The 72,089-nt window shown below is 41.6% G+C and overlaps 2 protein-coding genes, 1 long non-coding RNA gene and 1 pseudogene across 8 annotated transcripts in view; 2 read left to right on the forward strand and 2 right to left on the reverse strand.

Moving 5' to 3' along the window:
• The first annotated feature begins 14,039 nt into the window (after nucleotides 1-14,039).
• On the forward strand, nucleotides 14,040-36,822 carry LOC311303321 (annotated as a pseudogene). Its single transcript, XR_014630325.1, has 12 exons — nucleotides 14,040-14,131; nucleotides 14,244-14,474; nucleotides 14,577-14,599; nucleotides 14,681-14,799; nucleotides 15,169-15,714; nucleotides 23,631-24,169; nucleotides 26,212-26,655; nucleotides 34,484-34,579; nucleotides 34,692-34,922; nucleotides 35,040-35,062; nucleotides 35,144-35,262; nucleotides 35,892-36,822. The product of XR_014630325.1 is annotated as an uncharacterized misc_RNA (transcript).
• LOC311303476 lies at nucleotides 16,078-17,435 on the reverse strand. The gene is made up of 2 exons (XR_014629760.1): nucleotides 17,402-17,435; nucleotides 16,078-17,320 (listed from the first exon to the last, which is right to left on the reverse strand). It is a non-coding gene; the product is annotated as an uncharacterized lncRNA (long non-coding RNA).
• Nucleotides 36,823-52,171: 15,349 nt separating the features above from the next.
• LOC311303322 (E3 ubiquitin-protein ligase TRIM39-like) lies at nucleotides 52,172-55,466 on the forward strand (the record flags this gene model as incomplete). Its single annotated transcript, XM_084429748.1, has 6 exons — nucleotides 52,172-52,234; nucleotides 53,196-53,291; nucleotides 53,404-53,634; nucleotides 53,737-53,759; nucleotides 53,841-53,959; nucleotides 54,780-55,466. 6 exons carry the CDS (start codon nucleotides 52,172-52,174, stop codon nucleotides 55,319-55,321), a joined length of 1,074 nt encoding a protein of 357 aa, XP_084285874.1. The 3' UTR covers nucleotides 55,322-55,466.
• Nucleotides 55,467-67,821: 12,355 nt separating this feature from the next.
• Nucleotides 67,822-72,089, reverse strand: part of LOC311303467 (uncharacterized protein) — a 17,446-nt gene continuing 13,178 nt past the window's right edge. For all 5 annotated transcript variants that reach the window (XM_084429974.1, XM_084429973.1, XM_084429972.1 and 2 more), the window contains 2 exons: nucleotides 69,444-69,559; nucleotides 67,822-68,361 (listed from right to left, as the gene is read on the reverse strand). In XM_084429974.1, coding sequence (XP_084286100.1) covers nucleotides 68,107-68,361; nucleotides 69,444-69,559 — 371 coding nt within the window. In that variant the 3' untranslated portion in view covers nucleotides 67,822-68,106. The remainder of the gene's footprint in view (nucleotides 68,362-69,443; nucleotides 69,560-72,089) is intronic.

The following is a 72,089-nucleotide window of genomic DNA, read 5'->3' on the forward strand; positions in this document are numbered from 1 at the left end:
AGCTAAAAATCTAATGTGATGCATGCATTCCACAATAACCAAGTATTTACAAGAACTAGACATTCTAACAATCACAAAAAAATATATATTTCTGGGGTTTTACTTCGATGTTGAGATATCCAGTCCAATGAAACAAGAAGATTCCAGGAAAGTTTGCAGGTTGTATGAGTTCATGGCTTAATGGCAAGACCTATATACACATCTAAACAATAGGACCCAAATGTGGTCTTTCAAAAGAAAAAGAAAAGCAATTTTGTAGATGTGTTTTCTTCTCAGTTCTCACGAATGCATCGTGGCGCTCTCGTGAACTCACTCAGAGGCCCACACAGAAGAAAATTAATAGTTGAATAAAGTCGTTATTTTTGTTTGTTTTTTGCGCACAAAAAGTATTCTCGTCGCTTGATAAACTTAAGGTTGAGGCACTCACTTGGACTTTTTTAACGATGTCTTTACTAAATTTTCTGGGCCGGCAGATGCAATTACTTAGCAGCCTATGAAGGAGTGATCCAGCGCTTAGATTTAATAAAAAATATCTTAATTTGTGTTCTGAAGATGAACGAAAGTCTTGCAGGGTTGGAACAACATGAGGGTGAGTAATTACTGACAGAATCTTCATTTTTGGGTGAACTAACTCTTTAAGTTTTCCCGGGAGCTGGCATTGGTTGATCCTCAACAGGCGTCAGTCAGCTGCTTCATCACAGCTTCCCCTGGTGTTTGTCAGAGAGTTCTGCCGTATAATGTCACCCAAGGCTTTTAATAGGCTGTTCAGCAAGGAGGGGGATCTTCTCACTGCCGACGGTAAAGATGGTGAGGTCACTTCTAACAGTATGAACAGTAATAGTATGAATTGTATCTTATATAAAGCAATTGATGCATGAGGTCCACTATAGCAGACAGATGATTCATCCAAATTGTCTCCCCAATCTAAAATCAATATTTGGAAAATGTAACTGTGATATGAGTCATTAGATATTGCGCTTGATGCTACAACATTTTTTTACCTGCAAGAGTCTCCTAGGATAGAAGAAATGGCTGGATATTCCAGAGCAACTTGACGTTTCTGACTGGCCATTGGCCATCTTGGTTTGGAGGGGGAAAGAAAATCGCCATACAACGGTTTGCCACTTGGTTCGCAATGTATAGGATGATGCACCAGGGTCCACTGTAGACGTTGATGTGCAGCTATGAATTAAAAACCCATACAAATGCAAGAAAATGATTTTTGAATAGCTGTCGACTGTAGTGACCTCTATGCATGAAAGGGTTAAAGAAAAAATGTGATTACTAACTTGTAAGTGTGACGACCACAAAAGTGTTGTATTTGTGTTTTAAGAATATTCACAATTATTGTCTTTTATTTGAAACAAGTGATTTTTTTTTTTTTTTTTTTTTAAACAAGAAAAAAACAAGTATTCCAAGGGGTTTATTTTTAATGTGAATTTTCCTGACTTAAAGTGAATTGTGTAGTGTTTGCTCTGGGCCAGTAGGGGCAGTGTAGAGTGACGAGTTACTGTAGCTGGGTGAGTTGCGGGTTTCTCATTACTGCAGAGAGCTCGAAACTGATAACACTGTCTCCTCATTTCTCTCCTGTTTTACAGGTGGGTAAATGTATAAAAACACCTCAGAAGTAGCATTTATCTATGCTGAAATGTATGTGAGATAGTAGTGGGAAGTTCGGATCATTTTACTGACTCGGATCTTTGAGTCTCGTTCAGCAAAATGAACGAATCTTTTTTCGAGTCATTTCGTTCATTTCGTTCATTTCAGCAGAATATAATTAAAATTACATGTTAAATAGCCCAACACATATAGTACTTGTGAAAATGTTGATAACATTTGTAAAAAATAAGAAGAAGAATTATAAGAAACTAAAATGTTTAATTAATTGATAAGTTGTTGAGTCTTAAGTTCAGGCTATTGCAGTTTTAGTTCATCTGACCTCACCTCCTGATCCGAGACGTTCTTTCTTTTGCAACTTCATATTTATCACGTTTGTTCTCCTCCTCTCGTGTCTTCGGGTTCGTGTCGAGACGTTAGTTGTCGACCCGTCTGTGTCTGACTCTGATCTGGGCCGGGCCGTGTGACACAGGTCCGGTCCGGACTCCGGAAACAGAAATGATTAGTTCATCTCTCGAGTCTTCGGGTTCGAGTCCGAGTCTTTCATTCTTCCGTTCTTCCTGTCAGTCCCACAGAGGCTATGCTGTCAGTAGCGGAAGCAGAAATGATTAGTTCATCTCTCGAGTCTTCGGGTTTGAGTCCTTCGTTCTTTTGTCACGTGACTTGTCACCGTATTGAACACTAATTCACAACCTTTTTACAAACAAGCACGTAGTTATTATTTTTTTTTATTATTATTATTATTTTACTCTTACAGTTACGTGATGCGTTTCTGTTCTCAAGATTATTTTCTATAACATTGAATGTGATATTTAAGAGTTGGTTAATGCAAAGCTTTATCCATATGATAGATTTATTGTTGTTGTTTTTTTTTGCCAGCAAAGCTTTAAAACACATTGGATAACCATCCAAAAAGGAATTAAATCAAATTAAATAAAAATAAATACAAATTAAAAGAACACTATAAAGCCACAGAGCATAATAACCATAACCATATAACTTAAATCACAATATAAAGCCTAAAAACAATATTTCACAACAGGCCAGGCTTTTCAAATAAATTAATAATTGTAAAACACACTGTGGCTATATTTTAGGGCCTGCTTTAAGGCATGTTTGCATTAAAAAAAACAAGCTCATTACAAATTAAAAGAACACTATAAAGCCACAGAGCATAATAACCATAACCATATAACTTAAATCACAATATAAAGCCTAAAAACAATATTTCACAACAGGCCAGGCTTTTCAAATAAATTAATAATTGTAAAACACACTGTGGCTATATTTTAGGGCCTGCTTTAAGGCATGTTTGCATTCAAAAAAACAAGCTCCCGGACCTTGGCTGGGCTGAGCCTGTTTCTTCTGTCCGAGATAATCTGCCCCATCTTAGAAAATACTCTTTCCGATGGTACAGATGTGGCCACGATGCAAAGTCTAGACTTCATGACCTCAGAAAGGCTTTTATAAACAGCTGAACATCTCCTCCACCATGCCAGAGGGTCCGATGTGCGGGGTAAGAGTGGCTCCGCAAGGTAGGCCCACATCTCCACCATAGCATCTGATGTAGTTGAAGTGGTAGCAAGGCCTCAAGCTTGCTACCCTCTCATCGAAGTCTTCCTAAAACATGGCCCCTGCACTGGAAGACGCACCAGAATCTGGAGGATGCTCCTCTTCAGTGTGAGTTGGGTTAATAGCTGCTGCAGCTGCTGTAACCCTTTTCACTGTGTCTTCGGCTGCCTGGTGGTTGACAAAGGCTTGCTTTTTGAACCTTGGATCCAAGCAAGTTGCATCCGCAAGCTTCTCAATGAGCTCCACTCTGCCAAATCTTCTAGTCATTTCTGACATCAGGGTGTCCACTAGTTTTTTTACAGGTGCAAAGGTGGAGGGATTCCTTTGATTCTGGGCAACAATCCTCTGAAGACCTCTAGTCATCAATATGATTTTGGAGGCAGTCACAAACCTACAAAAATGTACAATTGTTTACATACTGTACATACCCATACACAAAAGAAATATATTTGAAATATATTTTCAGGATATATTTTGGAATATATGCAAATATTTGAAATTGGCCCAATAAATATATTTCATACTTATATTTCATATATTTTTGTTATATTTCAGAATATATTTCAATGTATTTTTTTCTGTATGGGTCCCCAAAAGTGTCAAAAATATATGTGGCATATATTCCAAATACATTGAAATATATTCTGAAATATAACAAAAATATATGAAATATAAGTATGAAATATATTTATTGGGCCAATTTCAAATATTTGCATATATTCCAAAATATATCCTGAAAATATATTTCAAATATAATTCTTTTGTGTATGGGTATAACAAAGCCAAAATCAGTATTACACATACTAGAAATACATGCATGATTAAGAGATATAGAGTTTAAAATGTGGTTTTGATATGAATGTTAATCAAAAAAGAATTATTTAAAAATACTTACTTTTCTGCACTCACTTCGGTAGTGACCTCCTCAAAAGGATGAATGATATCCACAATTTCTCTGCACATTTCCCATTCATCTGGCGACAAGGTTGGCAGAGATGCATTAGTGAGAGCCATTGTGGAGATGATTGGCTCTTTGATGTCAATAAATCTTTTCAACATATACAATGTTGAATTCCACCTTGTGGCCACATCTTGTTTTAAGCGCAGCTGCTCTTGACCCATTTGTTTTTGCGTGGCCTTCAGCTTATCTGAAGCAACTGTGCTTCTATGGAAGAACTCAACCGTTGTCTTGACCTTTTGCAATATTGCTTGGACCTCTTTCAGTGCAGCTCTCACAATAAGGTTCAGCAAATGTGCAAAACAGGGTATGTGATCCCAGTGGAGGTGGTCTTTCAGGGCTGAAACGATGTTGCTGGCATTGTCTGTGACACAGGCTACAATTTTGTCAACCACACCCCATTCATTGGTAACCCTGGTCAGCTCACTTGCCAGGGGAGCAGCAGTGTGTCTGTCAGTCAAGACAAAGCAGTCCAGGAGATAGGAGGTCACCTGAAAGTCCTCTATGAAATGACAAGTCACAGCCATGTAACTTGTGGTAGTCACAGAGGTCCAGCAGTCTGTTGCAAGAAAACAACGGGGTCTGAGCTGTTTTCTGGGCCCTGGAGGTGTTCTGACATGCTCTGACATTTGTGGTTATTTCTGTTACTTGTGACATTTTCATGGCTAAAGTCTAATTACACTGTATTCAGCACAAACTGTGCTACAATAATATATCAGCAGCATGTATGTAAAAGTTTGTAGTTTTGAGATAATGACATTTATGCGTGGTTTGTGAAAATACAAAAATAAATTCTCACTGAAATAAGGTCATGAAACCCATACTGATTATTTCTTCACAAGACTTTTGAAAATTGTATGACGTAGCCTAGAATATTTGCTCTAAAACTATGTGAAAATCACCCTGACTGCTCATTCAGAGAAGACAATATATTGATTTAAAAATTTTACGACGTGTTTTGTGTGATAAAGCAATATGCGAAGGGGCGGATCATCTCATTAATATGTAAGCTTTCCACACCTGAGAAAGACAAAGACACTCCCTAATGGCCCTATTAGGAGCTTATCAGGGCCCATCATTCTGACCAACCTTGCACAAAGAATGAGGAGATTTAAAAAAGAATGGCTTTTAAAATTGTTTGGATTTATTTACAACACAACGTAATCCAAAGATACACAACAAAAAAGCACTTATTGATAACAATGATCCAAAGAAAGAGACCTTTGTGCCATTCCTAAAAACATACCTTTCATTTCCAAGGTGTTTGATTTTCACTTTACCATGTTCATGTACAGAGACATGTACTGTGAATGTTGAAGTCAGCAGGACTCAGTGGCATCTGGGCCCTGAAAAAAAAAAAAAAAAAAAAAAAAAAAAAAAAAAGGTGAACATACTGATATCAAGAGAAAGGCCTGCACGATTTTGTGAATACATTTTAGATTTTTCTGGTTAAAATTGCTTTTTAAAATTCACAGAATACACACACACACTCACACAAATGTTTCCAACAATATATTATATAATGAACACCAGGTTTGTTGTGCCTTGTAGGTATAGGCTATGCGCAGTGCTGCATAAAATAATAACAATATAGCAGCCTATATACATTTTCAAAAAGATTTCAGTAACAACTAAGCTAGAGAAAAATATTTTGATTATCATGTTACTTCAAATGTTTCCATTCGTTATGATGATATGAAATGAGATAATAGTAAAAACATGAAGCCGTTTGGAGCGTTTTGCTTTTCCAAAATATGAAAAATTCAAACGCGATCGCGATCAAAAATATGATACATTCAAACGCGATCGCGCTCAAATATAAAACATTATGGTTCGGCCTACCATATACATATCTACGTTTGAGCAGATATCCACAAACACAGTAACAGTAAACACGGGTCTAAATATTATAATATTCACCATATATCTAACAACAGTTCAACTGCAATGTGAAATGTATGCAACAATAACAAACTAATATGTAAGAATTTCTTACCTTATCTTTCTTGTCTTCAAATCGCATTCTTCTTCTGGGGTAAAGCCAATCTAAGCTCACGGCGCTTCTTTCAAACTCGACGAAAAGCAGAGACTGATGAAGTGTTTTGTTTTTGAGGTAATGAGCGCGTTCGCGTTCCATGTGGAGATTTGCATGTGAATATCTTTTGCGCGAGTAGGCGTGGTCAAATTAAAACTAATTAGGAAGCGTTTGAGAAGCTGGACATCTTGTTGGTTTTATACAAATTACTTAAACAGAGAATATTTGTTTTCAGTTTGAATCCGATCATTTAAAAGTACACACTTAAATGTTTATAAAGGTATATGGTTCATAAATGTGTGACAAGTATTCGCTGAGTTTTGTTTCAGTTTATATACGTGCTCAAGAAAAAAAAGTTCATCGCGACGGAGAGGCAGAACGCACACCCTGTTTATTTTCTTTATTTTTCAAAAGCACAATGTTTTGATTTGATTGTAAGTGGACACATACAAAAGTAAAAATATCACAGATTCTTTTTTTATATTTCTTTTTTCTGTATGACCATAAATGACGGAGTAATTTAAGTTTAAAGTGCTACAATGTAAAGAAAATCCAGCAAAATGCGTGGGCGCGTTTTTCGACCTCAGAGGGTTAAGAACTGGCAATTATGACACTGCAGTTCCAGCCGGACAAGTAGCCTGGGTTAAGTGTCAGATCCCATCCGCTGTAGATCAGTCAGACTCTCTTCTCTTGTTTGAACCTGATGGAAACAGTGCCCATCTCACAGAGCCTGAGATTGAGGAGGGCCTACTAGAAATACAGACTGCAAAGAGACCTTATGTCATTATACGAGTGAGAAATAGCACTAAACATTCTGTCACTATACCAAGGAAGACAACCCTTGGCAGCGTTCAGACTGTGGCTCGGGTGATTGAGACCAATACACTAGAGAGTTCTAGACCCAGAGGAGTGGTAGTTAGCGCCGCCACAACACCAGCTGCTCAAACTGCTTCAGCCTTGTGGCAGCCTTCTGTGGACCTCAGCCACCTTAGTGATGAGGAACAAGAGAAAGTCAAGAAAATGCTGTGGGAAGAATCAGCTGTTTTTGCACGAGATAGTCATGATATCGGATGTATTCCTAGTTTACAGATGTCAATCACCCTCAAAGACGAGATTCCAGTACAGAGAGCCTACTCCTCGGTCCCCAAACCACTGTTCAAAGAGGTGAAAGAGTATGTACAAGATCTGCTCATGAAAGGTTGGATTGTGAAATCAAAGTCCCCTTATGCTGCACCAGTGGTCTGCGTCCGAAAAAAAGACGGTACACTCCGCCTCTGTATAGATTATCGTCTCTTGAATCAGAAGACCATCCCTGATCGACATCCTTTACCGAGGATACAAGACCTGACTGATACCCTTGGTGGCTATTCCTGGTTCAGTGTCCTCGACCAAGGAAAGGCCTACCATCAGGGTTTTATCGCCAAAGAGTCCCAGCACCTCACTGCTTTCATTACACCCTGGGGGCTGTATGAGTGGATTCGTATCCCATTTGGCCTCTCTAACGCCCCCGCAGCCTTCCAGCGGAGTATGGAGGAGATGTTGGGTTCCTTGAGGGATGATTGCTGTCTCCCGTACCTTGACGACGTTCTCTGCTATGCAAAAACCTTTGACGAGCACGTGGAAGGTGTCCGCAAAGTACTCCAAGCTCTTCAGAGACATGGGGTGAAACTGAGACCTGAAAAATGTGAGCTATTTCGACAGGAAGTAAGATACGTGGGTCGTCTTGTGTCAGCTCAGGGAGTGAGGATAGATCCCAAAGACCTGGATGCAGTGCGGTCGTTAGCCAGTAGGACACCACAGACAGTTGGAGATGTGAGAAAGCTCACCGGGTTCCTGGGCTATTACCATTCCTACATTCAGGACTTTTCAAGGATAGCAAAGCCCATTTATGAGCTAATACAAGTCAAGCCAGGACAAGCAGCTGCAACACGTCTTAAAAGCAAAGGTCCACAACTACCATCCAGAACACCTGTAGAGTGGGCCACCGAACATCAGAAAGCCCTTGACCGACTCGTGTCTCTCCTTGTTACCCCCCCTGTGTTAGCATACCCTAACTTCAACTCACCTTTCGTATTGCACACCAATGCCTCAGACCAGGGGCTGGGCGCGATTCTTTATCAACACCAGGATGACAAGTTGAGAGTTATTGGGTACGGGTCTAGGACTTTAATTGCAGCTGAGCGTAACTACCATCTCCATAGTGGGAAACTAGAGTTCCTTGCCCTGAAGTGGGCTGTGTGTGAAAAGTTTAGAGATTACTTATTTTATGCACCTCACTTCACCATATATACAGACAACAACCCACTGACCTACGTTATGACCACAGCAAAGCTAAATGCTGTAGGCCATCGGTGGGTTGGGGAACTCTCCGACTTCAGATTCGACATAAAATACAGACCAGGAAAGTCTTACATAGACGCTGACACGCTGTCGCGTCTCCCGTTAGACATTAAGGCTTATGCGGAGTCCTGTACCAAAGAGTGTACCGAAGACGTGGTTCGCACAGTATGGGATGGAAGTAAAGTAGCCAAACAGAAAGATGTAGCCTGGGTGGCAGCTCTCAACATCTCCTCCCAAGCCGACCCGTCTCCCTCCTTCGATCACTTAAATGCAATTAGCCATGATGAGCTTGTGGAAGCACAACGTGCAGATGAAGCCATCAGTGAAATGATCAAGTTAAAAGAGGCTGGTACACCTTTAACTGACGAGATACGGAAAGCTGCTAGTGGAGCCACCAGACGACTATTCCATGAATGGGGAAAGCTAGTCTTGGAGAATGGTCTCCTGTACAGGCGTGCTAATGAAAGGAAGCAGTTGGTGCTCCCCGCAAAGTACAAAGATCTTGTCCTGAAAAAAACTTCTTAACGAAATGGCCCATGTTGGCACAGAGAGAGTCCTTAACCTTGCCAGAGAGAGATTCTATTGGCCTTTTATGGCCAGAGAGATCGAGGACCATATCACTAAGAAATGCCCATGCATAAAATCAAAGAAGCCAGTTACTCATGTTCGTGCCCCAATGGGTAGTATCACATCAAGCTCACCACTAGAGTTGGTGTGTATTGACTATTTACATCTAGAGACCAGCCGTGGTGGCTATGAATATATCCTTGTGGTCGTTGATCATTTTACAAGATTCGCTCAAGCTTATCCAACAAAGAATAAGAGTTGCAAGACTGCAGCTGAGCGCATCTTTAATGATTTCGTTCTCCGCTTCGGATATCCATCAAAGTTACACCACGACCAAGGACGTGAATTTGAGAATGAGCTCTTTCGTACACTTCAACAGCTGTCAGGTATTTGTCATTCGAGAACTTCACCATACCATCCCCAGGGAAACCCTGCGGAGAGGTTTAATCGGACGATACTCCAGATGTTGAGAACATTGCCAGAGTAAGAAAAGGAACGATGGAAAGACCCCCAAGTCCCACAAGTTGTACATGCGTACAATTGTACTCGGCACGAGTCGACCGGCTTCTCACCCTTCTTTCTTCTTTATGGCCGCCATCCTCGCCTTCCCATTGATTTGCTGTGTGGGTTGGTTGAAGAGACAGAGCCTGACTCGCCAAAAGGATATGCAAAGAAGTGGGCAAAGCAGATGTCTGAAGCTTATCAAATTGCCAATGAGAACAGCAAACAGGCCAGTGCAAAAGGCAAAGTACTTTACGATAAGAAAGCAAGAGGAGTGGTACTACAGCCTGGCGATAGGGTCTTAGTCAGGAACCTCAGTGAGCGGGGTGGGCCAGGAAAACTACGGTCATACTGGGAAAAGTCCATCTACGTTGTTAAAGAACAGTTCGCAGATAACCTAGTGTATCTAGTGTACCCTGAGTCTGGGGACAAGGGGAAGACAAGAACACTACACCGCAATCTGCTATTATTAGTGAATGACCTTCCAGTTGAAGCTCCTCCATGCCATGACGCCCCTGAAAAGATCACAAAGAAAAGTAAATGCCAGACTCGACGTACCAACGGCCCAAAACATGCAAATCTGCAGGAAGAATCAGACTCCGACTCAAATTCTGATGATGACTCAGATGGCCATCGTTATTGGCTGAGAGTACCAGTAGAAAGGATACAGGAGATACCTACAGCAGCCCCACAACAACGACCTGTCATCACTCTGGGTCGCCCAACTCCAGTACCTGTCCAGGAAAAAGAGAGAGTTAGAATGCACTACTTACCTGAAGCAGACCTGATGCCTGAAAAAGACGCAGAGATAGAGGAACCCGGAGAGGAGGAAGACCAGTCTGTTGTTGCAGGACCTGAGGAACAAGATGGATATGACGAGGCCTCAGAGCTCATCCAGGAGGAACAGCCTCCAGCCAATCCTGTGCCAGACAACCAGACCGAGGTCAGGAGGTCAAGTCGGGACCGACGACCTAGACAGATTTTTACATATGAGAACCTCATCAGCCTACACTGACAACACAAGCCACAGTTAATATGGCAAACACACACTTGCCTGCTTACGCTGTACCTCAGAACACCCAATCTCTTCACTCACTTATCCCCTATCCAACATCAGCATATCCACTTAACCCTTATTCTACCATTTACCCGCTATTTACACACATGCCTTACACCGTAACATCACCACTTTTGTTACCAGTTCCTGTTGCTTGTTGAAAGAGAAAGAGAGTTTAGTTAAGAAAAGTTGAGTAGAAAATGGTGGGACCCATTTCTTTTTGCTGGGGAGTGTGTGATGACCACAAAAGTGTTGTATTTGTGTTTTAAGAATATTCACAATTATTGTCTTTTATTTGAAACAAGTGATTGTTTTTTAAAAAAAGAAAAAAACAAGTATTCCAAGGGTTTTATTTTTAACGTGAATTTTCCTGACTTAAAGTGAATTGTGTAGTGTTTGCTCCGGGCCAGTAGGGGCAGTGTAGAGTGACGAGTTAAGGGGGTCGCACACCGGACGCGCAGCTCAGCGTCGCGCAGCGCAGCGCCACGTCTTTTAAATTCGAACACATTATTCTCTATATGAGAGTACACACACCGGCGGCGCCTTTCGGCGTCTGCCGCGGCGCCCAGCAACGGCTCAGGACCGTGTTCAAAATCCTGCCGCGCCACAGAGCGCCATTTACATAGTTTTATATTAAATTTACATGTATGTGTCTCAAATTGTAGTTAATGTATATACGGACCTCACCCTGTGCTGCAATATACATTTAGTTTTATATTTATTTACAGAAATCAGAAAATTGCTGATGTTATCGTATTTTCAGGTGAGAGTTGTCCTAGACGTGGCGCGGTGCGGCGCTGAGCTGCGCGTCCGGTGTGCGACCCCCTTTACTGTAGCTGTGTGAGTTGCGGGTTTCTCATTACTGCAGAGAGCTCGAAACTGATTACACAGTCTCCTCGTTTCTCTCCTGTTTTACAGGTGGGTAAATGTATAAAAACACCTCAGAAGTAGCATTTATCTATGCTGAAATGTATGTGAGATATGAGTGAACTGTTTTTAGTGAAATGAGTTTCGTTAGGGTCTGTTTTTGATTTAGTTTGAAATGAGTTGAAACGAGAGGGCAAAGTCCTGCAGAGTAAAGGGGGTCGCACACCGGACGCGCCGCGCAGCGCCACGTCTTTTAAATTCGAATACATTATTCTCTATGAGAGTAAACACACCGGCGGCGCCTTTCGGTGTCTGTCCGCGGCGCCCAGCAACGGCTCAGGACCGTGTTCAAAATCCTGCCGCGACACAGAGCGCCATTTACATAGTTTTATATTAAATTTACATTTATGTGTCTCAAATCGTAGTTAATGTATATACAGACTTCACCCTGTGCTGCAATATACATTTCGTTTTATATTTATTTACAGAAATCAGAAAATTGCTGATGTTATCGGATTTTCAGGTGAGAGTTGTCCTAGACGTGGCGCGGCGCGGCGCTGAGCTGCGCGTCCGGTGTGCGACCCCCTTAACGGTCGAGAGACATTACTAGAGAGCAAGTCAGCTCAACACACACTTTCCCCGTATATATATATGCACATGAAGATATTTTTTTTTTGAGCTTGTAATGTTAACAGATATGTTTAGCTCACTGTATGTCAGTTCCCCACCATCTGTTGGAAATGTTTTTTTGCTCAATGGGTTTATACAAAAATATTTACAGTTTAAAATGAGGTTAAAAGTTACACTTTATGCACTTTATGAGTTCTGAGCATGATTTTGCAGTACTGTATTAACATGATACTGATAAAATACTGTGAATGGAAGATTCTAAGTATCTAAAAAATAGCTGGTGAATATTACCATTGCCTTCACATTTCATTTTGATAAATAGTATAAAAATACAAGCATGAAGAGTAAGTGAACATGCATTTGGTGGAAAGAGGTTTATTTTAATATGGATTTTGCATTGACATGGACACTGAAAATTCATTGTAATGTTAAAAATACACTGAACATGTAATATGTGAAACATACAATGACGCTTAACAATAGAGATGTGTTCGCTGAAGAAAATTCAGAAAATAGATTACTGCAGAGAGCTTGAAACTGATAACACTGTCTCCTCGTTTCTCTCCTGTTTTACAGGAATTAATCTGTTATCCACGGTGCCGTTGCTACGGTACCCGTTACATAAGACTAGTTTCAGCAGTTTATGCAACCGACACCTGAAGCTCCAAAAGGTCATCAGAAACAGCACCCTCTTACAAAACCTACCAGGAAGTGACTAGTCATTATTTCTACCTTTCATTTTTACTGAAAGCTAAAACGAGTTGTGAAGAACAGAGGAGGACACATTATATTAGGGTTTTTGTGTATTTCTGAATCCAGATTAGATTTGGACTGTAATAGTTATTTACTCTTTAAATCAAAGTTCAAAAAGTGAAAGTATATTGTAGATCGTTGGATCTTTTACAAGACGAGGAAATGGATTCAAAATCTGTGGAAGAGCTTTCTTGTCCTGTTTGCTGTGAAATCTTCAAGACTCCTGTTATTCTGTCCTGTAGACACAGTTTTTGTAAAGAGTGTCTACAACAGTTCTGGAAAACTAAGAAAACTCAGGAGTGTCCTGTCTGCAGGGGAAGATCCTCAAAAGATGATCCTCCAGTTATTCTTGCGTTAAAAAACTTGTGTGAGTCGTTCCAGGAGGAGGGAAATGAGAAACGTTCATCAGGATCTGAGGAGATCTGCAATTTACACAATGAGAAACTCAAACTCTTCTGTCTGGAGGACAAACAGCCTGTGTGTTTAGTGTGCAGAGACTCAGAGAAACACACCAATAACACATTCAGACCCATAAGTGAAGTGCTTTCATCTTACAAGGTAAGACTAATATCTCTCATTTCATATGCTGAATACAGTGCTAAACATAGAGTATTATTTGTGTATACAATAGACCAGTATTTATTTTTACTCAGACTAAATCTCTGACTTTCTACTGATATAAAATTCTACACAAAACTTCGACCTTTGATGTTCAAATCTTCTTGAATGTAACATCATTGGCACAAAACATAGAAAATAAAATGTTGTCATGGGTTATTAATAATTTTTCATTAATAATATGTGATTAATAACAAGACACACCAAAAAAGTGATTGATACTAACATACTTTCTCTTTCTGTATTTGTATTTGCACAACCACAAATTTACAACTGCATAGATATAATAATTAAAATTAAAATTAAAAAACATTTTTTTTGGTAAAAACATGATTTATTGACGTTCATCCTTTCCAAATAATATATAATTAAAAAATATATCTCCTGCAATGTTCAGACACAAATGCTTCCTGAGAATGACCCATTCAACATATAAATAATATAACTATAAAAACATCCAAACAATGTTTAAACCTCTTAGAGCTGCATAAGTTTCACAGATTTTCATCTTAACCTGTAGGAGGAATTTAATACAGCACTGACGTCCTTACAAGACAAGCTCAAACATGGAGAAGAAATGAAGAAAAAGTGTGATGAAACAATTGAACACATCAAGGTGAGGATATAAAGAGTTTAATACTCAACATTCACACACAGAGTTTATTATTGACATTAGTGGAGTGTGTGTTCATACAGCGCTGACTGAAGTGAATGTGATTTGATTTCAGTCTCAAGCTGAGCACACAGAGCGTCAGATTAAAGAAGAGTTTGAGAAGCTTCATCAGTTTCTCAGAGACGAAGAAGAAGCTACAATCACTGCACTGAGAGAGGAAGAGGAGCAGAAGAAGCAGAGGATGAAGGAGAAGCTGGAGGAGATGAACACACACATCTCAGCTCTTTCACACACAATCAGAGACATGGAGGAGATGATAAAAGACAATGACGTCTCGTTTCTAAAGGTGACACATCTTTGTACATAAAACAACTTGTATAGAGAGACTCATTGACACTGAGAGTGTTTGATAAGATATTAAAATGTTTTCAAACTCTATATTTTCCAGAACTATAAAGTCACGATGGAAAGGTGAGTGAGCTGCTCGTATCTCTTCTCTCAGTGGATCTGAACTCAAATTCACTGCAGTTCTGACTCCTGAATGTTCCTCAGAGTCCAGATCTCACAGCCGGATCCACGGATGAGTTCTGGAGCTTTGATTCATGTGTCGCGTTATCTGGGTAACCTGCCGTTCAGAGTCTGGGAGAAGATGCTGGAAACTGTCCAACACAGTGAGTCTCAGCAGATTTGACACCAGTGCAGAAGATAGTTCACATATAAACACACACAACATCAACATTTGATAGAAATATATTTAATAATTTCAAGTGAATCTGAACTGTATTTCAGAAAATCATCAGATCATACAGCGAACTCATAATGAAAAGTTTATTCCTCATGATCTATGTTTATGTATTACGATACAATAGTGTTTATTGAATACTGATATTAAACCTGAAGCCTCAATCCATTCTGACAGTAACTGAGAGACCATTGTTATCATTTATGATTTCTTTCAACAAAGTCTTTATTTGTGTTTCACATTTACATTTCTAATACATCATATTTCATCCTGTAATCTGATGTTATTCTCTCTGCAGCTCCGTTGACTCTGGATCCAAACACAGCACATCCTCTTCTCACACTCTCTGCTGATCTGACCAGTGTGTCGTACAGCGATGATGACAATAAAACACTTCCTGATAATCCAGAGAGGTTTGACGGGTGTACATGTGTCCTGGGATCTGAGGGCTTTAACTCAGGAACACACTGCTGGGATGTGGAGGTTGGAGACAGTACATCCTGGAGTCTTGGAATAACAACAGCATCAAACCAAAGGAAGGGACGCGTTTTCTTTAAGTCTAATGTCTGGCGTGTGGATCACTGGAACAGCAAATACAGCTCAGAATCCCCAGAGCAACGCTTCACTGTCTTTCCTGTTGAACAGAAGCTTCAGCGTGTGAGAGTTCAGCTGGACTATGACAGAGGAACAGTGTCATTCTCTGATCCTGTAACTAACACACGTTTACTCACATTCACATCCACCTTCAACGACACAGTCTTTCCATTCTTATTTAATCACTGCACAACTTCTCCTCTGAGGATCTTACCAGTTAAACTGTTAATAACAGCAGAAAATCACAGTTAAATCTGATTATGCTTCTAGATTAATTCAGTTGTGCAAATCATACTTCGATAACAAATCTGTAAGGGTCTCATTGATCCATCACACTTAAATGTAGGGTAGAGTGGGGGAAAACGCCCCCCTGGGGTAAAACGCCCCCCACCTGTTTTTCCCAAAATAATCACTAAAAGTAGTCAAGATACATTTTTACTGTTGCTATGTGTGGCGGGGCGGTGTAATTTTTGAAACACCAGAGCAAGTTTTTATTCCCTAATAAAGAAAGTCCGACTACGCCACCCTAGGGATTAGCCCCAGGGAAAATACTCAAACAATGAGCAAAGCACACAGGTTCGGTTCCCTCATAGAATTAGGCAAGAGACGTGAGTAATACAAAAATACAAATGTTTATTAATAGAAAGATACTTTTAAAATATTGGACACTGAAACCCACTTTAAACTAAACAATAAGAAAAATATACAGAAACAAAAACTAAATACCGGCAGGCCTGAGGCTCCCAACGGCAGGAAGCAACGTGGAATTTGATTTTACAGAGCACACTTCCACACACACACGCACACACACCTGTGTCACTTAATCACACAATCACACACTCAACAGTGTACACTGCACACGATAAAGGACCACCACCAGGAGGAGGAAGAGCAATCCACCCGTGGGACCCCAGCGCCTGCAAAATAAAAATAAGAAACTATAACAATGTTCATAAAAATTACCAGATGGACATCAAGAAAGCAAATCCTCACAACAATAAATGTCAATGACAAAAATAAAGAGAAAAACCATTCAAGCGCAGAAAAGTCAATTAGTTGGTCACCTGATTAATACAAGACAATTTTAGCTCAGTAGAGGTTCACACACACAAATAGAATTGTACTTATAGGTAGTTGATCACATGAACCAAGCAATTAACTGGTTTGATTAAATATTACACGCAGTTAAATGGCTTTACAATAATAAAGATGAAATGAAAATAAAATAAAAATCAAGTTAACTAAAACTATACTTCCAAAAGATTTGAAGTAAGTTAACAGAAAACAACCAAAAAGAGGTTTCAAATCAAACAAAACACAGAGGGCAGCTAGCTCCCCTACAAGTGGAAGGAACCAACTAGTCCCCCACACAATCCAGGAATATAAAACGGGTCAAATATAACGCCACTTATGTACACGATAAGAACCAAACAAGCAGTCCCCTTCTCTTTAGTGATGATCGCGTCAGCGCGGCCGTATTAACCGCATCACTTTAATAGTGAGAAGACAGTAGCAACAATCACGGCATAGAACGAGAGGGAGAATCCTATAACAAACAAACGGAGATGTTACCAATCATAATACTATCCCCACTCCCAGTCATAGTAACATATAAACACTTACCATCAGGAGATCACGCTAGATAGCACGCTTAATAGACAAGGATTGGTCAGTCATGCGCACCGGTTACGCAATGGAATACAGGGAATCACGCCTATTTGATATCCGAAAAGAATGTTAACCCCACACAGCCATTTCAGCACCATAGCACAAGCTCTTAACAATAAACATTACCTGTGAGGTGAACAGTCATCGGACCCACTAAGCAGCACAAAGGGCACCGCACCAAAGCTGCACTAATTGATAAAAATGATTTTAAAAGTTATACATAGGAAAATTCCACAAAATGATCACCCATTAAAACACAGCTCGCTTACCTACAACCACCGTCGACACTAGCAAAACAAACGGGGAAATCGGACGTGACGCATCCCAGGTAACAGCCAATCAGACTTAAATGCAAGGTACTACTCGCTGATAGGATGACGCTGCTGTCAATCACCTGATACCGTTACATATGCACTACGTTGATAACGGGGATATACAAATCTCTACGGAGAAGCTGACACCAGCGACACATTTGAAGAGAAGAGGATTACATGGTAAATGCTATAATTTTCAGATATTAGTAAATAAGTGTTTAAGAGAATATTGTTCTGCAGGATATCGCAGTGATGTATGATAAATGAATAGTGAAGTCTGTAGTTTGAGATCATATATTATTTATAAGGAATATAATTATATTTTAAAAATTAAACATTTTTTTAAAAACTCATAGCTTGTGGGGTAAAACGCCCCCTACGCTGAGGGGTAAAACGCCCCCCTGGGAGCATAGTTTCTCTATCATAATTACTATAATAAAATATTTCTGTCTATCAAATCCTTTGTTTTACACTTAATGCAGTATAACTAGGTGGTAAAATCTAAATATTTGAACAAAACATGAAAAAATTACCTCAAGTGAGCATTAACTAGCTAGCTTGCTAGCAAAGTTAGCTCACTGATGGAAGGTAGTTAAATTTGGCTATTTTGGACATTGCTGAAATAAATATTAATATATATACATGTTGATACATTACTTGCCTTTTACCTTTAGAGATTAAAAACTATTGTCTGTTAATTTTGCTGTTGATCTATGAAGCAAACTGGTTGGTAAGAAAGGGGGCATTTTACCCCACCTTGGAGGGCGTTTTACCCCACCGCTGGGGCAAAACGCCCCCTTTGTACAAAAATATTTTCAGTGAAAATACTAATTAATTATGAAGGCTGAGCAATTTTAATATTTGGTGAATAACTCCTGCCATAGTCACTCAAAACCGGGATGGCAATTCTAGTCACATTTATGTTTTGTTTCACTGTAATGTCACATTTTCCTTAAGGGGGGCGTTTTCCCCCACTCTACCCTAATTTAGAGCCAACTTAACCCTTGTGTGTCCTTAAGGACATTTTTGTCTTTAAAAGGACATTTTTGTTAATGAGGAAAAGTCTTTTTTTATTATTTTTTTATTATTATTATTTCACTCTCATCTTTTTCTTTCATGAATCAATTTTACACTAGTAACACAAAATATTTACAATCAGGACCTTAAGGACAAAAATATCCCAACTGAAAACTACATTTATTTATTTTTATCACAGGTCCATTTAACAAACAAACATTTAACATTTTTATTCTTTTGTTAAAGATACAAAATTTTAATTTGGACTTTTTCACAAGATGGCGCCATTTTCTCAGGTTTGGCCTATAAAGCAAATACTCGCTTTATTCATGTTTTCTTCTTCTGCATATTTGCGCATCAACTGGATAAATGATGCAGCTATAATTCGTGTGGATGTCAGTGTGGTTTGTATGCATTTACTAGAAAAATGGTGTGTGTGTGTGTGTGTGTGTAATATTTGATAGAGAAAGTTTCTACTGTACTGCAAATCACAAATCCCAGTTTACACCAGTGCTGGCTTTCATGGGGAAAGTTTAGTACTGAACCCAAACTAAATCTCACTGAAACACAACTTGTTTAGATTCATGGCTTTTATTTGGTAGCAGTTTTAAGTTTAACATGTTTTATTAAATATACATTTTATATATTAAAAAAATAATAAATACATTTAAACTTGTAACTTTTTCTTTTTTCACTTTTGTAACTTTTTTCAACAATAATCTTCCAAGAGTCTTCTTCTTCTTGAGGGTCTTCAGAATTTAATCTGTGCTCTGAAACTTAAAATGTTTGAGTTTATTTTTTGACACAGACATTTTTGTCCTCTAAAAACCTTACAGTAACTTTATAATTGACACATAAGAGTTACAAATCTGATTTCTGTATTTAAAAGTTGTTATTATTATTATTATTATTATTATTATAAATTTGATAATAACGTACAATACAATATGTTTACAATATGTAAGACAACATAAAGTGTTGACACATTTTAGTCATAGACCCTTTTCAGATTTCCGGGTTTCTCAGAAGCAGAAGTCGTCATATTCGGGGAAACTTCTATAGCGGTGAATGAGAAATGAAAATGATGCACTTCAATGGATAATAAAGGGGTCCTTGATTATGATTTCACGTTTCTAACTTTAGTTAGTGTGTAATATTGCTGTTTGATCATAAACAATATCTGCAATGTTACGACGCTCAAAGTTCAAAGCAAAAGGAGATATTTCCTTTTATAGAAATCACTTTTTAAGGACTACAACACACGGCAATGACACTGTTGTCTTTTTAGATCTGCTTTACAGCAGAATTGATTTCTGTTTGATCATTGATCATTATTTTCCTGTTTATCACTGTAAAACTGATTTGAAATGATCTGTATTGTATAAAGCGTGATATAAATAAAGGTTATTTGAAGTCGCAATGAAAAGGAAATAGTGACAGATCTTTTCTTACATATTGTGACGCACATCCAAGTGTATCAGATTATCAGAAATGTAGGGCAGGTTCATCAGTTGATGACTGGATGTTGAGATGTGGATTTTGCACGCAAAAATGAATGCGAGTTTGCAGTCGATTGTAGAGTTTAAGGAGAATATATGATTGGATTAAATATTACTGTAATGATTCATGTCTGTGTTTCTCTGTCTTTATGTTGATTAGTCTCCCCAGGTGTTTCTTATTTACCACGCCCCCTTGTTATCTTGTTTAGCTTATTTGCATTTGTATTTAAACCTCTGTGCTTCAGTTGTTGTTTCCCGGTTGTTGTAACTGTTTCCATGTTTCTGTCCTGAGTCCTGAGTTCTGTGTTCCATAGTTTGCCCTGGATTTCCTGTTTGTTTCATTAAATTAGTGCTTGCGTATGGATTCTCTCTCTGCTTCGTCCTTGCCTCATCGTAACAGTTACAAGGATGAAATAATAAATAAAAAAAATCGTTGGAAATAAGATCTGCACTTTTTCAAAATAAATTGAATTTCATTCCAAATTCTTGGAAAGTTCACTTTCATTTTTTACTTTTATATGCATTTATTACAATAATCTCGTGTCAATTTAATTTTACAGAACTAAAAGTAAAATACAGTCGTTAATCAACTTGTGAGAAAATAAATCAACACATGAAGGGAAACTCATTAAACCATCTGATATGACCATCAGTAAAATAGATGTGAAATAGTTTTGAGAAATCACACCAGTCTCTAGACCAGCGCTGCCAACTTCTGAGTTCAGCTTGGAGTGAGAATTATAGTATTAACACAAATTTCACAAACAGATTTGATTCGATAAGCTTGCGGTTTGATTTCGATCTTGATTTCGATTAGATTCAATGTTGATTCATTTTGAAATACTGTATATCAGGTACAGTGTGTTATATTGTTTCTCAAGGAAAAACATCTCTCTAAACTAATGCTGTGAACAATAGCCTACAGGGAACCATGTCAGCCGTACATTATTATAAACACAGTTTGCACAGTATGTAATTTTGGCCATATTCAAATAACTCAGGCGTAGTGTGGAATCATGGGAGTTGTCGTCTTCACCTCCACTGCCGATGGGAATCAATCCAACGGGACTCAAATCATGTTCATGGATGAGGAAATGAAATATAGTTTTATAACCATTACGTTTGATCACATGATTTTATTTTATTCTAACAAATTAGCCGCAAGTAACGTGATGTTTATTGCTAAATCACTACATAACTTTATTTGTCGAAATAAATAGTGGGGTAACACAGCAGTTTTACATGTTAAAAATAATAACAATAATAATACAGTAATATACACTCACCTAAAGGATTAGTGTTGGGTATAGTTACTTTGGAAAGTAGTTAATTAGGTTACAACGTTACCATCAATTAAAAGTAATCAGTTATGTTACAGCGTTATCTATTCATAAAAGTAACGTGTTAGAGTACTCATGCGTTACCAAAAATTAAAAGCCGTTTGCAGCGGCTCACACATGCTGCCGCTTAATTGACATACACAGCCCCCGGCCCCTTTAAATGCACCTAGAAGTCGTGACTCCTGACAATGAATAACGTCAGTCATCCGACTAAATTAACACTGCAGGATAACAATAACAGGAAAGACAGTCAGCAATAGGCTATTTCACATGGCGTTTTATTTATTTATTATCACAGAACATATTAATCAAAATTCGCACCTACCCAGCCCGGGTAGCCTAGGCTACTGTATATGAGCACATACAAGATAACTCCTGATTTTTTCTTTAACTCTAATGCAGTTATCAAAGTGCATCAAGTGTGCTTACTTGTAAACACAACCTGAGGTAAACAGGCTTGCAGATTTAAATCCATTTAGAAATGAACAACCAGTCAACGATCTAACAGAAATTAACAGCTGCCTGTCAAACAAAAATGATTACAAACCGAATTAAATAATCCAAACGCTGTCCTCTCTGCCATCTTGCCGGGAGTTCGAAAAAAAAAACCACTCACACACACACACACACACAGGGTCAGGCGCAGGGCACAGACGTATCACAGCCATTGACTTTACGATCACAGCGCTTCGGCTCCGCTGATACATCCGCAGGTGGCACAGTAGACCTAGGCCTACTGTCTGACAAAAAGCAGGCTGCAGTCGGAATTTTCCTTTCCTTAAAATAACGGATTACTTTTTTTTTTAAATAACGAAGTTACTGATTACTTAACGCACGAAACTAACGCGTTAAGTTACACATTTCACGAAAAAGGTAATTAAGAGTACTCTAACGCGTTACTTTGTAACGCGTTACCCACAACACTGTAAAGGATTATTAGGAACACCTGTTCAATTTCTCATTAATGCAATTATCTAATCAACCAATCACATGGCAGTTGCTTCAATGCATTTAGGGGTGTGGTCCTGGTCAAGACAATCTCCTGAACTCCAAACTGAATGTCAGAATGGGAAAGAAAGGTGATTTAAGCAATTTTGAGCGTGGCATGGTTGTTGGTGCTAGACGGGCCGGTCTGAGTATTTCACAATCTGCTCAGTTACTGGGATTTTCACGCACAACCATTTCTAGGGTTTACAAAGAATGGTGTGAAAAGGGAAAAACATCCAGTATGCGGCAGTCCTGTGGGCGAAAATGCCTTGTTGATGCTAGAGGTCAGAGGAGAATGGGCCGACTGATTCAAGCTGATAAAAGAGCAACTTTGACTGAAATGACCACTCGTTACAACCGAGGTATGCAGCAAAGCATTTGTGAAGCCACAACACGCACAACCTTGAGGCGGATGGGCTACAACAACAGAAGACCCCACCGGGTACCACTCATCTCCACTACAAATAGGAAAAAGAGGCTACAATTTGCACGAGCTCACCAAAATTGGACAGTTGAAGTCTGGAAAAATGTTGCCTGGTCTGATGAGTCTCGATTTCTGTTGAGACATTCAGATGGTAGAGTCAGAATTTGGCGTAAACAGAATGAGAACATGGATCCATCATGCCTTGTTACCACTGTGCAGGCTGGTGGTGGTAGTGTAATGGTGTGGGGGATGTTTTCTTGGCACACTTTAGGCCCCTTAGTGCCAATTGGGCATCATTTAAATGCCACGGCTTACCTGAGCATTGTTTCTGACCATGTCCATCCCTTTATGACCACCATGTACCCATCCTCTGATGGCTACTTCCAGCAGGATAATGCACCATGTCACAAAGCTCAAATAATTTCTAATTGGTTTATTGAACATGACAATGAGTTCACTGTACTAAAATGGCCCTCACAGTCACCAGATCTCAACCCAATAGAGCATCTTTGGGATGTGGTGGAACGGGAGCTTCGTGCCCTGGATGTGCATCCCACAAATCTCCATCAACTGCAAGATGCTATCCTATCAATATGGGCCAACATTTCTAAAGAATGCTTTCAGCACCTTGTTGAATCAATGCCACGTAGAATTAAGGCAGTTCTGAAGGTGAAAGGGGGTCAAACACAGTATTAGTATGGTGTTCCTAATAATCAATTAGGTGAGTGTAATATACAGTACTTCATAGCGTAAATTCATTACTATTCATTCAGATTATCTTTACTTGATTATTACTTGTTTTGTAAATATATACATGCATGTTACTTGCGGTAAATGAAGAAAACAAGAAAACAAGACTTTCAAAATCTCATTCCACTGCTATGCCGATGACATACAGCTCTATGTACATGCCACAGCTGAAACCACACCCTCACAGTCATCCCCATCAAAACTCAGCACCTGTCTGGAGGAGATAAAGGTATGGATGGAGCACAACTTCCTTCAACTAAATAGCTCCAAAACCGAAGCTATCCTGGTTGGCACTCCTCACCAGATCAAATCATCATCCATAACCAGCATCACCTTTTCTGGCACCAACATTCCCCTCTCATCAACTGTCACTAATATTGGTGTAAAAATGGACTCCCAACTCACTTTTGAAGCTCATATAAATCACCTATGCAAGACCTCTTTCTACCACCTCCGTAACATCTCCAAACTCCGCCCCATTCTCACCCTCTCAGATGCCGAAAAGCTGGTTCATGCCTTTGTCTCCTCCAGACTGGACTACTGCAACGCACTTCTCATTGGGATTCCTAAAAAGAGTCTGCAGAGGCTTCAGTACATCCAAAACTCTGCAGCTAGGATCCTGATGAGAGTGCAGAAACATGAGCACATTACCCCCATTCTTCACTCACTCCACTGGCTTCCCATCTCCACCAGGATTGAGTTCAAGGTTTCCCTCCTCACACATCAATGCATCCATGGACATGCTTCAAATTCACATGCAGGGTTTACACATCTGTGGCCAGGATTTGAAATTTGGTCTTCTGGCTCTATATCATATCACCCCGATGATATTGGCACATGATTTGTCATTTGCATACGTCATGTTAATCGCAACTCCGTTCTTTTTCCATGAGCTGCAATATAGGTTTAAATTTAGTGAAGGCAAGCTCTTCTTCGGCAATGGTGTGTATGCGGTGTTAAATTTGACGTATAATTAGCTCTGCCAGTAGAGCACAACGACCAGCAGCATCCTGCCAATTAAAAGCCTTAATAATCGAACCTGATGAACCTGATTTGTTTGCCACACACTTGTCCCTGCATTTTTTGCTTGGCACTTGGGCCTTGGCACTCTATTGCTATTAATATGCTGTATTAATCTTAGTTAATAAAAATACAGCTGTTCATTGTTTGTCACTTGGGACACAGCTAAGATGTGTCTTGTTTTTGTTTAAAAAAGCAGCCATATCTGTCGGTTTCATTCCTTCCCTCAGTTCCCTGTTGATGATGAAGTTCGACGGAAATGGATTCGGGCTATCCGGTGGGATGTTACTGATCTTGTGATAATCTTTTCTCCTTCTCATGTCACCAATCACTAATGCGCCATTGTGTGTGTGTGACGCTCCAAATGTTAATTTTATTTTCTTTAGCCTTTTTGCCTTTGATTTATGTATTATGAAGTAGCTCCCCCTCTTTGTTTTTGTTTTGTTGGTGTTGTTGTTTTCTGCTTGGTTAATACTTTTTTGTATATTGACAACATTTATGTATACGCATATATATATTTTCCCCTACGAGAGTTTTGTATGGTGCTTTTTTTTATTTTTTTTTATTAAAAATAAATAAATTCACTAACGCGCCAGTTCAAGTTCAACTTTATTAAGATCCTTTGCGGGTAATTTGTATGCAGCGTAGTAGAAATATAAAATATATACCACAATATAAAACAAAATAAATAAGAACACACAACAGTAGGCTACATATACATTTAAAATACTAATATATACCATTCTGAGTATTTTACAATCTGATTGCACAAGGGACAAAATAATATTTGTATCAATTGTTTTTCTTCTTTTGTAGTCTAGCAAGAGCAGAATAGAGAACTTTGAGTGCAAAAAAAGGTCACTACCTAAGAGCATGATTAAGGACATAACTGTTGAATAAAACTGACAGACTTCTTTTTTTGGTATTCACACCAAAACGCAGTTTATTGTCAATAATATTCCTAAATATTTATAACTTTCCACACACTCCACCTTCTCACCTTTAATGAACGTATACTGGGAAGAATGGGCTTCAGTTCTGAAATCAATAGTCATATCTTTGGTCTTAGATACATTCAGCTGCAGACAAGCATCACCACACCATTTTACAAAGTCATCAACAACTGGACCATGCCAATTTTTTTTTTTTTTTTCAAGTTGTAAAGACTCTGATCCATTTTCTCTTGCCCGGGTATGTTTTTCTGATATGTTGATGCTTGACAGGAACTTCCACAACGATTACATATTTCCGGTTATTGTGAGAAAGGTCTATAGGTTGACAGACAAGACATAGCAGGATACTTTCGATATGAAACAAAGTCTCAGCCTTCAAATTTTGTATGTTTTATTACGAAAAAAAAGCATATTGTGCATGCAATTGTGTACAAATCAATTATTAATTAACCTTTAATAATAATGTACCAGCTGGCAGAGTTCACTGTGCAGTTTACCACATTAGATTTTTCTCCATGAGAAAAAATTACATATTTATCCAAATGAATAGATATCGAAATCCAAAGCGGCTTTACAGAGATAAAAATCCAGTCCAGTCTGTCTTCAGAAACTCCACCCTCAGTCATTATTTCTGCCTTTCAGTTTTACTGAAAGCTAAAACGAGTCAGTGTCGTGAAGAACAGAGGAGGGTACTTTATATTATAGCATTTTTGTTTATTTCTGAATGAAACCAGATGAGATTTTGATTGTAATGGTTAATTAAACCAAAGTTCAGAAAGTGAAAGTAAATTGTAGATCATTGGATCTTTTACAAGTCGAGGAAATGGATTCAAAATCTGTGGAAGAGCTTTCTTGTCCTGTTTGCTGTGACATCTTCAAGACTCCTGTTATTCTGTCCTGAAGTCACAGTTTTTGTAAAGAGTGTCTACAACAGTTCTGGAAAACTAAGAAAACTCAGGAGTGTCCTCTCTGCAGGGGAAGATCCTCTAAAGGTAATCCTCCAGTTAATCTTGCGTTAAAAAACGTGTGTGATTCATTGATAAAGGAGAGAAATGAGAAACCTTCATCAGGATCTGAGGAGATCTGCAGTTTACACAGTGAGAAACTCAAACTCTTCTGTCTGGAGGACAAACAGCCTGTGTGTTTCGTGTGCAGAGACTCAGAGAAACACACCAATCACACATTCAGACCCATCAGTGAAGTGGTTTCATCTTACAAGGTAAGACAAATATCTCTAATTTCATATGCTGAATACAGTGCTAAACAGAGAGTATTGTTTGTGTTTACAATAGACCAGAATTTGTTTTTACTCAGACTAAATCTCTGTAACGACAAACTGATAGGAAACAAGTGCGAGTGCACAATAAGTTTATTTCGTAATAAACACTCAAGGTTGATGACAGATAACGTATTCTTCTTGACGCGATCGTCAGAGACACAGCAAACGGGAGATCGCCAGGAACACAGCAAACAGGAGATCGCAAGGAACACAGCAAACAGGAGAGCGTGACACAGGGGCTGAGACAGGCGATCCTCAGTGAGAGTGCTGGTGAAGAATCCGTGGTGAGATCGGCGGTGAAGAATCCGTGGTGAGATCGGCGACGAATAATCCAGTCCGGTACAGTGCAGTGCAGGCAAAACACGAGGGAACAAGACAGGAGCAGGCACGCAGACGGGGAATCATCAAACAACGATCTGACAAACATGAGACGAAAGACAGGGCATTAAATAGGCTGTGATAATAACAATCAGCTGTCGCTGATCAGGATGATAGGGAGATCAGTGACAACGCCCACATGAAACAATGAATGAACTAAGACACACCCACACCCTACACACACACACACACGTAAACACACAGACTAGAATGAGACAGCGGATCTACCAACCGTGACAGTACCCTCCCCCCTAGGAACGCCTCCTGGCGTTCCCAGACAACCCTACCTGTCGATTGAAATCATCGATGAGGGAGTGATCCAGGATGTCTCGAGCAGGTACCCAACTCCTCTCCTCCGGACCGTAACCCTCCCAGTCCACCAAGTACTGGAACCCAATGAATTTGGGGGCAAGCTTATTAGACACGGAGCGGAGAGGAATGTTCTTAGTAGAAAGCCACACTTTTTGACCAGCGACGTATACGGGTGGCCTAGACCGGTGGCGATCGGCTTTAGCCTTAGTGCGCGCCCCCACCTGGAGCAGAGTCTCACGGGCTCTAGTCCATGTGCGGTGACACCTCTGGACGTAGGCGTGAGCGGAGGGGACCGCGACTTCGGGTTCCAGACTCGGAAAGATAGGTGGCTGGTATCCTAAGCTACATTTAAACGGAGAGAGGCCCGTGGATGACACTGGCAACGAGTTATGTGCATACTCAACCATAGAGAGTTGTTGACTCCAGGACGAAGGATTCTTATAGACCAAACATCGCAACATTCTCTCCAGGTCTTGGTTGGCTCGCTCAGATTGACCATTGCTCTGGGGATGATAACCCGAAGACAGACTGACTGTGGCCCCTAATAATCTACAAAACTATCGCCAGAATTTGGACACAAACTGGGAACCTCTGTCAGAAACCACGTCCATCTGGAGGCCATGTAACCGAAAGACGTGATCAATGACCGTGACCGCTGTCTCCTTGGCTGAGGGTAGTTTGGGCAAGGGAATGAAATGTGCCGCCTTCGAGAACCGGTCCACTACGGTTAAAACAACCGTCATGCCATTAGAGGGCGGGAGGGCGGTGACAAAATCTAGCGCAATGTGGGACCAGGGTCTAGAAGGGACAGACAGCGGTCGAAGTAACCCATCAGGAGGTCGGTTAGACGTCTTAGCAGTGGCACAAACTGAGCAAGCCAAAACAAAATCGTGAATGTCACGAGCCATTGATGGCCACCAGAATCGTTGCTTTATTAAGTAGCTAGTGCGACTTACTCCTGGATGACAAGCCACGTTGGAGCAATGACCCCATCGAATAACGTAGGACCGTGACTCCTCCGGCACAAACAAACGATTCGGTGGGCAACCGGGCGGAGGCGTTACCCCTTCTAAGGCCGTCTTGACCTTTGACTCGACCTTCCATACGAGTGTGGAGATAACTACTTTCTCGGGTAAAATACACTCGGGAGTAACCGGGCGTTCGGATGGATCAAAAATACGAGATAATGAATCGGGTTTGATGTTCTTGGAACCCGGGCGGTACGAGAGAGTAAAATCAAAACGTCCGAAAAAAAGTGCCCACCGAGCCTGTCTGGAGTTGAGTCTTTTGGCAGATCTAATATATTCCAGGTTCTTGTGATTAGGGCTGTCGCGGTGAAGGATTTTCCCTTGCAGTAATTTTGAGTGGTTCAATAGCGCGATATGCGGTTTTACCGCATTTATTAATTTATTTTGATTTATTTATATTTATTTGTTGCTATAAGTGTCACGATGTGGTCAGCATGCACAAAAACGAGTACATTTTCAGTAGCCTAACCAATAAACCGAAACTAAACAGCGTCTCTCCGCATTGAAAGCCTGTCACTCAGCGCGCAGTTGTTAGGGCAACGGACTGTCTTTGAGTGAGTCATTAAACCATTAATTTAACAACACGTTCAAAAACGCTGATTGATTCATTAAAAGATAGTAGCCTAATGAAACAAGGTAAATTATTTTTAACTTTGAGCTCCACTTTTCAAGGCTCAGCTGACCAGCAATGCGTCGCATGGGTAAAGGCCATTGCACACTGAGTCCGAAATTCGCATCCGAAATTTTCGCACGTTAAAAAAAAAATTCGACCTCACGTTATGTCAATCATGCTTGCACACTGTCTACGAAACTTTCGTCCGTAAAAAAAAAAATTCGGATTGAGTTCGATTTTCTGCGTTTTTCGCATCCACAGCCAGTGTTTTGTGAGGTTTTTTGAAAATTCAGAGCCACCGTACAAGCGAACGACAAAATCCAGAATGACGTCTGACAAGTTGATACACTTCGTCTCGCAGCACAAGTACTGTATGAAAAACAAAATGCGGATTACAAAGACACTGAATAAAATATAACCTGTATACAGCTGTTCTGTCTGCCCAGCGCTTCTGCCGGCCGCGTGTGTGTGTGTGTGTCCGTCCGTAGACATACTGACAGTTTCTGTTCAGGATCGATTGGTTCACGGAAATTGGTGGTCTTATTTTTAATATGTGGCTCCAGTATCGCTAGCAAAGCATCAAACTGTTCCACTGACATTCTGAGGTAAATTTTGAATCGTTTGGGATAATTTCGCATCTCCTTGATGAGGTGAAACTCTCCTTCCTCTCGGCGCAATCTCAGGATTGGATGGACCCAATATTTCCTCTTTCTTTTTCTCTTTTTAAGAAGAAAGAGGGCAACAAATTCATCCTCACTGCTTGACGAATCCATTTAGTATTTTTTGCGTTTTTTTCCGCAAAGGTTTAATAAATACGCATCGGACTCAGTGTGCAAGGTTTCTGTGCGTGACGAATTTTACTGCTGACGAACACGAAAAAACGCATACGAAAATTTCGGACTCAGTGTGCAATGGCCTTAACGCTGAAGCTTCACTTAATAGAGACAAATGGCATTGATTCAATGCGTGACTCACTGAGTTTTGTTTCCCGCGACCGCGAGTTCCTCGTGCTGTGGATGCAGACCAGCGCTGCCTGTCGCTGATGCCATTCATGGTAAATACCCTTTATTTTAAACGTTAAAAGGATGACAGGACAAATATTTACCTTTCCTTGGACACGGCAACCTTTTCACGAATATGACTTGACCTCAAAGACAGACGCAGGTAATCGCACGCGCTCAGTCGATCTCTCTCATTCACTGTCTGTTTAGGCTTAAGTGCAACTCCACGAAGCCTCTGTACAAATCACCATAATAAAACCATGATCACCACGTCTTATTATCATTAACTTATTTAACATTCAATACACATGAACGAAGTTCAAAACAAGAAGGGTATTGCCTTATGAAAAAAGAAAACGCGAATATCGCGGTTGCTGCGGTTATTTGAATTCCTCTGCGGTTGGCTTGTCAGAAGCGCGGTACTGCGATATTGCGGTTATCGCGACAGCCCTACTTGTGATCGGTCCAAACGATAAAAGGTACCCCCGACCCTTCTAACCAATGACGCCACTCCTCCAACGCTAACTTGACGGCCAACAACTCCCTGTTACCAATGTCATAGTTACGTTCGGCAGGTGATAAACGATGGGAGAAAAACGTGCAAGGATGCATCTTGTCATCTTAGGACGCGCGCTGGGATAGAACTGCTCCTACCCCCACCTCTGATGCGTCGACCTCCACCACGAACTGACGTGTGGAATCAGGGGCGACAAGGATGGGAGCCGAAACGAAGCGACTCTTGAGGTTGGAGAACACAGCCTCGGCTGTGTCCGACCACCTGAACGTCGTTCTGGGGGAGGTCAAGGCAGTCAGAGGTGCGGCTAGCTGGCTGAAATTGCGAATGAAACGCTGATAGAAATTGGCAAACCCCAGAAACCGCTGTAGGGCCTTACGGGAATCTGGACTTGGCCAATCCATCACAGCCTTAACCTTGTCAGGATCCATGCGCATTCCCTCAGAAGAGACGATGTATCCTAAAAAAGAGACAGACTGTGCATGATATTCGCATTTCTCCGCCTTGACAAAAAGCCCATTCTCTAGCAGCCTCTGAAGCACTCGTCTGACGTGCTGAACGTGTTCCTGGAGAGACGAAGAAAAAATCAATATGTCATCCAGGTAGACATATATGAACTGATCAACCATGTCTCTCAACACGTCATTGACGAGTGCCTGAAAAACCGCTGGGGAGTTGGAAAGCCCAAAAGGCATAACCAAATATTCAAAGTGCCCCCTGGGGGTATTAAATGCGGTTTTCCATTCATCCCCCTTCCTGATGCGAACCAAATGATAGGCATTACGTAAATCCAATTTTGTGAAAATGGATGCTCCCTGCAACCTCTTGAAAGCTGAAGACATCAACGGCAAAGGATAGGTGTTCTTTACCGTGATGTTGTTCAGCTCCCGGTAATCAATACAAGGTCGCAGAGAACCATCCTTCTTACCCACAAAAAAGAATCCCGCCCCCGCGGGAGAAGAGGGAGGTCGAATGAATCCGGCTGCTAAAGAATCAGAAATATATTTCTCCATGGCCTCTCTCTCAGGTACCGAAAGAGGCTAAGGTTTGCCTTTAGACGGAGACTTACCTGGCACTAAATCTATTGCACAGTCATAGGGACGATAGCCTGAGACTTACTGAACACTTCCTTCAGGTCCAGATACTCCGCAGGCACGTTTGATACATCAGCCGCCTTCTCCTGTAACACAGAAACAGACACAGACGGACAGGCAGAAACAAGACAAGACTCGTGACAGGACACGCTCCACATGGAAATAGTGTTGGAGCCCCAATCCACATGAGGATTGTGTTTGACGAGCCAAGGGTGACCCAACACCACCGGGGCGACAGGGGAGTCCATAAGGAGGAAGGGAATAGTCTCAACGTGGGTGCCAGAGGTGATGAGGGTTATGGGACCAGTGGAGAGAGAGATGTTGGGGAGCTGTTGGCCATTTAGAGCACTGACCGAGATCTGATGAGGAAGAGACGAGATGGGAAGGTGAAGTTTGTGTGCTAAGTGAATGTCCATGAAATTCCCCTCGGCCCCGGAGTCCACAAGTGCCTGGCAGGTGTGCGTGCTGTTGGCCCATCTCAGCCTAACCGGAAGGAGAGTGGATGGTGAGGACTTCCCGGTGGAGATCCCACCCGATAGTAGCCTCAACTTTACTACCGGGCTTGCTCTTTTACCGGGCACGAGTGTAAGAAGTGTCCGCGGCCGCCGCAGTAAAGGCAGAGTCCTTGGGACCTCCGCCTTTCTCTCTCCTCCCGGGTAAGCCGGGCTCTCCCTACCTGCATGGGCTCGGGATCGTTGGTGGGTCCGACCGTGCTTTCCTCCAGGCTGCCCCTCGGCCCAACACTGCCATGGATGCGGATGGGATGGAGGTGTTGGTCCAGCAGGTTGATGCGGGCATCCACCCGCAGAGCCAGGTCGATGAGCCCGTTAGAGATGCGCGGATGGGCTATTATTTCATCCGCAACCGCATCACAAAACTCAACATCCGTCCGCCATCCATCCGCACCAACGTTTTTGACCAATTTTCAAAACCGCACCCGCCCGCCATCCGCTGATTGTGTATACATAATATTTTTCATTTGTTTGGTTCAACCGCCCGCCACCCGCCCGAATTTAATTAAAATATTATTTTTCGTCACGTCATCCGCCCGATCCGCGGTTTATCCGCGGAGTCCGCGGCTGTAACCGCCAACCGCGCATCTCTAGAGCCCGTTGAGCCGAGGAGGCAGGTCCAGCAGGTAGATCTCGCGTTGCACACGGTCGGACAGCCCATGCAGGAACATATCCCACTGTGCCTCCTCGTTCCACTTGCACTCCGCCGCCAGGGTCCGAAACTCAATCGAGTAATCCGCCACCGAAGAGCTTCCCTGTTTCAGGTCGGCTAATTTTCTGGCCGCCTCCCGGCCGGCCACCGCACAGTCGAAGACCCTCCTCATCTCCGTGGAGAGTGCGTGGAACGAGGCGCAGCATAGGTCTTGGTTCTCCCACACCGCTGTTCCCCACAACGCTGCTCTGCCCTTCAGCAACGTAAGGACGAAAGCCACCTTGGAATTCTCAGTCTCAAACGTCTTCGGCTGTAGAGCAAAATGCATAGAACACTTTGTGAGAAACGCTCTGCAAAAGTTCGGCTCACCAGCATAACTTTCAGGAACAGGTAGTCGTGGTTCTGGACGATCTCTGACGTCTTGCACGACGGGGGGAACAGGCGGTGTGGGCGGCACAGTGGGAGGGCTCAGCAGTTGGATTTGCTGAGTGAGCCCGGACACCTGTGTCACGAGCGCTTGAACTGCGCGTGCGGTGTTAGAGATACTCTCCTGTTGCTGATCCATCCTGGCGATACTGTGGTCCACAAAATCCTTGAAGGACTCCGCGCTCGCTGCTTCCATGCTGGGTCAGATCGTTCTGTAACGACAAACTGATAGGAAACAAGTGCGAGTGCACAATAAGTTTATTTCGTAATAAACACTCAAGGTTGATGACAGATAACGTATTCTTCTTGACGCGATCGTCAGAGACACAGCAAACGGGAGATCGCCAGGAACACAGCAAACAGGAGAGCGTGACACAGGGGCTGAGACAGGCGATCCTCAGTGAGAGTGCTGGTGAAGAATCCGTGGTGAGATCGGCGGTGAAGAATCCGTGGTGAGATCGGCGATGAATAATCCAGTCCGGTACAGTGCAGTGCAGGCAAAACACGAGGGAACAAGACAGGAGCAGGCACGCAGACGGGGAATCATCAAACAACGATCTGACAAACATGAGATGAAAGACAGGGCATTAAATAGGCTGTGATAATAACAATCAGCTGTCGCTGATCAGGATGATAGGGAGATCAGTGACAACGCTCACATGAAACAATGAATGAACTAAGACACACCCACACCCTACACACACACACGTAAACACACAGACTAGAATGAGACAGCGGATCTACCAACCGTGACAATCTCTGACTTTCTACTGATATAAAATTCTACACAAAACTTCAACCTTCTGATGTTCAAATCTTCTTGAATGTAACAGCATTGGCACAAAACATAGAAAATAGAAATGTCATGTTTTATTAATATTTTTTCATTAATAATATGCGATTTATTACAAGACACACCAAAAAGTGATTAATACTAGCATTATTTCACCCTCAGTATTTGTATTTGCACAACCACTAATTTATAAATGCATGGATATAATAATTAAGAATTGGCCATTGCAAAAAACATATTTGTTTAATGAAAACAATGATTTCTTGATGTTCATCCTTTCCAAATTAAATAATTAAAAAATATATCTCCTGCCATTTTCAGACACAAATGCTTCCATGAGAATGACCCATTCAACATATAATATAACAATAAAAACATCCAAACATACAATGTTTAAACCTCTTAGAGCTGCATAAGTTTCACAGATTTTCATCTTAACCTGTAGGAGGAATTTAATACAGCACTGACGTCCTTACAAAACAAGCTCAAACATGGAGAAGAAATGAAGAAAAAGTGTGATAAAACAATTAAACACATCAAGATGAGGATATAAAGAGTTCAATACTCAACATTCACACACAGAGTTTATTATTGACATTAGTGGAGTGTGTGTTCATACAGCGCTGACTGAAGTGAATGTGATTTGATTTCAGTCTCAAGCTGAGCACACAGAGCGTCAGATTAAAGAAGAGTTTGAGAAGCTTCATCAGTTTCTCAGAGACGAAGAAGAAGCTACAATCACTGCACTGAGAGAGGAAGAGGAGCAGAAGAAGCAGAGGATGAAGGAGAAGCTGGAGGAGATGAACACACACATCTCAGCTCTTTCACACACAATCAGAGACATGGAGGAGATGATGAAAGACAATGACGTCTCGTTTCTAAAGGTGACAAATCAATCTGGCTTCATTCTTTGTGCATAAAACAACTTGTATAGAGAGACTCATTGACACTGAGAGTGTTTGATAAGATATTAAAATGTTTTCAAACTCTATATTTTCCAGAACTTTAAGGCCTCAATGGAAAGGTGAGTGAGCTGCTCGTATCTCTTCTCTCAGTGGATCTGAACTCAAATTCACTGCAGTTCTGACTCCTGAATGTTCCTCAGAGTCCAGATCTCACAGCCGGATCCACGGATGAGTTCTGGAGCTTTGATTCATGTGTCGCGTTATCTGGGTAACCTGCCGGTCAGAGTCTGGAAGAAGATGCTGGAAACTGTCCAACACAGTGAGTCTCAGCAGATTTGATGTTTTATATTGATTATCTTTGAACTGATTATGTAATTGGCATGATACATTTCCCTGACATAATAAATTGTAAACATTTGATTTTATTCTAACTGACTCTGACATTATTTTCTCAAAATAGTCAAACATTCGCTCACATTTAATGATGCACAGATATCATTAAAACCTTTTCATTTATGGAGTCAGATGAAATAACGAGAAAATACATATGAGAAAATGTATTTCATTCAATCAAAATACGTTGCCATGAGAAAAGACAGAGACCTTCAGCCGCTGATTGGATGCCTCCATCGGGCCGATTGAGTGCGGGCTTACAATAATCACTTGAATTTCTAAGTGAATCTGAACTGTATTTCAGAAAATCATCAGATCATACAGCGAACTCATAATGAAAAGTCTATTCCTCATGGTTTATGTTTATGTATTAGGATACAATAGTGTTGATTGAATACTGATATTAAACATAAAGCCTCAATCCATTCTGACAGTAACTGAGAGACCATTGTTATGAGTTATGATCTCTTTCAACAAAATCTTTATATGTGTTTTACATTTACATTTCTAATACATAATATTTCATCCTGTAATCTGATGTTATTCTCTTTACAGCTCCGTTGACTCTGGATCCAAACACAGCAGGTCCTTCTCTCACACTCTCTGCTGATCTGACCAGTGTGTCGTACAGTGTTGGAGATAAAACACTTCCTGATAATCCAGAGAGGTTTAACTGGTTTCCATGTGTCCTGGGATCTGAGGGCTTTAACTCAGGAACACACTGCTGGGATGTGGAGGTTGGAGACAATACATACTGGAATCTTGGAATAACCACAGCATCAAACCAAAGGAAGGGAAAGGATTTCTTTGACTCTAATGTCTGGTGTGTGCGATACATGGACAGCGAATACATGTCAGAATCACCAGAGAAACCCGCCACTTCCTTAACTGTTGAACAGAAGCTTCAGCGTGTGAGAGTTCAGCTGGACTATGACAGAGGAACAGTGTCATTCTCTGATCCTGTAACTAACACACGTTTACTCACATTCACATCCACCTTCAACGACACAGTCTTTCCATTCTTATGTAATTTCTGCACAACTTCTCCTCTGAGGATCTTACCAGTTAAACTCTTTATTACAGCAGAAAATCACAGTTAAATCTGCTTCTGCTTCTAGATTAATTCAGTTTTGCAAATTATGCTTCAATAACAACACTGTAATAAAAGCATCTTATTCATCAATCACACTTAAATGTAAAATAACACAAAATATTTACACTCAGGACCTTAAGGACAAAAAATATCCCCATTGAAAACTACATTTCTTATTTTTAATCCCAGGGCCATTTAACAAACAAACATTTTACATTTTTATTCTGTTGGTAAAGATGCAAAATTTAAATTTGGACTTTTTCACAAGATGGCGGCATTTTCTCAGGTTTGGCCTATAAAGCAAATACTCGCTTTATTCATGTTTTCTTCTTCTGCGTATTTGCGTATCAATTGTATAAATGTTGCAGTTATAATTCATGTGGATGTCAGTGTGGTTTGTATGCATGTACTTGAAAAATGGTCTGTCTGTGTGTGTGTGTGTGTGTGTGTGTGTGTGTGTGTGTGTGTGTGTGTGTGTGTGTGTGTGTGTTGCAAGGAAAGATTCCTTGAGTTCTGGAGCTTATAATGCACTAACAAACACACATCCATTTCCTGACTTATATTCAAGAACACATTCCAATAGGTTCCCACGATGGATGGGCAGAAAAGGAAGGAAGAATGTTAACATGAATGCACACTTGTGGTAAAACACAATTCCCATGAGTTAATACAATGTAGTATTGAAAGTACATTGTTTTATGATTTATGCCTGTCACAATTTTTACATTGTTACATGATTTGTTAGTCACATGGTTTTACTTCCTCTGGGAAAACCCTAGCACACAGGAACTGATGTAACCAACGTTCCTATATGAGTGCTTTTTGTATAAATCTATATGATTTTGATGTCGTTGCAGCCCTGAACAGAATATAGTTCATCTTCAGTATACTTTTTACTAGAATCCTTTGACTGATATTGCTCTGCTGTATTTCTTAACTTGACAAACTCGGACGAGAACAAGTTAACCATATATACCGCTTGAACAGCATATAAGGTAATTAGCCTTTGTAAATCCTTTTTCAGGACTGCCCTGAAAAGGATAGAGCTGAAAGTATTATAATCTGTAACCTTTTGTTTTGTTTGATACAAACCTTTTATTGTTTTATTGTATAACCAGTATTTTAATCTTTTGTATAAATACATTTTATTTTTTAAAGACAAGAAGGCCTACTGTTTCTTCATACTTCAGCTCATAGAAGGCAATTCTATAAATATATTACCAGAGCATTGTAAGTGTAGCTTATACTACAACTATTCTTCAAAGAATCCTTGGACAAGATTCTGCTGGAGGTAAGGATAAATTTTGATCCATATGCATAACTTATTGATTTGTCATTTGCATACGTCATGTTAATCGCAACTCCATTCTTTTTCCATGAGCTGCAACATAGGTTTAAATGTAGTGAAGACAAGCTCTTCTTCGGCAATGGTGTGTATGCGGTGTTAAATTTGACGTATAATTAGCTCTGCCAGTAGAGCACAACGACCAGCAGCATCCTGCTGATTAAAAGCCTTAATAATCGAACCTGATTTGTTTGCCAACCACTTGTCCCTGCATTTTTTGCTTGGCACTTGGGCCTTGGCACACTATTGCTATTAATATGCTGTATTAATTTTAGTTAATAAAAATACAGCTGTTACTGGTCTTGTGACGATCTTTTCTCTTTCTCATGTCACCATTCACTAACGCGCCATTGTGTGTGTGTGACGCTCCAAATGTTAATTTTATTTTCTTTAGCCTTTTTGCCTTTGATTTATGTATTATGAAGTAGCTCCCCCTCTTTGGTTTTGTTTTGTTTTTGTTGTTGTTTTCTGCTTGGTTAATACTTTTTTGTATATTGACAACATTTGTATCCCTACACATATATATTTCCTTTCCCCTACGAGAGTTTTGTATGTTGCTTTTTTTTATTTTTTATAAATAAATTCACTAACGCGCCAGTTCAAGTTCAACTTTATTAAGATTAAGATTAATTTGTATGCAGCGTAGTAGAAATATAAAATATATACCACAATATAAAACAAAATAAATAAGAACACACAACAGTAGGCTACATATACATTTAAAATACCATTCTGAGTATTTAACAATCTGATTGCACAAGGGACAAAATAATATTTGTATCAATTGTTTTTCATCTTTTGTAGTCTAGCGAGAGCAGAATAGAGAACTTTGAGTGCAAAAAAAGGTCACTACCTAAGAGCATGATTAAGGACATAACTGTTGAATAAAACTGACAGACTTCTTTTTTTGGTATTCACACCAAAACGCAGTTTATTGTCAATAATAGTCCTAAATATTTATAACTTTCCACACACTCCACCTTCTCACCTTTAATGAACGTATACTGGGAAGAATGGGCTTCAGTTCTGAAATCAATAGTCATATCTTTGGTCTTAGATACATTCAGCTGCAGACAAGCATCACCACACCATTTTACAAAGTCATCAACAACTGGACCATGACAAGTTTTTTTTTTTTTTCCAAGTTGTAAAGACTCTCTGATCCATTTTCTCTTGTCCGGGTATGTTTTTCTGATATGTTGATGCTTGACAGGAACTTCCACAACGATTACATATTTCCGGTTATTGTGAGAAAGGTCTATAGGTTGACAGACAAGACATAGCAGGATACTTTCAATATGAAACAAAGTCTCAGCCTTCAAATTTTTTATGTTTTATTACGAAAAAAATGCATATTGTGCATGCAATTGTGTACAAATCAATTATTAATTAACCTTTAATAATAATGTACCAGCTGACAGAGTTCACTGTGCAGTTTACCACATTAGATTTTTCTCCATGAGAAAAATGTACATATTTATCCAAATGAATAGATATTGAATCGAAATCGATTCGCAAACTCGATGCTCACTCCAAGCTGAACTTGAAGATGGTGATGCAAGTTTTCCTACCGGCCTAAAAAATAAAAATAAAACATAAAAAAATGGCAGAAATAGGAAGAGAAGTATGCTAGTATGATGTTCTGAAGTCAGCAACTGCTACCATCCATGTCCCCCCCACCCACCCACACACACACACACACACACACACACACACAATGACAGTCTATCTCTAAATATATATATAAACTTATTTTGTTTTATAGTATTAAATTCTTTTATAATGTTTTTTTTATGCTACAGACTCTCACTTGATTCAGATACAGAATATGCTTGAAAGCACGCATAAAATAAAGATAAAACTATACATGTCAAGTCATCTTCATTTATATAGCGCTCAATGTAGATTGTTCCAAAGCGGCTTTACAGTGATAAAAATCCAGTCTATACGTCCAGTCTGTCTTTCTGAAACTCCACCCTCTTACAAAACCTAAAAGGAAGTGAGTCATTATTTCTGCCTTTCAGCTTTACTGAAAGCTAAAACGAGTCAGTGTTGTGAAGAACAGAGGAGCACACTTTATAGCATTTTTGTTTATTTCTGAATGAAACCAGATGAGATTTTGATTGTAATGGTTAATTAAACCAAAGTTCAGAAAGTGAAAGTAAATTGTAGATCATTGGATCTTTTACAAGACGAGGAAATGTATTCAAAATCTGTGGAAGAGCTTTCTTGTCCTGTTTGCTGTGACATCTTCAAGACTCCTGTTCTTCTGTCCTGTAGTCACAGTATTTGTAAAGAGTGTCTACAACAGTTCTGGAAAACTAAGAAAACTCAGGAGTGTCCTCTCTGCAGGAGAAGATCCTCTAGAAGTGAACCTCCAGTTAATCTAGCGTTAAAAAACTTGTGTGATTCATTGATAAAGGAGAGAAATGAGAAACGTTCATCAGGATCTGAGGAGATCTGCAGTTTACACAGTGAGAAACTCAAACTCTTCTGTCTGGAGGACAAACAGCCTGTGTGTTTAGTGTGTATAGACTCAGAGAAACACGACAATCACACATTCAGACCCATCAGTGAAGTGCTTTCATCTTACAAGGTAAGACACATATCTCTAATTTCATATGCTGAATACAGTGCTAAACATAGAGTATTATTTGTGTTTACAATAGACCAGTATTTATTTTTACTCACACTAAATCTCTGACTTTCTACTGATATAAAATCGACCTTTTATATTTATTTAGGGCCTAAACTTATTCACCATAAATTTGTTTCCTCGCCACAGCCAAACCGTTCGAGATATCAAAAATCCATCCGCAATTTAGCATCCTCAATGTCTTGACTTCATGCTGACCAAGTATGGTGGGGATTGGATGAATTCCCTAGGGCATCGAATTCCACAGCATGCGTTTCCAAACAATCCATAATAGCAGACTTCCTGTTGGGCTGGCATAAAACTTAGAGCACAAAAGTTATTACTTGAATCCCTCACTATAGCAAAACCGTTTGAGATGTTTAATATCCGTTCTCAATTTAGCATCTTTAACCCCCAATTTCCACCAGATGCGTAACGGCTGCGGAACGGCTCCGCTGCGTGACAGCTCCGTGTTCCGTCGTCCGTCAATACCCACCAGGTCCGTATTTGTTGCGGAACGGCTGCGTCCATGACTGACAGCTGAAGTCACGAGGACCCACGAGATCTCGCTAATTCACGTATGATCGCGCGATATATAGTTTCTATAAACAGAACGTTATGAGGAATGGCATATTATGACGTTTTCAAGGTGTAGTGTAGGGAAATATGATCCGCCATGATCACGGTGTATTTTATTTAGAAAATTAACCGGATCTTTTATTTTGTTTTGGTTTGTTCTGTTTTTTTGCTCGACTTCCTGTCCTGCGCATTCTGCCCTGTAGTGCTGCGTAGCTCTCCGGCATCCGGCAAAAATAGAAGCTCTGCGTATCTGCTCCGGAGGGCTGCGGATCGCCGGAGTCGGAACGCAGCTGTACCGCATTCAGTGGAAATACACTCATTGACTTTAATGGAAACCTATTGACTCCGCTGCCGTGCCGGAGCCGTAACGCAGCCGTAACGCAGCCGGTGGAAATTGGGGGTAACACACACACACACACACACACACACACACACAAATGTTTCCAACAATATATAATATAATGAACACCAGGTTTGTTGTGCCTTGTAAGCAGTAGGCTATGCACAGTGCATTTCAAACGCGATCGCGCTCCAAATATGATACATTCAAACGCGATCGCGCTCCAAATATGATACATTCAAACGTGATCGCGCTCCAAAATATGAAACATATGGTTACCATATTATACATATCTACGTTTGAGCAGATATCCACAAACACAGTAACAGTAAACACGGGTCTAAATATTATAATATTCACCATATATCTAGCAACAGTTCAACTGCAATGTGAAATTTATGCAACAATAACAAACTAATATGTAAGAATTGCTTACCTTACATCTTTCTTGTCTTCAAATCGCGTTCTTCTTCTTCTGAGGTAATTCCAATGTAAGCTCACGGCGCGTCTTTCAAACTCGACGAAAAGCAGAAACTTGTGAAGTTTGTTGGTGCTTTGTTTTTGAGGTAATGAGCGCGATCGCGTTCCATGTGGAAATTTGCATGTGAATATCTTTTGCGCGAGTAGGCGTGGTCAAATTAAAAAAATAATTAGGAAGCGTTTGAGAAGCTGGACATCTTGTTGGTTTTATACAAATTACTTAAACATAGAATATTTGTTTTCAGTTTGAATCCGATCATTTAAAAGTACACACTTAAATGTTTATAAAGGTAGGGTAGAGTGGGGGAAAACGCCCCCCTTAAGGAAAATGTGACATTACAGTGAAACAAAACATAAATGTGACTAGAATTGCCATCCCGGTTTTGAGTGACTATGGCAGGAGTTATTCACCAAATATTAAAATTGCTCAGCCTTCATAATTAATTAGTATTTTCACTGAAAATATTTTTGTACAAAGGGGGCGTTTTGCCCCAGCGGTGGGGTAAAACGCCCCCCAAGGTGGGGTAAAATGCCCCCTTTCTTACCAACCAGTTTGCTTCATAGATCAACAGCAAAATTAACAGACAATAGTTTTTAATCTCTAAAGGTAAAAGGCAAGTAATGTATCAACATGTATATATATTAATATTTATTTCAGCAATGTTCAAAATAGGCAAAATTAACTACCTTCCATCAGTGAGCTAACTGTGCTAGCAAGCTAGCTAGTTAATGCTCACTTGAGGTAATGTTTTGTTCAAATATTTTGATTTTACCACCTAGTTATACTGCATTAAGTGTAAAACAAAGGATTTGATAGACAGAAATATTTTATTATAGTAATTATGATAGAGAAACTATGCCCCCAGGGGGGGGCGTTTTACCCCTCAGCGTAGGGGGCGTTTTACCCCACAAGCTATGAGTTTTAAAAAAAAATGTTTAATTTTTAAAATATAATTATATTCCTTATAAATAATATATGATCTCAAACTACAGACTTCACTATTCATCTATCATACATCACTGCGAAATCCTGCAGAACAATATTCTCTTAAACACTTACTAATATCTGAAAATTATAGCATTTACCATGTAATCCTCTTCTCTTCAAATGTGTCGCTGGTGTCAGCTTATCCAGAGATTTGTATATCCAGGGTATCCGCAGGGTGTTGAAAAGTATTAAAAGGTGATAAATCAATTTTGGGAAATTTAAGACCCTTAAAAAGTATTAAAAAGTCTTATCACGGCTGATGATTTGATTGTAAGTGGACACATACAAAAGTAGAAATATCACAGATTATTTTTTTATATTTCTTTTTTTCTGTATGTTTACCATAAATGACGAAGTAATTTAAGTTTATAGTGCCACAATGTGAAGAAAATCCAGCAAAACGCGCGGGCGCGTTTGTCGACCTCAGAGGGTTAAAGGGCACCTATTATGCAAAATTCACTTTTACATGGTGTTTGAACATAAATGTGTGTTGGCAGTGTGTGAGCAAAACCACCCTAGAATGATAAAAATCCACCCAGTGTTTTTTTTACAATCTCAATAAATCATAAGCACTGTCTCAGAATGAGCTGTTCTCAAATTCGGTGCAATGTGAGGTAGAATTGCGCAAGCCCCTCCCACGACTCCTTAGCCCCTTTCACACAGAGATTCCGGAAAATACACGGATAAAGATTTGACCCGGGTTCATTTGATTTTGGTTCATTCACACTGCCAGTGATTTTCCGGAATCAGAGAGCGCGTTCACACACAACCCGTGTATGTCCCGGAAAGACACGTGACATCGATGTGACTTGTAATGTCTCAGCAGCGTCTTCAGTTTGCTTATGAGCTGCGATTTCTCTCTCGAGAAACCACGCTTATGCATTTATTTCTCTGATTCGATCATAAAATTGCGCATTTCGTACCGTTTCACAGCTGGCGAACGATCCCGGCTTCAGCGTCATCACTACGACACGGCATTATTACGGCTTTTGTTCACACAGCGCGCGTCCCGGGACTGAACACGGCAATGTTACTAGGGGCCCTATCTTGCACCCAGCGCAATTGACTTTGTACACGGACGCATGTATCATTCCTATTTTGCACCCGCGCAAAGCGGACTTTTCCCTCCACAGAAGCACGTCGGTTAACTAAGAAATACACTTGCGCTCCCCGGGGCGGTTCAGCGCAAAGAGGAGGCGTGTTCCGGCGCAAACGTTCCCGCATGCTATTTTACAGGTTTAGAAAACAATTGCGCCACTGACCGAAAAAAAACCAGTTTAAAGTCAGTGGCGCATGTTATTAATATGCTATTTTAAGGGCGCATGCTTGGCCTTAATCAATGTAGCGTGTGCACAACGCGCATACACTTTGATTCTCTCATCTACACACAGACGCAGCAGTTATCATTTTTGCAAATCATACATTATTACGAAAGATAAATAGATAGATAGATAGACAGTTTATTATAAAAGCATACATCTAGCTTACACATTTACCCAAATTATCATACGCCTGTTTAACCGAAGTTAATTTGGGTGTGTTTCTCCATCCCCAACGTCCCTGATGGGAACGTCGGTCTCCTCGGCTGTGAACCGCTCCTCGCGTGCGCCTGGCAAATCCGCCGTTATAATAGGAATCCGCTTTAGAACAAGCGCGCCTGCTCTTAAAGGGAATGTGAGATGTCGCTCTGATTGGTTTATTTCACGTTACGCCCAAACCACACCTATGAATAATGAAGCTACTTCAGACCAACCCCTTTTAGATTTGCGCCAGGCGCAAGAGTCATTTATCTCGCCGGGAAAATAGCAACAGCGCCGAGACCCGCCCACAAAGTTACTTGCGCTTTGCGCTTTGACACTTGCGTTTCAGATCGTTAAAATAGGGCCCTAGGTCTCCAACCCGGCATCGATCCCGGCATTAAACCCGGGTCGTGTTTGCGTTCACACAGAAGGCGTTCCGGCAATTTGCCGGCAATTTCCCGGGTTCAATGCGCTGTGTGAAAGGGGCTTTTGATTGACACTGCTGTTTGAGCCTAGACCCACCCTGAGTGAGCTGGACACAGAGTCCACCATTGTTCGAAGCTGGAGCAGCTGTAGACAAGAATGTCTCCTAAGCGATTGAGGTGTGCTGTTGTTGGATGTAAGAATGAACATAGCAGTCTTCATTTACTCTTGTTGTTACTCGAGGATGGATCTGTACTGTTTGTGATCCAGCTTACGGTCTCCGGAGCGACAGGACTAACGTTACTGATCACGGCAGAAATGAAAGTGAGAGCGCGCACTTTATGACAGCTCATCGAGTCATTTTACGGATATAAGGTTTACCAGTTTATTTAGCACCCACTGAAAAGGTGTGTATATATTTGTTTACTGTTAGTTGTAACAAGTGTTTTGTGTACTTCGCTGTGTATGTTGTTGATAATGAAAGGGAGAGAGAGCGAGAGTTTATGGATAAGACTTTAATACGCACTTCTTATACTGTGTTTATTCAGGTCTTACAGTGATTCTCTGGAGTAAAACTAACGCTCATCTTTTGTGTGATGTACAATAAACTTCACTGAACTCATCAGTATAACGTTATTTTGGTCATCATTCGGACGGGGTTTGCTACAGCAGGCTTGTATTAATAGTGGATAAAAGCAGATGACAAATAAGTTATAACCATAATTAAACTACACTATACCTGTTCTATCTCATACAGCATATATTCTCTGGGCATTATTGTCAGACTCTGAGTCGAAATGAACACCGCAACTGAGAGTTTCTGTTCTGATATTATCAGATGAGATTGTCCTGACTGAAGCGCGAGCTCGTGAGGCTCCGCCCCCTGGGCCTTGCAGCAGCAGTTAATTTGCATTTAAAGGGCACACACTAAAACAGCGCGTTTTTCTGAGCCCCCAAAAAATGACAATTTAAACTGTAAAAACAATGTATGCTGTAAAAAATGATATTTTGAGCTAAAACTTCACATACATACTCTGGGGACATCAGAGACTTATTTTACATCTTGTGAAAAGAGTCATAATAGGTGCCCTTTAATGTATTTTCATCATGTTGAAAAAGTTTGGTGTGAATAAAATAAACCAGTTAGGAGGAGTAGCTAAAAACGCTCTCGGTTACTAATGTAACCTCGGTTCTCTCTAGATGAGGGAACGAGTGTTGTTCCCTCATCTGTGATAGTGATTTTCTACGGGAAAATCCCTTTTCTCGAGAATACTGAAGCCAAAAAATTATCCTTAATTTTTGCATTAGTTTAAAACGCATTGCTGCATAAGCAGACCTAGGCGAGGCAGCTTGCGCGCCTATTGGTTGCTCTGCAGCAACTGCTGCAACCTATCGAGGGACTGCCCGTGACGTAAGCACCAATGAGGGCGCGGGCGCCCGTGCACGTCACGTCCCGCCAGAAGGGCCGTGGCTTAAGACATATAAGCAGAGTCCAGATAGGTTGTTCTTTGGTTTTTCATACTGAAGCGAAACCAGAAAGTAGCACAAGCACAGCAGGGTTACGCAACACTCGTTCCCTCATCTAGAGAGAACCGAGGTTACGTTAGTAACCGAGAGCGTTCTCTTATGAGAGTACTCTTCGTGTTGCGTAAGCTAGCTTACGCTACGGGAACCCAATGTAAAACGCTGTGCACGCTAGTGATGTCCACATATATATTCCCAAGGGCATGTGCCCGGGATACACATAATAGTGGTTATATCTGGGCCGACCGGGGTGGGCCTATGAATATAATTAACCATTCCTGAGTAGGGGGAATGGGTGCTTAGTATGGTAGAACAGCCGGGATAGACATCCGTGGGCTGAATCTCATAAGAATGATTAATAACTGCTTGTCAGTCAGAAGACATCTGAGCCCGAGGGACAGATGTGAGTGTATAACTACAGTCAGGGGGAACAATCAGCCTGATTTGTCGATTTAGTTTCCGTGCCGGCAGCACGTACATAATACACAGTCTGCGCAGATCTGAGTCGAGCAGAACAGTACGTGTTATGTTAGACTGGCAACAGTTTAGCCTGTAAGGCGGGAACTTCCAGGTTATAAAACCTCATAAATGTAGACGGAGAGGCCCAGCCTGGCGCCATACAAATATCCTGGAGTGAAACTCCGCTGGACCATGCCCACTAAGAGGCCATGCCTCTGGTGGAATGAGCTCTGATGCCCAGAGGACATCGAAGGCCCTTAGACCTATAAGCTAGAGCGATAGCGTCAACTATCCACCTGGATTGGCTCTGTTTCGACATGGCTAGCCCTTAAGTACGGCCACCAAAAGAAACAAAGAGCTGTTCTGACTGCCAGAAAGCAGCAGACCGTTCAACGTATATTTTTAATGCCCTGACAGGGCAGAGAAAATTCACATCGCCCTCACCATCAGGTCTTGGGAGAGCTGACAGTGAAATGACTTGTGAAATACTGAAGTGTAAAGCACTTTGGGGACATAACCGTGTCTTGGTTTGAGGATGACTTTGGAGTCATTAGGCCCAAACTCAATGCACGTAGCACTCACAGAGAGCGCGTGGAGGTCACCCACTCACTCGCTTAACTGAGGCGAGAGCCACGAGGAAAGCGGTCTTAAACGAAAGATACCGCAGATCCACGGACTGAAGTGGTTCGAAGGGTTCGCCCTTCATGGCATCCAGGACCATGGAGAGGTCCCAGACCAGAACCAGAGGGGGCCGGGGAGGGTTTAATCTCCTAGCTCCTCTCAAGAAGCGGATGATGAGATCATTCCTTCCCAGTGACTGGCCATGCATAGGTTTTGTAAACGCTGCTATGGCCGCCACGTATACTTTGATCGTGGAGGGGGACCTGCCCTCGTCCAAAAGCTCCTGTAGAAAGGAGAGAATCTCCGTAACGCTACAGCGTGCCAAATCGCACCTCTGGCCTGGGAGATCCTTCCTCACCGGAATCGGGGGCCATGGGGTCGTACTCGCTAGCCAAAAGGAGCACAGAGCATTCGTTCTCCCTGATTCGCTTGATCACCTGTGGTAATAGCGCGATCGGAGGAAACGCATAGAGCGGGCGGCTGGGTCAGTTGCGGGCCAGCGCGTCCCTGTGTTTCGTGAAAAATATTGGGCAGTGCGCGTTCTCTGATGATGCAAAGAGATCGATTTCCGCTCTGCCGAAGGTGTCCCATAGTAACTGGACTACCTGAGAGTGCAGGGACCATTCCCCCGGGGAGAACATTGTCTCTGGACAGCATGTCCGGGCCCACATTTTGGCAGCCTGGTACATGCGCTGCTCTTAGCAAGCGCAGATTGTGCTGGGCCCACACGAGGAGGCGTTCTGCCAGCGTGTGGAGGCTCTGTGACCTGAGACCGCCCTGACGGTTTATGTAGGACACCACCGCCATGTTGTCCGTACGGACTAAGGCATTGTGGCCCTTTAGGAAGGGGAGAAAATGTCCCAAGGCGTTCTCGACCGCTTTCATCTCCAGACAGTTTATGTGTAGGCGCCCTTCCTGGGCTGCCCACAGGCCAAACACCGGGTTGGAGGCGTCTGTCGAGATTACTTTTTGTTTCAAGACCATTCCCAGATCCACGCCTGACTGATACCAGTCTGTCACCTTCCAGGGATCCAGTGCTGTAACACAGTTCTGAGTCACCCTGAGGCGAACGCGGCCGGAGGTCCATGCTCAAAGCGGGACCCGCGTTTTCAGCCAGTGCTGGAGAGGCCTCATGAAAAGCAAGCCCAGTCGAAGCACTGCCAAGGCCGAAGCCATAAGACCCAGCATCCTCTGGAAGCACTTGAGAGGAAAGATGCTGCGACCTTGAAAGACGCTACCAAGCGCTGAATTTGCAGTGCGCGCTGTGACATCAGCCGCACTGTCATTGACACAGAGTCTAAGTCTGTCCCCAGAAAGGACATTTTCTGGCTGGGAGACAGCGAGCTCTTGGTCCAGTTGATTTGGAGACCCAAATCCTGTAAATGGTCGAGTAATAAGGCTTTGTGGGCTATCAGTTCTGCCTCTGACTGCGCTAGAATTAGCCAGTCATCCAAATAGTTCAAAATTCGCATCCCTTGATGTCTCAGGGGAGCGAGCACTGCGTCCATGCACTTTTTTGAATGTACGAGGTGCCAAAGACAGACCGAACAGCAGGACGGTGTACTGATAGCTCTGACCCTCGAAGGCGAATCGCAAGAAAGGCCTGTGATGGGGCGCTATTTGAATCTGAAAATAGGCATCCTTCAGATCCACAGAGATAAACCAGTCTCTCGGGCGAATTTGCGCGAGAATTTGTCTGGTCGTGAGCATTTTTAACGATCTCTGCATAAGGGCTTTGTTTAACCGTCTGAGATCTTGAATGGGTCTGAGACCACCATCCTTCTTTGGGACGAGGAAAATACCTGCTGTAGAAACCTGACTCGCTCTATATCAGAGGGACAGTTTCTATAGTCCCTTTTTCCAGCAGTTTCGCAATCTCGATGCGGAGTAGGTGTGCTACTTCATCTTTCACCGTGGTTTCGACCCTGGCTCGAAAGCGTGGGGGTCTGCGAGCGAACTGCAGTGAATAGCCCCATTCTATAGTGTTCAGTACCCAATCTGACACGCCCGGGATCATTTCCCATGCCTTTATGCGTAAAGCCAGAGGGAGAATGATGTTCGGGCTTTGGTCGCTGTGTGTGTGTGGCACATAGCATACAGCGTTTGCTAGTGAGCGCGCGCTCATGGAGGCGCGCGCGCTCTGCACACACATAACACAATTTGTGTTTATTGATGGGTTCTCTGCACACAGAACGCATTTTGTGTTTATTGACGGGGGCTCTGAGTGAGTGTGTGTCACAGAGCGACCCGTGTTTGTGTGTAGGGGTGAGCACTGTAAAGCGGGCACCTTTTCTAAATCTAAAACACACACGGCGTGAGCCGGTTTTATTGATGTGGGCCGTGAATGAGTGTGCAACACTGAATGGCCCGTGCTTATGTGTAGGAGTGAGCACTGGTAAGTGGGCACAGAACCTACATTTATAACACCATCGGCGTGAGCCGGACAAACAGACATAATGCTGTTTTTGAGATTTATTTGGGCGGCCGTGAAAACGGCCTTTGGGTACAGGCGAGCGTGTTGTGTACATTTACATTTATTCATTTTAGCTGACGCTTTTATCCAAAGCGACTTACAATTGCTAGATATGTCAGAGGTCGCACGCCTCTGGAGCAACTAGGGGTTAAGTGTCTTGCTCAAGGACACATTGGTGTCTCACAGTGGATTCGAACCCGGGTCTCTCACACCAAAGGCATGTGTCTTATCCACTGCGCCACCACCACCTAGGGCTGGGACGGTATGGATTTTTTCTTACCGCGGTTGAAAAGCAAGAAATTCCCGCGGTATTGCGGTAAACCGCTTTAAACCTCAACCCCCCTCCCCACCCTCCCCCAGTTTTTTTTCTGTGACGTCGCGGCTGGAAAAACAAACAAAAGTGTGGCGATGATGATCTCAGGTACTGTTTATGTGCTTTATTTAATGTTAAAAGCATGCAATGTGACTTTGAATATCGTTTAGTGCTCCAGCTTTGTAGCTGTAAAAGCAACAATGGATAATTCACCTCAGATCTTGAAATTAAACAAATGGAAACAAGAACGTTCAAACTGTGAACATACAAGTGTATTCTTTGGCAAATATTGTTTTAGTAACTCAGTAGCCTATGTATTTTTAATAATGTTTAAATGGTGTAATATTTGTGAATTTAATTATGTAGCCTACTTATCCATTTTCTTGCAAGTGCCGTCAAGATTCCTCTCTGGTGCTGTGAGTGTGCACTTGCCGCGACTCCGCGAGGGTTAACAAATGCGGTCTTCACGTGAGAGAACTGTGTTAAATAAGCACGAGGTCCTGCTTTTACTTTTTTTTATTTACGGTGCGGCTTGGACTAGGCGCCTATCTTTAGCGAAGCGGCGCGGAGAGAGCTTCTGTAACGCGCCGCGTCGTGGCTGTTGTAAACACAAGCATTGACTAGAGTGGGCGCGATCAGCTCCGCGAGCCGCGTCGCAGCCGTAACGCGCCACAGGGGTTATAGTCAATAGCCTACAAATGGAATGTTATTATGTGTCATGGAACAACTTGCGAACGGTCAGATTTGCTCCATCTTTTGATGATGTTTTGTTTAGAAAACCTTGAATCCATGTAATACACAATGTTATTAGACACAATCCATGTCATTAGAATAAATGAATCTATGTCATCAGACACAACGTGAGTGAAGGCCAGTGTTTTTTTTTTTTGTTTTTTTTGTTTTTTTTTGCGGTGATGACGGTGACAAGCTCAGACCCGCGGTAGGCGTCACGTGACCGCGGTATTGCGGTAATGCGGTAACCGTCCCAGCCCTACCACTACCCCTGTGTAACGGGCTCGTTGGCTGTGAAATACACATCTCCAGTCGCCTCTGCTGAGGGAACTGAGAGAGCGAAGCGTGCTGATTTTGATGATGGTCCGGCCGCGGCGAGACTCGACCATCTCCGTCTTCCTAGTGTGGTCAGGAAGACTTTGAGGGCTCAGGTTTCAGCGCTATCTTGGGCCTGGGTCCCCGGGAGGGAGGCGGCCTGTGGCGGCTTGAAGAGCGCGAGCGCTGCTGAGACTCTCTCGGCTGACGGCGCTGTGAAGCTGGCTGCGGAGGCGCTGATTTCCGGCTGGGCAGCTGCTTTGAGCGACCCGTAGCGGAACTAGAGTGCTTCGGTAAGAAGTGCCGCATGGCTTGTGTGGCTACCGGTTCCTCGACTGGAGGAATGCAGAGGTAGCCCTTGTCTTTCGCACCGTCAACATGAGAGAGCGTCAAAGAGACAGTAGACCGCAGCCTGGCAGAAAATGGCGCCCTCCAGCTTTTAGTCAGCTCCTCGTGGAGTTTCGGCAGGAAGGGAGCGGGCCTCGTGTGAGGCGTCGAGCGACGACCGGGCAGGAAACAGCCGACCAGCCTGCTGGGCGCGGGTTCCTCGGGCAGCGACCAATCGAGGCCGAGGTCCTCCACGGCCTTGGTGAGCAGGAGGAGAAGCTCTGAGTCGAAGCTAGCCCGCACATCGCTCGACTTTTGAAGGGAAGGGGCGGGGTCCGGAATGGAGCCCGACCAGCCTTCGCACTCTGAAGTCAGAAGAGAGCAGCTGTCCTCTTCTGCGTCGTCCCCCTCAGACTCGATATGCACGGCGGGGGCGGAAGGGCGCTGGCCGGCCGTGATAGAGGTGGGGGATCCAGAGAGCGATGCACACGGGGAGATATCCGGCATGCAAGCGCTCGCAGCGGTGGCCTCCGGTGTTCTCTGTGAACGACGCTTTTTACGGGCTTTTTGGCGGGGTCCACGTTGAAAGATGCTAGACGAGCCCGCAGGGTCGACATAGACATCTCCTCGCATTCCGGGCAGACGCCCTGGGAAAGCGCGTGGTCCGCATGACTTCGTCCCAGGCAGGAAACGCACAGGATGTGGCGGTCCCCGTCGCTGAGGGTGGCTTGGCAAGAGCCGCACTTGGTGAAGAGAGGCATTTGCAACAACGCCTCGCTCTTTTAGAAAAGCGTGTGTAACGTAACACGCCAGCAATGTAAGGATATCGGCACCGGATAGCGCAGCAGGAACGGCGGCTGAAGCGGCGAGAGATGGCCGGCTTCTGAGAAGGCTCGTCCCACTGAAGGCTCTTCGATGGCGCAGGCTTCTCCGGAGAACAGCGAGGTGTGACCACTTCGCTGAAGAGATGAAAAATCAAAGAACAACCTATCTGGACTCTGCTTATATAGACTTAAGCCACGCCCCTTCTGGCGGGACGTGACGTGCACGGGCGCCCGCGCCCTCATTGGTGCTTACGTCACGGGCAGTCCCTCGATAGGTTGCAGCAGTTGCTGCAGAGCAACCAATAGGCGCGCGAGCTGCCTCGCCTAGGTCTGCTTATGCAGCAATGCGTTTTAAACTAATGCAAAAATTAAGAATAATTTTTTTGGCTTCAGTATTCTCGAGAAAAGGGATTTTCCCGTAGCGTAAGCTAGCTTACGCAACACGAGAGTACTCTCGTAAGAGAACTCTGAGTCTGAAATGAAAAAAAATCCACATTCAAACCAAAATATCTGACTTTCCTGTTGCTCGGAGCTAATGACTGTAAATTAGAATTGAAGGCCCAAACTTTGACCTTCTGATGTTCAAATCTTCTTGAATGTAACAGCATTGGCACGAAACATTGAAAATAGAAATGTCATGGGTTATTAATATTTTTTCATTAATAATATGTGATTAATTACAAGACACACCAAAAAGTGATTGATACTAACATACTTTCTCTTTCTGTATTTGTATTTGCACAACCACAAAATTACAACTACATGGATACAATAATTAAGAATTGGCCATTGCAAAAAAAAAAAAAAAAAATTTTTTTAAACCTCTTAGAGCTGCATAAGTTTCACATATTTTCATCTTAACCTGTAGGAGGAATTTAATACAGCACTGACGTCCTTACAAAACAAGCTCAAACATGGAGAAGAAATGAAGAAAAAGTGTGATAAAACTATTAAACACATCAAGGTGAGGATATAAAGAGTTCAATACTCAACATTCACACACAGAGTTTATTATTGACATTAGTGGAGTGTGTGTTCATACAGCGCTGACTGAAGTGAATGTGATTTGATTTCAGTCTCAAGCTGAGCACACAGAGCGTCAGATTAAAGAAGAGTTTGAGAAGCTTCATCAGTTTCTCAGAGACGAAGAAGAAGCTACAATCACTGCACTGAGAGAGGAAGAGGAGCAGAAGAAGCAGAGGATGAAGGAGAAGCTGGAGGAGATGAACACACACATCTCAGCTCTTTCACACACAATCAGAGACATGGAGGAGATGATGAAAGACAATGACGTCTCGTTTCTAAAGGTGACAAATCTTTGTGCATAAAACAACTTGTATAGAGAGACTCATTGACAATAAGAGTGTTTGATAAGATATTAAAATGTTTTCAAACTCTATTTTTTCCAGAACTTTAAAGTCACGATGGAAAGGTAAGTGAGCTGCTCGTATCTCTTCTCTCAGTGGATCTGAACTCAAATTCACTGCAGTTCTGACTCCTGAATGTTCCTCAGAGTCCAGATCTCACAGCCGGATCCACGGATGAGTTCTGGAGCTTTGATTCATGTGTCGCGTTATCTGGGTAACCTGCCGTTCAGAGTCTGGAAGAAGATGCTGGAAACTGTCCAACACAGTGAGTCTCAGCAGATTTGACACCAGTGCAGAAGATAGTTCAGTTATAAACACACACAACATCAACATTTGATAGAAATATATTTAACAATTACTTGAATTTCTAAGTGAATCTGAACTGTATTTCAGAAAATCATCAGATCATACAGCGAACTCATAATTAAAAGTCTATTCCTCATAATCTATATTTATGTATTACGATACAATAGTTAGGGTGACCATACGTCCTGTTTAACCAGGACATGTCTGGCCAGGATTTCGAGATCGCCCAAAATGCCCGGGATTCGGCTTTTGCTTTCTACAGTCACCATTCATTATGTTTACATTATTACATTATTTGACACTGACACATACGTGCCAGCTTTGCAGGTCATGCATCTGCTTCACACGGATCCCGATCGAGACGAAAACACAGGAATTTTCATAGCAATGCTAAAACGCACATCAACCGATCACTTGTTTAGCGTTCATATAAACACTACATTCAGATTCACCAATCGGAATTAATTCAGTCCTACTGAATCAAAAGTTGTGCATGTAAACAAAATGAATGGCGTCGAGAAAGCAAAAGCCGTATCCCGGATATTTTGGGCGATCTCTAAATCCCGGCCGGACATGTCCTGGAATATGGTCACCCTAACAATAGTGTTTATTGATGATATTAAAAATGAAGCCTCAATCAATTCTGACAGTAACTGAGAGACCATTGTTAAGATAACGTCATTTATGATTTCTTTCAAAAAAGTCTTTATTTGTGTTTTACATTTATATTTCTAATACATCATATTTCATCCTGTAATCTGATGTTATTCTCTTTGCAGCTCCGTTGACTCTGGATCCAAACACAGCAAATCCTCGTCTCACACTCTCTGCTGATCTGACCAGTGTGTTGTACAGTCGTGTAGGTAAAACACTTCCTGATAATCCAGAGAGGATTGATGAGTATGCATGTGTCCTGGGATCTGAGGGCTTTAACTCAGGAACACACTGCTGGGATGTGGAGGTTGGAGACAATACACTCTGGATTCTTGGAATAACCACAGCATCAAACCAAAGGAAGGGAGATTTCTTTGACTCTAATGTCTGGCGTGTGCGATACATGAACAGCAAATACACCTCACAATCCCCAGAGCAACCCGTCACTGTCTTAACTGTTAAACAGAAGCTTCAGCGTGTGAGAGTTCAGCTGGACTATGACAGAGGAACAGTGTCATTCTCTGATCCTGTAACTAACACACATTTACTCACATTCACATCCACCTTCAATGACACAGTCTTTCCATTCTTATATAATCGCTGCACAACTTCTCCTCTGAGGATCTTACCAGTTAAACTGTTAATATCAGCAGAAAATCACAGTTAAATCTGATTCTGCTTCTAGATTAATTCAGTTTTGCAAATTATGCTTCAATAGCAACACTGTAATCAAAGGGTCTCACTGATCAATCACACTTATATGTAAAATTTAGAGCCAACTTAACCCTTGTGTGTCCTTAAGGACATTTTTGCCCTGTGTTAATTCCAACTTCATCCATTTTGGCACAAGTGTTTATTTTTATTGGAATTTTCTTATTTTACTCTCATCTTTTTCTTTCATGAATCAATTGTACACTAGTAACACAACATATTTACACTCAGGACCTTATGGACAAAAATATCCCCACAGAAAACTACATTTTTAAATTTATTTTAAATTTTTATCACAGGGCCATTTAACAAACAAACATTTAACATTTTTATTCTTTTGGGAAAGGTACAAAATTTTAATTTGGACTTTTTCACAAGATGGCGCCATTTTCTCAGGTTTGGCCTATAAAGCAAATACTCGCTTTATTCATGTTCTCTTATGCTGCGTTCACACCAAACGCGAATCTGCGTCAAAATTCGCGCCTGCCGCGTCTAGTTATAGTCTAGTTATACGCGTGACCACTTTGTGTGCATTCGCGCGTCAAGAGTGAAATTGACGCGCGTAAAATCAAAAGTTTGAAGTGAAATTTACGCGCGTCAAAGGCGAAGTCAGGGGGCGAAAGTTTCTAAGCTGTTGGCGGCCATCTTTTTAGATGTTTATCGAGCATTAGCAATAGCATTAATCGAGAGAGTCACCGCTCTTATATGATCTGAAGAGCAGAAACATCTGCGTAGGGGACATCGTCGCTGTACACGGGTCCACCAAAACCTCCGGAGGGTTTCAGGAGTTTCACAATTTGCTCCAGGAGGTAGGTTTGGTGGACCTAACAGTGAGGACGCTGACGAGGACAGCGTAGGCCGTATAAAGCCTCGGCCTCGAGTGGTCGCTGCCTGACAAGCCCGCGCTGTAAAGCCCGGCGCGAGGTTCACCCTCTCCCGCACCTAATCTGTCATTTATTTTTGTTTTGATAATAAATGGAGGCAGCCTCCAAAAGTGAAACCTGTCCTGTTATTTTTTTTTTGAGTTTAAAGTTTTTATACACTTAATTGTGTTTGGTGTCTTTACATTAGATTAATAAAGTTTCATATAGGCTAATCTAGAATAGATATGGAATAAATAGCATTCAATACAAATGAGTAGGCTATCTCTCATATTGAAATCGAGTTTTTATGTGAAAGATTTGCTTTGTTGTGCATTTTAGTCATATTACAAAATAATTTATTGAGGCCAAAAATAAAATAACATTAAACTGTCAGTTCACCACGTGACAGCAGTAAGCAGGCAGGCTCCTGATTGGTTAACGCGGCGCGAATTGACGCAGAAGTTCAGATTTTTCAACTCGGGCGGCAGACGCGAATTCGCGTCAAACGCGTGATGCACAAAAAGCACAATTCGCGCGAAACGCGCCAGACGCTCAATTCGCGTCTAGTTCGCGCGAATGAGGCGAATTCGCGTCTACCGCGCCGCGCTAAACGCCTCATTCGCGCCGCAAGACCTCCAGACGCGCGTATACGCGTCTTACCATTGACTTAACATTGAAATCACTCGCGCCAGACGCATATTCGCGTTTGGTGTGAACGCAGCATTACGAGAGGTTCTCTCGTACTGCGTAATAGCTTACGCTCGTTTTCCACGAGATATTGAAGCCAAAAATTATCCTTAATTTTGTAATATTGTAAAACGCGTTGCAGCAGCATGCAGACATGGGCGAGACGGCTCGCGCACCAATTGGCTGCTCTGCGGCAACTGCCGGCAACTCTTAGGAGCAGGCCGTCGCGAGCCTCGGCCTTGAATGGTCGATGCCCCAGGAGCCTGCACACAACCGACTGGACGGCTGTTTTCTGCAAGGGGACCATGCTTCGCCGCCTTCGAGACCAGCGCCTTTTCTTCCTGAGCTTCATGAAGAAGTCCTGGAGCGCCCCCTTTTCAGCCAGAATGCGTACTTCCATGTCAGCAGCATTCTCCGTAGTCGACGGTGCTAAAGACAAGGGGTACCATTCTCTCCCCCCGTGGAGGAAGCTGTAGCTGCCCATCTTTGCCCGCCCTCTGCTGGACGGCGTGCTAAGACGGCGCTACCATCCAAAGCTTGCCGCACAACGTCAGCCTTGCACGGTCGCGCTTACACCGCCGCCGGGCACGCTGTCTCTGCGCTACACTCCATGGCCATACTACAGATCTTCCAGGCCAACCTTCCCCGTAAGATGGACGAGGAAGGACCGGAAGCTGTTAGCCTGCCGGATTTGAGGAGCGTGAAGGATCTCGCCCTTCGCGCCACTATAAATCGCACAAATAAAATCGACTCACGTCGATTGTGCACTAGATGTAGTGAATGTGCCCACGACCCAGTGCCCACAAACACTACACACTGCATGTCTCACGGTTTCTGTAAAAACGAAACCAACGCACATACAGTCTGCCCAAGCAGACGGTGTTTTCAGCGTTATGAATGGGCCCGCTGTCCCGCGCCCTCATTCGCTCACAGACATGATAAACCCAACGGGGTTCGCCCCGCTCTCTCTCTCTCAGCGTACCGCTATATGAGAGCAGAGCACGGGCAAGCTGACCGCTGTTAGAGCCCAGATATCATTCTACCCCTAGCTACTCACGAGAACGCATGGGCAAAGCTTCCCGGGATATCTGAGTGGGTGCTGAACATTATAAAAAGAGGCTATTCGCTACAGTTCGTTCGACACCTGCGACGTCACGCGGCGCGAACCTAAACTACGGTGGAAAAGGAAGTAGCACACCTACTTCGAGCCGAAATAGCGAAACTATTGAGCAAAGGGGCTATAGAACCCTTATCACAAGCTCAAAGCGAAGGGGGCATGTACAGCAGATATTTTCTGGTACCCAAAAAAGACGGGGGTCTCAGACCCATTTTAGATCTAAGACAGCTGAACAAAGCACTTCTGAAAGACGGTTCAGAATGCTCACAACCAAGAAAATCCTCTCGCAAATTCGCCAAGGGGACTGGTTTATGTCAATAGATCTGAAAGACGCTTATTTCCAAATACAAATAGCGTCACGTCAGAGGCGATTTTTGAGATTCGCCTTCGAGGGCCAGGTATATCAATACACAGTCCTGCCGTTTGGCCTGTCCCTAGCACCTCGTACATTCACAATGTGCATGGATGCAGCACTCACACCCCTGAAACTCCGGGGCATATGAGTTCTGAATTATTTGGACGATTGGCTGGTTCTAGCTCGAGCTCATAGAACACAGGACCATATTACTCGATCACCTCGAGAATCTAGGTCTCAAAGTCAATTGGGCGAAGAGTTCGCTGTCTCCCAGTCAGACAATATCTTTTCTGGGTACAGAACTGGACTCGCTGTCTATGACAGCACAACTGTCGCCACAGTGCAGACTGAGTATTCAGCGCATGACGAAAACTTTTCGCCACGGCACTTTAGTCCAGCTCAAAAAGTTTCAGAAGATGCTGGGTCTCATGGCTTCAGCATCTCCAGTGCTTCAGCTGGGTTTGCTTCGCATGCGCCCGCTGCAGCGCGACGTGTATGGAGTTTGGGCCTAATGACTCAAGAGTCATACTCAAACCAAGGCACGGGTATGTTCCTAAATCCCTCAACACACCGTTTAGGGCACAGGTGATTTCCCTGTCGGCCCTGCCGGTCTCTGAAGAGGAAGGGGACGCGGGCTTACTTTGCCCGGTCAGGGCGTTAAGAGCCTATGTGTCTCGCTCATCTGTTTTTAGACAGACGGAGCAGCTCTTTGTTTTGTTCAGCGGACGTTCTAAGGGACTAGCTGCGTCAAAACAGAGTCTATCCAGGCGGATAGTTGATGCTATAGCGCTAGCTTATACATCTAAGGGCCTGCAATGCCCGTTAGGTGTCAAAGCGCACTCCACGAGAGGCATGGCCTCGTCGTGGGCTTGGTCTAGTGGGATTGCCTTACAAGATATCTGTATGGCGGCAGGCTGGGCCTGTCTACATTTATAAGGTTTTACAACCTAGAGGTTCCCGCTTTGCAGGCTAAGCTGCTCTCGGTTTAATAATTCAGTATTGTCTGCCCGATGCTATCGGCTCAGGATGCTGAAACTGCTAGAGCATCGATCGCTGATCGACTATATACCTCTGTGGGCAGTGTGTAAGTCCCCTAATACTTATCAGTCCAGGCCGAGTTCGCCCTGGCTGTGTGGAACACTTGATATAATCTGCTCTTAATAGAGCACTATATTCTACAGGAATGATGCTATTCTAGCCCATCTTCCCGGATTCTCTGTGAGTCCCTTATGATTATGCACTGTATGAGCCCCGGGCACCTGCCCTTGGGACCTTAGTGTTGAATCTCAGCAAGCACAGCGTTTTACACTGTGTTCCCCTAGCGTAAGCTATTACGCAGTACGAGAGAACCTCTCGTAAGAGAACGTACTCGGTTACTAACGTAACCTCAGTTCTCTCTAGAGAGGGAACGAGTACTGCGTATCTTGCCGTGCATGCATCACGCTCTGGTTCGCTTCGGCGATGAAAAAACAGCTAGACCAGCCTCCCGAGGCTATATTTATAGCCCAAGGCCCCGCCCGTTTCGGCGGGACGTGACGCAGTGGGCGTGAAGCGCCATCATTGGATCTGACGTCATGAGGGGTCTCTCTCGATAGGCTGGTGCAGTTGCCGCAGACCAGCCAATGGGCGCGCGAGCCGTCTTGCCCATGTCTGCATACTGATGCAACGCGTTTTACAATATTACAAAATTAAGGATAATTTTTGGCTTCAATATCTCGTGGAAAAGAATATTTCCCCTAGCATAAGCTATTACGCAGTACTCGTTCCCTCACTAGAGAGAACCGAGGTTACGTAAGTAACCGAGTACGTTTTCTTCTTCTGCGTATTTGCGTATCAATTGGATAAATGATGCCGTTATAATTGTAATTATAAGACTGGGGGTAAAACCAGTACTGATTACCAGGGCCCCAAGGGGAGAGAAGGGCCCTTGAAAAGTCTGGAATATATTTTATTTTACCTGGATATTTTCATTTCCTAATTAAATTTCCTAATGAATGTCAGATGAAATGTAAAGTTGGTGTATTGGCTGAATAACTTGGTTGATTGACTGACTGGTCCCACCCCTTGCTAATGCGCCAAATGGTTTAGTCCATCTGCACGCATTTTGTTTATGTTTGTTAGTTGAGCATCTGGTGGAGCGCAAACTTATACTGTAGAAATGTCTTTCTCAAAGAAAGCCAAATCAGACCACCAAAAAAGAAAGGAAAGACAGGAGAAGGAAAGAAAACAAATGAGTGGAAACAATTGGTAACTGACTTCTTTTCAAAGAAAGGTGAGCACAAACTAGAACACGAAATCTATAGGCCTAATGCTAAACTGCTTGAATATCTCTGCAGAACATACACTTTCAGATGATAATTTGGTGTACATGTAATCTGAGATAAAGGCTAAATAAATAAACTGTACACTAACAATGTTGTTTGCATACACCACACCATTATAATAGCCTAAATTGAAACATGTTTAAATGAATAGGCTATAATATCTAAAATTAGCAATAATTAGCAATTTTATAGCCTACATTGGGAGTTATACAAATTGAGGAACATGGGGGCCCATCAGGACTGCCTATGCTTAGGGCCCGGGATCTTGTGCTACGCCCCTGTGTGTGTGTGTGTGTGTGTGTGTGCGCGCGTGTGTAATATTTGATAGAGAAAGTTTCTACTGCAAATCACAAATCACAGCGGAAAGTTTATACTGAACCCAAACTAAATCTCATTGAATCTCACTTTTTTTTTTTTTTTTTTTAAACACAACTTGTTTAGATTCATGGCTTTTATTTGGTAGCAGTTTTAAGTTTAACATGTTTTATTAAATATACATTTTATAAATATATATATATATATCTTAATAAATTTAAACCTGTAACTTTTTATTTTTTCACTTTTGTAACTTTTTTCAACAATAACCTTTCAAGAGTCTTCTTCTTCTTCTTGAGCGTCTTCAGAATTAAATTTGTGCTCCGAAGCTTCAAATGTTTATGACAGTTTATTTTTTGACAGACATTTTTGTCCTCTAAAGACCTCAGAGTAACTTTATACATTGTTAAAAATGTATCTGATTTCTTTGAGAAAGACGCATAAAAGTTAAAAATCTGATTTCTGTATTAATTTTTTTATTATTATTATTAGGCTATAATAAATTTGATAATTAAGTAACCATTAAATAAGTCATAAAATAATGAAAGTATGTTTAAATCCACGTTTACAATGTAAGACAATATAAAGTGTTGACAGATTTTAGTCATAGACCCTTTTCAGATTTCCGGGTTTCTCAGAAGCAGAAGTCGTCATATTTGGGGAAACTTCTATAGCGGTGAATGAGAGACTACATTAAATATATTTTTCGTGTTTCCATTTGCTCAAATGGCAAAAGAAAAACTCCACAATAGAGTTTTCACAAGTTTCAAAAAGAGAGAAAAAATAGAGAGGGATTTATAACAGCAGTCAGAAGAGAGAAAGATGTCAGTTTATCCGTCACTCCCACAGTCACTGTATTAGAAAATCCTCACAGCGGTAACTCGTTTTTTTTTGGTAATTTGATGCAAATGTAATATAATACAATGTATAGTGTTATAAATGTAAATACATAAAAAAAAAAAAAGGAAATATAAAAAAAACTTGATTTATGATGCTGATGACCGTTAAAACAGTTTAGAGTCAATTGGATAAATTATTTATTTTACAGAAATCACTGTGAAAAGGGTTCTTCTTCTTGCCAGTGAAATCCTCACGTTCATATGTATATTATCCTATTACTTGAGCTCTGGAAATTATGAAATCACTGTGAGGCAAGCAGCTGTTTATATATTCATGCAAAATGATTGACAGAATAACAAGACTAGATGCTTTCAAACCGTTATTTAGAACATAAAAAAAAAAATCTAATTTGTAATATTATTAATGAAAGGTTTAATTTGGTTACAGTGTGACAGATTTTCATCATTCAAAAATGGGATGCACAAAACTGTCTAGCAGGCGTTGAAAAAATATAAAGTTATGATTAAAAACATTATAATACTAACATTATAATTTAAAAAAAGCACCATACCAGATGCAAAATGATGCACTTCAATGGATAATAAAGGGGTCCTTGATCACGTATTATCATGATGTTTTTGTGTCCATATTGCTTGGCATGATCTGTCTGGAAAGCACTGATTATAGATTATAGATGAGGTGGTGTGGTCACAGGTCACATACGTAGCTGCTGGAAAAGGAGAGGAACCCTTATTTGGGTTTCTGACCACCAGCTCGTATACGTAAAAAGGACCTGTGCTGTGTTTACTTTTCTTCACAATGCTTCCTGTTGCATCAAGATATACTATGTTGTCTTTACATCTTTGGTGGAATATGTCAATGCTTTTCTTTGACCAAAGCATCACACCCTTAGGATGAAGGATCACTTTCTGGATAACTTCATCCGGCTCATCTCTTTTTTCTTCAACCATCATCTGGAGACTGAGTGTTTCATTTTTATGTTTCCTGTCCTTCATTCTTTGTCTCCAGGAAATGGATTTCAGAACACCTAGCGATGGTGCCTCATCTCGACAGCCAGACTCTACCACAGATTCTTTAAGGTTTTAAGATAGAGAGCCCTTGGTAGTGTTGTTTGCAATTGCTGATTTATTTCCTTTTGGTCATCGGCTCATACCGGTCGCCTTTGCAGCTCTGTTTTACTGTGAACTACCATGTCACCTCTGAACGACACCTGTGTGTCATAGCCGGAGAGCCGACGCGTCCAGGCGACGCAGAGGATCTGGCGGGATGGCCGGCTCTGGCGACTGAGGTGGAGGCGGGGACACAGATGGGCACGGTAGAGACAGAGGCAGTGAGGACCAAGGAGGAACTGAAGGGATTGAGGAGTCCAATGGAGCCGGGGGGGGTGGAGGGTCCAGAGGTGAGGGAAGGTCGACGAGCGACCAAGGTAGATCCGAGGGGATGAGGAAGCCTGCCGGAACTGGTGACCAGATGGGCCACGGTGGAGCTGAGGGAGGTAGGAGCCAAGGGGACTTTAATGGACTGTCTGGCTGAGGTGGAGTCCTGGTTATGGAGGTTGGAGTTGGAGACCGGGGATCCACTGACCAGGCTGGAGCTGTAGGCCGGCAGACCCACGGCGACTCCACCTCCCTAAAGGTGAAAGGAGGAGCTGAGGGGCTGGCAGGCAGTGGTGGAAGAAGGGTTGAGAGGTGGTAGATGGGAGAAGGTGGGAGAGGAAGGCTGGCTGGGAATTCAGAGACAGACTCAGGGACAGAAGATTCGGGTTCGGCAGGACTGACGTGAAGCTCTGGCTCGGCAGGACTGACGTGAAGCTCTGGCTCATGGCGTGAACAGTCTCTGGCTCGGCGGGCGGGACGAGCCTCTGGAAGGGCGGTCTCGGTAGGATGAGACCCTGGACGGGCGGTCTTGGGGGAATGAGACCCTGGACGGGCGGTACCGACGGGACGAGCCTCTGGAAGGGCGGTCTCGGTAGGACGAGACCCTGGACGAGCGGTCTTGGGGGAATGAGACCCTGGACGGGCAGTCTCGGCATGACGTGAAGATTCTCAGGCTCGGTAGACATGATGATAGGAAGCTCAGGCTCGGTATCAACGTCAATTAAGTCCATTTCTTCGGGACTTTGGATGAAGACAGGAACAGGGGACTCTGGACTCGGACGAAGACAGGAGGTGTGGTGATGGAGGCTGGTGACAGTGGTTGAGCGGCGATGTTCGAATCAGCCTCACCCACAGTGAAGACGATACGTGATGTGATGACAGGTAGACAAGTCCAATGAAAACAAACTAAACAGAACACAACTGTGACACTAATAGGGCAACCATTAAAACATAACATGCCTTATGCAATTGTGTATCAGTTATTAATTAACCTTTAATAATAATGTACCAGCTGACAGAATTCACTGTGCAGTTTACAACATTAGTTTTTTTTTCTTGAGATAAAATAACATAATATATCTATGTATATTGAAATTAACAGATATTGAATCGAAATCGATTCGCAAGCTCGATTCTCACTCCAAGCTGAACTCAAAAGTTGGCAGCCCTGGAAGATGGTGATGTAAGTTTTCCTACCGGCATTAAAAAAAAAAAACATCTGAATTCAGAAGACCATACTAGTATACTACTCATACTACATTTACCATATTTCTACGGCAGAAATAGGAAGAGTGGATTGTTAGTATGCTGTTTTGAATTCACCAAGTGATACCATACGTGTGATTACCATTACAAGATCTACTAGGATGTGCTAGTCATTATTTCTGCCTTTCATTTTTACTGAAAGCTGAAACGAGTCAGTGTTGTGAAAAACAGAAGAGGACAGATTATATTATAGCATTTTTGTTTCTGAATTTCTGAATTAACCCAGATTAGATTTTAATTGTAATAGTTGTTTACTCTTTAAAGCTGCATTATGCAGCTTTCCGATTTCTTCGCTGTTTTGAAGCCCAAAGTTGCAAGGGTGTTTTTTCGTCTCACAGGCGCTCGAGGGGTGCGAGAAGACCACCATTCAACCCGAAAACAGTCATATAACCATTCCAATGACTCCGAAGCTGTTCGGTTAAGATAAAAAAGTTACTTAGTTCACCTTTAAACCAAATTTCAGAAAGTGAAAGTAAATTGTAGATCATTTGATCTTTTACAAGACGAGGAAATGGATTCAAAATCTGTGGAAGAGCTTTCTTGTCCTGTTTGCTGTGAAATCTTTTAAAACTACAAAACTAAAACTTAAACTAATTAAAACTAAAAACCTTCAAATTTCAAGCTTTTAATACTTCTTCAAACTTTGGTACTAACAAACCATCTTTCTTTCTTTCTTTCTCTATCTATCCATCTTTCTTTCTTTCTTTCTTTCTTTCTTTCTTTCTTTCTTTCTATTTATCTATCTATCTTTCTTTCTATCTATTTATCTATCTTTCTTTCTTTTGTAACTATCTATCTATCTATCTATCTTTCTTTCTTTTGTAACTTTATCTATCTATCTATCTATATCTTTCTTTCTTTATCTATCTATCTATCTATCTATCTTTCTATCTATTTATCTTTCTTTCTTTCTAACTTTATCTATCTATCTATATATCTTTATCTTTCTTTATCTATCTATCTATCTGTCTGTCTGTCTGTCTGTCTGTCTGTCTGTCTATACACTAAACTTTAAGCTTTTAAAACTTCTTCAAACTTTGGTACAAACTATCTTTCTTTCTTTCTAACTAATTAATCTTTCTTTCTTTATTTCTCTTTTTCTCTTTTCTTTCTTTTGTCTTTCTAACTCCAAACTAAATTCAAATGTTAACAGTTGGAGAGGCTCATTAGACGCCATCAGCTGCCGCTCTATGTACTATTTCTAATTCATCGAGACTCATTTTCCATTCTATCTAATATTTCTAAACTGAAAACCTTCAAAGTTCTACAAACTTTTAAAACTACTAAACTAAACCTTAAACTAATTAAAACTGAAAACATTCACACTTTTAAAACTACTAAATTAAAACTTAAACTTAAACTAATTAAAACAAAAACCTTCAAACTTAAAGCTTTTAAAAATTATTCAAACTTTCTGGCAAGGCTTTTTCATGCCAACTTGTTTGTCTACAAACTTTTTCATCTAGTTTTTTGTTGTTGTGTCTTTTTGTTTTTGTAAAATCTTTGCACTTTTTGGTGATTTTAGGTAATTTGGTGTTGGTATTTGGGTTTAGGGTGGGATTAGGGGAGAGGGGATAGGGTGTTGGTGTTTAGGGTGGGATTAGGGGAGAGGGGATAGGGTGTTGGTGTTTGGGTTTAGGCTGGGATTAGGGGAGAGGGGATAGGGTGTTGGTGTTTGGGTTTAGGGTGGGATTAGGGGTGAGGGGATAGGGTGTTGGTGTTTGGGTTTAGGGTGGGATTAGGAGAGAGGGGATAGGGTGTTGGTGTTTGGGTTTAGGGTGGGATTAGGGGAGAGGGGATAGGGTGTTGGTGTTTGGGTTTAGGGTGGGATTAGGAGAGAGGGGATAGGGTGTTGGTGTTTGGGTTTAGGGTGGGATTAGGGGTGAGGGGATAGGGTGTTGGTGTTTGGGTTTAGGGTGGGATTAGGAGAGAGGGGATAGGGTGTTGGTGTTTAGGGTGGGATTAGGGGTGAGGGGATAGGGTGTTGGTGTTTGGGTTTAGGGTGGGATTAGGAGAGAGGGGATAGGGTGTTGGTGTTTGGGTTTAGGGTGGGATTAGGAGAGAGGGGATAGGGTGTTGGTGTTTGGGTTTAGGGTGGGATTAGGGGTGAGGGGATAGGGTGTTGGTGTTTGGGTTTAGGGTGGGATTAGGGGAGAGGGGATAGGGTGTTGGTGTTTGGGTTTAGGGTGGGATTAGGAGAGAGGGGATAGGGTGTTGGTGTTTGGGTTTAGGGTGGGATTAGGGGAGAGGGGATAGGGTGTTGGTGTTTGGGTTTAGGGTGGGATTAGGGGAGAGGGGATAGGGTGTTGGTGTGGGTTTAGGGTGGGATTAGGGGAGAGGGGATAGGGTGTTGGTGTTTGGGTTTAGGGTGGGATTAGGGGTGAGGGGATAGGGTGTTGGTGTTTGGGTTTAGGGTGGGATTAGGGGAGAGGGGATAGGGTGTTCTCGACACTCTCAAAAGCTTTGAATCTTTTCCCGGAACAGTCAGGAGAAAGCCTCAGTGATTCATGAGGCTTCCTTTCCCCATCCCTACAGTCCAACCCACTGTTACACCTTTGCCACCAGTACAGTCCTACACGCAACACATGCCACTTCAGGGTTCTCGACCTCAAAGCTTTTTGCAAACATTGCCACCCTATGATGTCAGTGAAACTCTTTTACTTTGTTTTATTCAGATTGTTGTACTTTTCCTTAATAGTAAATGGGTTTATCTGCTGCTGCTGCTGCTTTGTGTTAACACAAATTTATTTTACTGTTATAAAAGTAATGTTAAATTTGCAGTGTCAAAAAAAAAGTCTGAATTTGTTCAGTTATGCTCAGGACTTTATTGAAAAGCACTTTTGTGGTTTGCACTTTATCAATAAATGTTTGACAACAAAAAAATGAGTTTGTACATGCTATTTGAAACTTTGTTGTAAAACTATACACAGGTTTTATGATCTGAAGACAGTATATACAAAGCATTCATGCCTCATGCCTAAGATCAATAATAGAAGCATCAAGCACCATGTTTTTTTTTTTAAGAAAGGCACTTTTCTTCTAAATAAAGAACATTACAAGGTGCATTACAGACATCTGACAGAATAAAGCAGTGTTTTCTCCACTACAAAAATAATACTCTGACATCCTTAATACTAAATGTGTTTCTCCTGCCAAGGAACACAACCTGAAGGTGAGACAAAATAGTCACACAGAAGGTTTTGTTGCATTTTTGCCACAACAGATGCATTGCATTCCCTCCCAGTCTGCAAAGGCTGGAGGTGTGTACGCCTCAGACCTGCGCTCACAGAGGAAGTGATGGATGCATAGGGAGGCTATAGTTATTTTAACCACCTTGTCTGGCTCCAAGCAAATGGTACTCCTAAAAACTCATAACCTGTTGGCAAGAATGCCGAATGCATTCTCCACCACTCTCCGTGCTCTGGACAGACGGTAGTTCAGAACCCGTTGACTGTGGTCCATTTGCCTGAAGGATATGGCTTCATAAGATCAGACCTTAAAGGATATGCCTCATCCCCCACAAACATGTATGGCATCATTATGTCACTGCTGGGCAATGGTTCGGGTGGAGGAAAGTTCATCGCTTGGCGCAAATCTGACTGAGCGAATAGTCCAGCATCAGAAACTCCACACTGGCATATATGAACTTGTAATTGGCATCCACAGCAGCCATCATTATCACAGAGAAGCTGGACTTGTAATTATGGTAGAGACTGCCGCTTTTTGCTGGAGGCTGTATACGGATGCGTTTACCATCAAGCGCATGTGGGAATTGCCATTTAGATTGAAACTCATGAGCTATTGCCCTCCATTCTGCCTCTGTGGATGCTGTCTGGCAAAATAAAAGAAGAACAGTTAAATTTGAACATTTATTACACTCACACAGTATGCAAATCAAACAGTTCTGAAGCACTGTAAATATGAATTCATTATTTAAGGCGTCACTGACTACTACCAAATAAATATATTAAAATACAAAAAGCAGTGAGCTTTCAAAATGCAAATACTGTGGAAATTATAACAATATTGCTTAGCATACTCTCGTTGTGTGTACATTACTGGTAATCAGTGGTGGAAGATGCATTAAGATCATTTACAAAGTAAAATTATGCTTTAGTTAAGAGTAATATGTGACCCTGCCTGTGAAAACAGGCACAGTCATGTTATTGGTGATTTACTGTTTTCTACATAAACATAATGTAAAGAACATTGTGTGAATTCATGTTCTTATTGAGTCAAAGATTAAAATCATAGTGAAATTAATGATTGAAATCAAACTGTGATGTTCCTAACGTCATATTTACATTATGAGACTAGCCTGGATTTCACAGAGTCACATATAACTGATGCATTTATTTGTATGTTCCATTTTAATGACATAGATCTTTACTTTTAAAGGTGCATTGCGCAACATTTCATGTTAAAAATACCCGTTTTTCTAACCCATACATGCTTAAACAATTGCCTGATGGGCTGAATGAGCCCTTCTATGATCACTGCGATTGCCTCTATAATCCTGTACAGTAAAATAAATAAGAGGGATTCGGGTCGGAATCGACTGGGCATGACGTCATGCGCGTTCACGCTCACCTGGCTATGTCTGGCAGGTTTGTGTATTCGCCGCCATTATCCGCATCAGCGAAGACAACTCAAGCGACTTTTGCAAAAGTAGAAGATGGATTCAAAGAGACCGGCTTCTAGTTCATCCCAAACCCCAACGCAAACTCCACGTAACCGCGTGCACAACTCTGGTTGCAGTTTCGCGTGTCGCCAGAGGGGGCATAGTTCTGCAAAAACTCAGAGACTTGCGCAATGCACCTTTAAGCTAATTTTACTAAAAGTTATTAATAACTAACGTACTAAATGTGTCCTTTAAGCACAGCATTTTAGTAAATGTTGGTAATCGGAGAGTACCTTGAGGAAGTCTTTTTTCATGACCTTGTACAGAGTGGCACAGGTTTCCATAACCATCTCAGAAGTAGTGCTGACCCCAACCCTGTACTGAAAACTGAGGGAACTGAACGTTTCACCTGCAAAAGAAATAAAGTAACTACAGAATATAGAGCAATATACACACACACAGGGGTGATAGTAGAAAAAAATCCTGAGCCTGAACTTTTTTCCCTGGGAGATAAGCGGGCCCCTAAGCCAAGTTATATGCCCTGATCAACATAATTGTCAAGCGGGATCCAGGGGTGTGCTCCCCTTGGAGAACATTTTGATAAATAGTCCCTTAAATGATAGATTCTGGTGACTTTTGTGGATATAAATGGACATCATTCAGACATGAGATGAACAAACCCAATACAAGCCTATATTACAGTAGCAGGTTTCAGTAAGTCAAATTTAAGACCTTTTTAAGACATTTTAAGACCATAAAGATTGAAATTTAAGACCTACTTAAAATTGCCAAAAAAATATTCAAATCAAAGAATTAATTTTATTTCAATGAATTCAGTAATTGAAAAAGCATTAATTTACAGATAAAGCAATCACATTAGTAACCTTCCACACCCAACAACGCGTGTCAGAGAAAAGAACAGAATCAGATATATAAAAAAAATTTATAGAAAATTGTACTTTGCATATTATACTGTAAAAAACACATAATTAGTTGATTTTAGTTGATCATAACTAGAGATGAAATGGCATGAACATTTCATTTCATGATTATAGTGACAAAAATTATCACGGTTATCACAGAATCCTGTTCAAAAAGTACTAATACTACACAATGAAATCAATTCACCAAGTTTTATGTCGAAAACCAGCAAATAACAAATAAAATAAGCATCAATATGCACTTTTTGTTTACATAAACATTAAAATAATAGCCTATATTAAAGGTTTTTAAAAGTGTCTTGCAACATGTTATATACTAACATGTACAATTTCAAATAAAGTTTTGACAAAAAAGTTTATAAAAAGATAAACCTCACATATTTCAGACTTTAAATTAATTTTATAAAAAGAAGATAAATTACTGACATTTACAATGCACTTTAGCTTATCTTTTATTATTAATAGTAAAATTAGGTCAGATTTCCCCCTGCTATGCAACAATGCACTGCGCTCTCCACAATGACAAAAAAGTTTTAGTGGCTAATGGATTTCCACCACCGAAAAACGCCTGGAAAAAAAAACGAGCGCGTCGCTTCAATTATGAGCGCGCTTACCGCGCGCCTACATTTGAATGAACTTGAGCGCGCAAAAGACGCGATATGTGAACGGCCTGTTGGCGAGCGACCTCAAATCAGGCCGAGCTACAGCTGCTTGATGACTAGGGTCTAACTCGCGCCGTGGCAGCACTTTTTTCCCGCTAGTTCCATATAATATTTTCCTTGCGCACAAAGTGCAGAAACTTCGTCTCTACCCACCACCTCTATCCAAGACCATTTATTATTTATGCCTTTATCGACAAGTTTGGCGTCTTCCCCTGGCTTCATAAAGTTGCACTCCATGACTCTGGCTACGTTTCGCGCTGCCAGTGAGGGAAACACAATCGTAGTGTGTGGGAAAAACAAACAAATTTGCACGTGGAGTGACTGCTGTATCAATCTGATTGGCCAAAACCCAAGACCAGCCCCTACCCTATTACCAATTGGCTGAATAGGCTTACTGGTGTGGTTTAGTGAAAGCGCCTCTCGGATCTTGGGATAATAGGCCTTTTTCACGGAAGTTAGAACGCACATCCGGTTCAGCGTTTGTTGTGTAAAGCGACTTCCGGTCGAAACAGCAATGGCTGAAGCAACATCGAGGTGTCACTGTAGCATCCCTCATTGCTTAAATAATAATCATTGACAACCATATTTGAGTTTTAATGCTTTTCCAAGCGATGACTGTCTGACAAAGAAGTGGATGCATGCTATTTGACACGTAGAAGTCCCGACGTTTAAGATCGCTAGAAGCGCACGTTTGTTAGCCGATGCTAATTACACTGCCGCTACTGGCAGTAGCCTACTAAGTTATATATATATATATATATATATATATATATATATATATATATATATATATATATATATAAGATTTATTTTTTGTTAATAGGCTATCTTCATTACCCAGAGATATAATTAAACAAAGTATTAAACAAGTTAAATTAAACAAGTAACCTAGTCAAAACACATCTAACAGAACAATGATTATTTTTTACATTGTGTTCTTATTATTTTTTTTAATTAACGAAATGTCAATTTTCGTCTTTATAACAGAAGATACAATCTTCAAGATAGCCTACAATCTTCAAATGTATAACGGATGTCACCTTATAAACAGTCCTTTGTGTGGTGGAATAGTTAGTGAGCATTATTTGGATAAAGTATGGTGATATCTTCCTGGAACAGTAATTTAATTTGTATCAACATTAACTAAAATTATATTATGACTTGAAAGTGAAAGGACATAAATGTAAAGGCTTCAATAATAGATTTAATAAAATATGACGGGAAAGTAGCTTCATAATTTGTTTTCAGAAATGCATAAACATACCTGGAAGGAGTGACTGCTAGTCATGATCTGCTCCAGCGCTGTTACCTCACTATTTCGTCGAGTAAGCTACGG

The sequence above is a fragment of the Rutilus rutilus genome (genome assembly GCF_951802725.1).
Source record: "Rutilus rutilus genome assembly, chromosome: 14".
In the NCBI taxonomy this organism is placed as follows: domain Eukaryota; kingdom Metazoa; phylum Chordata; class Actinopteri; order Cypriniformes; family Leuciscidae; genus Rutilus; species Rutilus rutilus.